The sequence below is a fragment of the Entelurus aequoreus genome, linkage group LG07 (assembly GCF_033978785.1).
Source record: "Entelurus aequoreus isolate RoL-2023_Sb linkage group LG07, RoL_Eaeq_v1.1, whole genome shotgun sequence".
NCBI lineage: Eukaryota > Metazoa > Chordata > Actinopteri > Syngnathiformes > Syngnathidae > Entelurus > Entelurus aequoreus.
The window spans coordinates 9,410,790-9,471,876 of NC_084737.1; the positions used below are offsets into that span (position 1 = coordinate 9,410,790).

Below are 61,087 nucleotides of genomic sequence, written 5' to 3' on the forward strand. Positions count from 1 at the left end.
AAGATAAGGTCCTTTTTTTTAATTAAAAATAATAAAATAAGATAAATAAATTAAAAACATTTTCTTGAATAAAAAAGAAAGTAAAACAATATAAAAACAGTTACATAGAAACTAGTAATGAATGAAAATGAGTAAAATTAACTGTTATAGGTTTTTTGGGTTGGTGCACTAATTGTAAGTGTATCTTGTGTTTTTTATGTTGATTTAATAAAAAAAAGTTAAAAAATAAAAACGATACAGATAATTTAAAAAAAAAATATACCGATCATTTCCGATATTACATTTTAAAGCATTTATTAACATAATATGAATTTTAAAAAAGGAAAAAATATTTTGTGACAATAAAAAAAAATCAATTCAATGATAATAGTATCGACTATTGTACTTGGTATCATTACAGTGGATGTCAGGTGTAGATCCACCCATGGCATTTGTTTACATTGTGACGGCGGTGAGCTATTGTATCCTCCTACGGTGTGTAGTGAAGCATGTTTAGCTATTCCTCCTCCTCCAGTGATAATGCTACTTGTAAGAAACATACTTTATTTGTCGCCATGGAGGCCAGGATTAGGGATTTAGAAGTAGCTAAAACACTGTGGATGGATGTTAGCTGCTAGCTAGCTAGCCTTGTCTTAAAGCAGCTCTTCCTGAGGGTGTTTCAGTGTTATAACTTCACCTTTATCTTTACTTTTTACACCAAAATGCGTCCATTCTACCTTTTCTGTCTACACACTGTGTCTGCTTGTAAGTACTCTGTGTGCGCGCGCTGCCCAACATGCTCCTCTGCTGGTACAACCAGCAATGTCACGAAATTAATCAATAATAATAAATCGGGAACCGGTACTTTTCAAACAGAGTATAGTACCGTTTTTGATTCATTAGAACTGCGATACTATACTAGTACCGGTATACCGTACAACCTTAGTATATACTTAAAAAGTCTTAAAAATAAACATACACGAAAATGGTGTTTATTTGACGATATTAGACTGAGCTAACGTGTGTTTGTGTCCTGCAGGAGACCAGCAGCCCCCCCACATTAAGGAAGAAGCGAAGGACCTGTGGACCAACCAGCAGGGAGAGGGTCTTCTAGAGGCGGAGGAGGAGGATCTCGGCAAGTTGCCACTGACTGTTGTCTCTGTGAAGGCGGAGGACGACGAAGACGAGCCACAAGCAGACGACCTCTTCTCTCCACTGGCAGACAGCGACGAGACGTCGCACTCTCACGGGGAGGACGACGGGGACGACGTCCGGGAACCTTTGAGTAGCGATACAGACTGTGAAGGTGATTTGAGGACCCACACTGGCATGGAACTCTCTGATTGCCCCGAAAAGGAATCCGGTATGGAATGTTTTGCCTGCTCTTTTTGTGCTAAAAGCTTCTCCGATAAGACCGCTGTGACTCGACATATGAGAACGCACACAGGAGAAAGACCCTTCAGTTGTTCCGTTTGCGCCAAGACCTTCTCTCGGAAGTTCCACATGCTCTCGCACATGAGAACGCACACGGGAGAAAAACCCTACAGGTGCTCAATTTGCGGTAAAGGATTCAACCACAAAGGGAATATGGAGTCTCACATGAGACTGCACACGGGGGAGAAACCTTTTCCTTGCCCGATATGCGACGAAACCTTCATTAGAAAGGTTTCCTTGATTGTCCACCAAAGGACGCACACCGGGGAAAAACCCTTTGGTTGCTCTGTCTGCGGCAAACAGTTCTCTCATAAGTCGTACATGGTCAAACACATGAGGACGCACACTGGAGAAAAACCTTTCATTTGCACAGTTTGTGGCAAAGGTTTAGCTGTGAAGGCATCTTTGATCCGACACCAGAGAACACACGTTGGAGAAAAAAGTTAATTGTTCAGTTTGGGATGTAAGATTCTCCCCAGAGTCCGTTATGAGGAGAAAACACATATTGCTTTCCACTCTGGGCTGAAACATGAACAAATTGATATTTGGTTTATTTATTTTCTTTGTAAGACTCCGTCTTTCCTCTCCTAAGTCTTCATGATATCTTCTTTTCATGAAAAAATAACAGATGAATGTATCACCGCATTTTCCGGACTATAGAGCGCACCGCTATATAAGCCACACCCACTACATTTTTAAAAGGAAAAGGTATTGTTCCATATATAAGCCACACCGGACTATAAGCCGCAGATATATACGTTGTGAAATGAGTTATTTACACAGAAATGTTTTGTAAATGTTTATAAACATACCTTAATTGTTTCCAAAAGGTGCCTGTAGCACGGCAGTAAAACGGCTGATCCAACAAAACAGAAGTCATCGCCATGGACCCACCAGCTGCGTACGGTAGCTTCCCAATTAGATAAACAGACTCAATAACTCCACGGTCACGTTTGGGGAATCCAGGAAGCAGGAACAATGCAAACCTTTGTGTGTTAATAATGCTAATGCCAATGCTAACAACGCTAGCTTGATTACATTACGATAGCACATGCTTGAAAACACTCCTATAGACCAGTGTTTTTCAACCTTTTTTGAGGCGAGGCACATTTTTTTCATTGAAAAAATCCAAAGGCTCACCACCAGCAGAAATCATTAAAATATGGAACTCGATATTGACAATAAAAAGTCGTGGGATATGAATTTAAACCATAACTAAGCATGCAACACTATAGCTCTTGTCTCAAAGTAGGTGTACTGTCACATCACACCCTGACTTATTTGGACTTTTTTGCTGTTTTCCTGTGTGTAGTGTTTTACTTCTTGTCTTGCGCTCCTATTTTGGTGGCTTTTCCTGTTTTGTTGGTATTTTCCTGTAGCAGTTTCATGTCTTCCTTTAAAGCGCTATTCCTCGCATCTACTTTGTTTTAGCAAACAAGACTATTTCAGTTGTTTATATCCTTCTTTGTGGGGACATTGTTGATCGTCATGTCATGTACGGATGTACTTTGTGGACGCCATCTGCTCCACACGCTGTAAGTTTTTGCTGTTGTCCAGCATTCTGTTTTTCTTCACTTTGTCGCCGGTTCAGTTGTAGTTTCGTTCTGCATAGCCTTCCCTAAGCTTCAATGCCTTTTTTTAGGGGAACTCACCTTTTGTTTATTTTTCAGTTTAAGCATTAGACACCTTTTTTACCTGCACACTGCCTCCCGCTGTCGTCTGCATATTGTGATAACGACAAAGCAATTGGCTACCTGCTGCCACCTACTGATATGGAAGAGTATTACGTGGTTACTCAGACACTCAACAACAACACATCATTTGCAGACTATAATTACTGGTTTGCAAAAAATATTTTTTACCCCAAATAGGTGAAATTAGATAATCTCCCACGAGACACCAGACCGTATCTCACGGCACACTAGTGTGCCGCGGCACAGTAGTTGAAAAACACTGCTATAGACATCACACATGTGACGGTTTCCCAAGTATGAGTTGTTTTTGTCATATTGTCAAACTTGCAAACAATGTTTGGAGTGATGAGTGAAGAATCCATACAAGTAGAAACGCTATGGATGATTAGAAGACAGAACGGCACTTGTACTTCCGGTCGAAAGCACTAAACAGAAGGAAGTGCTGTAGATGTTCACCCTGCAGTGAGCAAACTCGTCCGAAATACCGCGCCACAGCACCAGCAATAACGCACCCGTTCAGTTTCTGTTGAAAACTAATTCGAGCAAATAAAAATGCATAAAGTAGCCTCACTGTTTTGTAAGCCGCACAATCCAATGCTTAAGAAAAAAGTAGCCGATTAAGGTCCGTAATTTACGATAATTGGTGTTACATGAGAAAAATGTACCTCTTTGTTCTTGCATGATGTACTTCCTAATAAAGTTGTTTATTTCTGCCTGCCACTGATGAGTGTCTTAGTTGTTGTATCAGGTCCGATGCAGCCAACACACCACGAAACATTCAGCCGACTTTGATGGCACACGTGCGGACGCGCAAGGAAGAAAAACCTTATAAGTGTTCGCGGTAAAAGAAGGTAAAAGGCGTCAATCATGCAAACGCACCTTCAGTTGCTTAGTTTGCGGTGACCAATCCTCGATGAAATAATAATAATCAAAAACAATAATAATAATCAAAAACAATACAAAACAGCGCCAGGGGGTTGTAAACTCAATAAAGTAACTCAAATAGAATGCAATATATATACATATATATATATGTATATATATATATATATATATATATATATATATATATATATATATATATATATATATATATATATATATATATATATATATATATATACAACCATTTTCTACCGCTTATCCCAACTGGAGCCTATCTCAGCTACAATCGGTCGGAAAGTATATATTTGATTGGTTGATTGAAACTTTTATTAGTAGATTGCACAGTTCAGTACATAATCCGTACAATTGACCACTAATTGGTAACACCCCAATACATTTTCAATTTGTTTAAGTCGGGGTCCACGTAAAACAATTCATGGTATATATATATATATACATATATATATATATATATATATATATATATATATATATATATATATATATATATATATATATATATATATTTTTTTTTGTAATTTTTTTATTTTTATTATTTATTTATTTAAATATATATATATATATATATATATATATTTTATAAACCTTTATTTATAAATTGCAACATTTACAAACAATTGAGAAATAATAATAATCAAAAACAGTACAAAACAGCGCCAGGTGGTTGTAAACTCAATAAAGTAACTAAAATAGAATGCAATATATATATATATATATATATATATATGTATATATATATATATATGTATATATATAGCATTCTATTTTAGTTTTTATATATATACATATATATATATGTACATATATAGCATTATATTTTAGTTTATATACATATATATTGCATTCTATTTTAGTTTTTATATTACATATATATATATATATATTATGTATATATATACATATGTATATATATAGCATTCTATTTTAGTTTTTATATATATACATATATATATACATATATAGCATTCTATTTTAGTTTATATACATATACATATATATTGCATTCTATTTTAGTTTTATATTACATATATATATATATATATATATATATATATATATATATATATATATATATATATATTATATATATATATATAGCATTATATTTTAGTTTATATATATATATATATATATATATATATATATATATATATATATATATATATATATATATATATAGCATTATATTTTAGTTTATATATATATATATATATATATATAAAACAAAGTGCAAAGCCATTGGCTCACGCAAGTTCAGTAAATAATTTAAAATTTGGAACACAGCATCATCGTTTTCACAGCTTTTTGGTTGTTAGAGGTAGAGAGTGTTTTAACGTGGAGTTCTAATTCTTTTTTAAAGGCACAAAAAAACAGGTCGGGTATTGAGAAACTTACATTTATGAATATAAAACTCAGCCAATAGTATCATGAGGTTATATTCAATACCGCCGCAAGATGGCCGCCGCGTGACGTCACGGTTGTTTCCGCTGCCGTAAAGCCTCCGCTCAAGACGTAAAAGGCGAAAGTAGGCCTCGCTGCGAAAAGATGAGCAGCACGCGGGAGACTGTCGCCATTTAACAAAAGTAAACAACCTTGTTGAAAAAATGTTACAAGATTTGATAAAGGAGCGACTGGCGGCGGCGGCTGAAGAAATATTCGCGCTGTTTGAGCGAACGATAGCGTCGTACGAGGAGGAACTTTCTCGAACAAGAGAGAGCGCGAGACTTCGACAGCAGCGGGAAGATGTGCACACGACTCACCATGTTTTACAAGGTAATTGTCACCATGTTTTACAAGGTAATTGTCACAATGTATCACAAGGTAAACCTTTTTTTAATATCTTCAACCAAAATGCTGCTGTCAACACACGCAACTACATCTCACAACCAATTATTTACAGTACATCAACAATAGCATCCAACATGGCGGCCAGTTATGATGTGACACAAGTGGGGCGGAAGCGTATTTTCTTTTTTTTAAGTAAAAATATATATATATATATATTTTTTTTTTAAATCAAACTTGAATGTTGTTGTACTTTGACGAATTTGTTCAATGTGTTTTTTCGTGCAAAATAAATACACAGTAGACAATAAACACTGAGGTACTTTTTACATGTGAATAATATAAATACAGTCTATTATACAGCCTTATTCACATGTGAATAATATAAATACAGTCTATTATACAGTATTATTCACATGTGAATAACATACATACAGGCTATTATACAGCATTATTCACATGTGAATAACATAAATACAGTATTATACAGCATTATTCACATGTGAATAATATAAATACAGTCTATTATACAGCATTATTCACATGTGAATAATATAAATACAGTCTATTATACAGCATTATTCACATGTGAATAATATAAATACAATCTATTATACAGCATTATTCACATGTGAATAACATAAATACAGTCTATTAAACAGCATTATTCACATGTGAATAACATACATACAGTTTATTATACAGCATTATTCACATGTGAATAATATAAATACAGTCTATTATACAGCATTATTCACATGTGAATAATATAAATACAGTCTATTATACAGCATTATTCACATGTGAATAATGTAAATACAGTCTATTATACAGCATTATTCAAATGTGAATAATATAAATACAGTCTATTATACAGCATTATTCACATGTGAATAATTTAAATACAGTCTATTTTACAGCATTATTCACATGTGAATAATGTAAATACAGTCTATTATACAGCTATCGTACAAAACTAGTTTGAAGTAAACAGAATGCAGCATAACACTAGAATAGAATAGAAAGTACTTTATTGATCGCTGGGGGAAATTCAGCACCACAGTTCGCTCACAATAAACACTTGGGTATTTTTACATGTGAATAATATAAATACAGTCTATTATACAGCATTATTCACATGTGAATAATATAAATACAGTCTATTATACAGCATTATTCACATGTGAATAATATAAATACAGTCTATTATACAGCATTATTCACATGTGAATAATATAAATACAGTCTATTATACAGCATTATTCACATGTGAATAATGTAAATACAGTCTATTATACAGCTATCGTACAAAACTAGTTTGAAGTAAACAGAATGCAGCATAACACTAGAATAGAATAGAAAGTACTTTATTGATCGCTGGGGGAAATTCAGCACCACAGTTCGCTCACAATAAACACTTGGGTATTTTTACATGTGAATAATATAAATACAGTCTATTATACAGCATTATTCACATGTGAATAATATAAATACAGTCTATTATACAGCATTATTCACATGTGAATAATATAAATACAGTCTATTATACAGCATTATTCACATGTGAATAATGTAAATACAGTCTATTATACAGCATTATTCACATGTGAATAACATAAATACAGTCTATTATACAGCATTATTCACATGTGAATAATATAAATACAATCTATTATACAGCATTATTCACATGTGAATAACATAAATACAGTCTATTAAACAGCATTATTCACATGTGAATAACATACATACAGTTTATTATACAGCATTATTCACATGTGAATAATATAAATACAGTCTATTATACAGCATTATTCACATGTGAATAATATAAATACAGTCTATTATACAGCATTATTCACATGTGAATAATGTAAATACAGTCTATTATACAGCATTATTCAAATGTGAATAATATAAATACAGTCTATTATACAGCATTATTCACATGTGAATAATTTAAATACAGTCTATTTTACAGCATTATTCACATGTGAATAATGTAAATACAGTCTATTATACAGCTATCGTACAAAACTAGTTTGAAGTAAACAGAATGCAGCATAACACTAGAATAGAATAGAAAGTACTTTATTGATCGCTGGGGGAAATTCAGCACCACAGTTCGCTCACAATAAACAATAAACACTTAGGTATTTTTACATGTGAATAATATAAATACCGTGTATTATACAGCATTATTCACATGTGATTAATATAAATACAGTCTATTATACAGCATTATTCACATGTGAATAATATAAATACAGTCTATTATACAGCATTATTCACATGTGAATAATATAAATACAGTCTATTATACAGCATTATTCACATGTGAATAATGTAAATACAGTCTATTATACAGCATTATTCACATGTGAATAATATAAATACAGTCTATTATACAGCATTATTCACATGTGAATAATATAAATACAGTCTATTATACTGCATTATTTACTTATTTAGTTACTATGGAAATATAATGAGTTACTATGGAAATATAATGAGTTACTATGGAAATATAATGAGTTACTATGGTAATGTAAGTCACAGCAGCTCAGACGAGGCACCAAGCAGTGTGGGTGGGGAGTGTTTCCACATAGTTTTTCCACAGAGCCTGAAATGTGGGTGTCAGGGACAGACGTGGAAGGACATTTTTACAACAAAGTTCTAAAGTTTAGTGATATATCACATATATCAGATTATAGGTGCGTTTTTTTTTTACCCTTCGCGTTCATATTTCAGAATCAGAATAGTTTTTATTGCCATTGTTTGAGAACGGGTTCACAAACTAGGAATTTTTCTTGGTGCAATGGTGCAACATAAAACATATGTTCCTTTTGACTGTACATGTACTGTAAATGTGTAATGTATTTATATTATTCACATGTGAATAATGCTGTATAATAGACTGTATTTATATTATTCACATGTGAATAATGCTGTATAATAGACTGTATTTATATTATTCACATGTGAATAATGCTGTATAATAGACTGTATTTATATTATTCACATTTAAAAAATACCTAAGTGTTTATTAAGTCGTAAAAAAGGTTACAAATGATACATTACATGACCTTCGCAGTACAAACAAGTCCAATAATGTAACCATTGTAATGCAATGAACCAAAACAACAAAATGTAACATGTTTGCTTTCACTGAGGTAGTCAGACAAGTTGTATTAGACTGTGTTTATATTATTCACACGTGAATAATGCTGTATAATAGACTGTATTTATATTATTCACATGTGAATAATGCTGTATAATAGACTGTATTTATATTATTCACATGTGAATAATGCTGTATAACAGACTGTATTTATATTATTCACATGTGAATAATGCTGTATAACAGACTGTGTTTATATTATTCACATGTGAATAATTCTGTATAATAGACTGTATTTATATTATTCACATGTGAATAATTCTGTATAACAGACTGTATTTATATTATTCACATGTGAATAATGCTGTATAACAGACTGTATTTATGTTATTCACATGTGAATAATGCTGTATAATAGACTGTATTTATATTATTCACATGTGAATAATGCTGTATAATAGACTTTATTTATATTATTCACATGTGAATAATGCTGTATAATAGACTGTATCTATATTATTCACATGTGAATAATGCTGTATACTAGACTGTATATATATTATTCACATGTGAATAATGCTGTATAATAGACTGTATTTATATTATTCACATGTGAATAATGCTGTATAATAGACTGTATTTATATTATTCACATGTGAATAATGCTGTATAATAGACTGTATTTATATTATTCACATGTGAATAATGCTGTATAATAGACTGTATTTATATTATTCACATGTGAATAATGCTGTATAATAGACTGTATTTATATTATTCACATTTAAAAAATACCTAAGTGTTTATTAAGTCGTAAAAAAGGTTACAAATGATACATTACATGACCTTCGCAGTACAAACAAGTCCAATAATGTAACCATTGTAATGCAATGAACCAAAACAACAAAATGTAACATGTTTGCTTTCACTGAGGTAGTCAGACAAGTTGTATTAGACTGTGTTTATATTATTCACACGTGAATAATGCTGTATAATAGACTGTATTTATATTATTCACATGTGAATAATGCTGTATAATAGACTGTATTTATATTATTCACATGTGAATAATGCTGTATAACAGACTGTATTTATATTATTCACATGTGAATAATGCTGTATAACAGACTGTGTTTATATTATTCACATGTGAATAATTCTGTATAATAGACTGTATTTATATTATTCACATGTGAATAATTCTGTATAACAGACTGTATTTATATTATTCACATGTGAATAATGCTGTATAACAGACTGTATTTATGTTATTCACATGTGAATAATGCTGTATAATAGACTGTATTTATATTATTCACATGTGAATAATGCTGTATAATAGACTTTATTTATATTATTCACATGTGAATAATGCTGTATAATAGACTGTATCTATATTATTCACATGTGAATAATGCTGTATAATAGACTGTATATATATTATTCACATGTGAATAATGCTGTATAATAGACTGTATTTATATTATTCACATGTGAATAATGCTGTATAATAGACTGTATTTATATTATTCACATGTGAATAATGCTGTATAATAGACTGTATTTATGTTATTCACATGTGAATAATGCTGTATAATAGACTGTATTTATGTTATTCACATGTGAATAATGCTGTATAATAGACTGTATTTATGTTATTCACATGTGAATAATGCTGTATAATAGACTGTATTTATGTTATTCACATGTGAATAATGCTGTGTAATAGACTGTGTTTATATTATTCACATGTGAATAATGCTGTATAATAGACTGTATTTATATTATTCACATGTGAATAATGCTGTATAATAGACTGTATTTATGTTATTCACATGTGAATAATGCTGTATAATAGACTGTATTTATATTATTCACATGTGAATAATGCTGTATAATAGACTGTATTTATGTTATTCACATGTGAATAATGCTGTATAATAGACTGTGTTTATGTTATTCACATGTGAATAATGCTGTATAATAGACTGTGTTTATATTATTCACATGTGAATAATGCTGTATAATAGACTGTATTTATATTATTCACATGTGAATAATGCTGTATAATAGACTGTATTTATGTTATTCACATGTGAATAATTCTGTATAATAGACTGTATTTATATTATTCACATGTGAATAATGCTGTATAATAGACTGTATTTATATTATTCACATGTGAATAATGCTGTATAATAGACTGTATTTATGTTATTCACATGTGAATAATGCTGTATAATAGACTGTATTTATATTATTCACATGTGAAAAATACCTAAGTGTTTATTGTCTATTGTGAGCGAACTGTGGTGCTGATTTTCCCCCAGAGATCAATAAAGTACTTTCTATTGTATTCTATTCTATTCTATTCTAAAACTCATATAACACCGAATAGGTAATAAAAATGAACTGTAACTGAGCTATCAGATCTTGTTATTGTTCATGTGCTTTACCGGCCCCCAGACACATTATTTTCTCTAAATTTGGCACCCCCAAGGCAAAATAATTGCCCGGGCCTGCCCTAGGGTAAATTGGGTAACACATGGCACACTGACAAAGCTTAAAAACCTCTAAAGGCTTAGTGGCCACATGCGTGGACAGCACCTTTTAGCTCTTTTTTCCAAAATTGTGTCTGCTACTGAATTGGGGTCTTACGGCCGCTTATGTGGACACTTATACTGCCATCTGGTGGTGTCAGAAGAGTATAGCATACAATGGAATTTGGATTAAAAAAAGTGTAAAAATAAGAATTAGTACATCACTAAACATGAAGTACACGTTTGTGTACTTATGGACTAAGTACATCATATCAAAAGATGATTCTTAGTTTTTAATTCTAATTAGGGTCCAATAAGCCCAAATAGCAAAGAGAATAAAAAAAGCATGTAAACAAACAGCTTGGTCTTAAAGAGGTTACTTAACCTATTGTTACTATAACAATCTACAAGGTTAATAAAGCTGGCTTCTCTTCCTTCCCCTCCATTTTTCTGCTTTCTTTTGTATCTCTAGTTATCAGTACATATATGTATTGCTGCATTTGAACAACTGTATTGTTGATAATAGAGGTAATTACTGGTATTGTTCATTATCAATGGTGATATTTCTATTGGTATTTGTATTGATCCATTTGTAGTGTAATAATGCTCATTGTTATTTCTGTGTTATTATTTACTTCACTGACTGCTTCTTAGCTAGCACTTTTACCATCATATTTGTACATATCCTATTTGTTGATGTTGTTCTATTGTTGTTGTTATTGTTGTGTTTGCTGTTGTTGTTTTTGTCTCTCTGTCTAATCCCCCTCTTGTCCCCACAATTTCCCCCTCTGTCTTCCTTTTTTTTTTCTCTTTCTATCCCGTCCTGCTCCAGCCCGGCTGCACCAAATGATAATATAAATACATTTAATAAAGTCAAATACAAATAAGGCAGCAAGAGAAGTATCCTGCACTTCTCTTTTGTAAAGTAAATTTGTGTCAGGTTCAAACACTGATGACATCTATTAAACAAGACAAGAGGCAAAAAATCAAACAGAGGCAGAATTAAATTTGGACTCAATATTGAGGAGAAAACGTGTCGACCTGTAACCTCTTACAGTGTCACCCACGCTCTGCCAAAAGATTGCACTCCTCCTTCTTTATTTGACTTTCTCCCCCCTACTTGACCACAGCTGCTTCCAGAGGGAAGTGGGTCGTAAACAGCGCTGCCTTTGGTTACTGAACAGTTCAAAAGAAGAGGTCGTAAAATAGTTCAAAAAGAGTTCCATAAAGTAGTTCAAAAAGAGTTCGTAAAATACTTCAAAAAGAGTTCGTCTGGAAATTGGGCAGATCCTGCCATCTGTCCGCTTTGAAGTCCTAGTGGAGTTTTACAAGCCTTCCTCCTGGTAGGCCCCAAAGACAGCTCCCGTCCCCCTGCCAGGAACTCAATGTAGTACAAAGCTTTTGTGATCATTTAGAAACAATTATTCTAACATTTGTACAGCCGATATGGGCATCTACATCAACTATAGGATTTGCCTGAGAAGCTGGACAGGACAAAAAAAAAAAAAAAATTAAAAATCCGCATCCGGACTTCCGGAAACGCGTGTCCTTTCTGATTTCAATGTGTAAAAAGACACAAAAAGTGCGTCAAGTGTTTTTTCTTGCAGATGTCCAGCTGCTGATTGGACATCAGGAAGTACGCCCCCCTCCGCCGCAGTGGGGCAGCGCCGCTTTGGAGCCCTATGTTAAAGAGGAAGAGGAAGAGGAGGACGTCTGGACCACTCAGGGGGGACAAGGTCTCCTCGGTCTCACCGAGGTGCCACTCACTGGTGTCTCTTTGAAGAGCGGCGAAGAGAAATCCCCCGAGTCCTCGCCGTTTCATCACCGTCCATGTGGGGAGGACCGAGGGGCGGAGTCTCCAAGACGCCAGGCAACAGAAGGCGACGTAGACCAGCGTGGAGGACCACCGGCGGACAAGATCTTAGCTCCCCTGTCAGAAAGTGACGACGCGGAAACGGCGCAGACTCTCGGCAACAGGAAGACGTCACACGCGGCTAAAAATGGCTTCATCTGCTCCGTGTGCGGCGAAGGCTTTTCTTGCCAGAGCCGTTTGGAGGAACACGCGCGCACACACGCGGGCGCGGCGACTTGGACTTGTTCGCTCTGCGCGGAGACATTCTCTCTCCAGACTCAAATGCGAGCGCACATGAGGACACACGAGAAACCCTTCGCTTGCTCCGTTTGCGGCCACGAGTTCGCTCGCAAGTCCATCTTGAAGCGGCACATGCTGACCCACACGGGGGAGAAACCCTTCCCCTGCCCGCTCTGCGGCCGAGGGTTCTCCCAGAAGTCGTGCATGGTGTCGCACGTGAGGACGCACACCGGCGAGAAGCCCTTCGCTTGTTCGGTCTGTGGCAAACGCTTCGCCCTGAAGTCGTGCATGGCGGTGCACGTGAGGACGCACACGGGGGAAAAACCCTTCGGTTGCTCAGTGTGCGGGGAACATTTTTCCTGTAAGAGTAATATGAACGTGCACATGAGAAGGCACACGGGAGAAAAACCCTTTCGCTGTCCGGTTTGTGGTAAATGTTTCTCTTCGAAGGCATTTCTGCGGACACACGTTCAGCGGCACCAGGGGGAGTGACCCCTTACCTTTCCAGCATTTGTCAATGTCCTCAATTTACCCCAATGTGGGACTATTATGTACTCAGTGGCATAATGTGGGACTATTATGTACTCAGTGGCATAATGTGGGACTATTATGTACTCAGTGGCATAATGTGGGACTATTATGTACTCAGTGGCATAATGTGGGACTATTATGTACTCAGTGGCATATTGTGGGACTATTATGTACTCAGTGGCATATTGTGGGACTATTATGTACTCAGTGGCATATTGTGGGACTATTATGTACTCAGTGGCATAATGTGGGACTATTATGTACTCAGTGGCATAATGTGGGACTATTATGTACTCAGTGGCATATTGTGGGACTATTATGTACTCAGTGGCATATTGTGGGACTATTATGTACTCAGTGGCATAATGTGGGACTATTATGTACTCAGTGGCATAATGTGGGACTATTATGTACTCAGTGGCATAATGTGGGACTATTATGTACTCAGTGGCATAATGTGGGACTATTATGTACTCAGTGGCATAATGTGGGACTATTATGTACTCAGTGGCATAATGTGGGACTATTATGTACTCAGTGGCATAATGTGGGACTATTATGTACTCAGTGGCATAATGTCGGACTATTATGTACTCAGTGGCAAATTGTGGGACTATTATGTACTCAGTGGCATAATGTGGGACTATTATGTACTCAGTGGCATAATGTGGGACTATTATGTACTCAGTGGCATATTGTGGGACTATTATGTACTCAGTGGCATAATGTGGGACTATTATGTACTCAGTGGCATAATGTGGGACTATTATGTACTCAGTGGCATATTGTGGGACTATTATGTACTCAGTGGCATAATGTGGGACTATTATGTACTCAGTGGCATAATGTGGGACTATTATGTACTCAGTGGCATATTGTGGGACTATTATGTACTCAGTGGCATAATGTGGGACTATTATGTACTCAGTGGCATATTGTGGGACTATTATGTACTCAGTGGCATAATGTGGGACTATTATGTACTCAGTGGCATATTGTGGGACTATTATGTACTCAGTGGCATAATGTGGGACTATTATGTACTCAGTGGCATAATGTGGGACTATTATGTACTCAGTGGCATAATGTGGGACTATTATGTACTCAGTGGCATATTGTGGGACTATTATGTACTCAGTGGCATAATGTGGGACTATTATGTACTCAGTGGCATAATGTCGGACTTATGTACTCAGTGGCATAATGTGGGACTAGTATGTACTCAGTGGCATAATGTGGGACTATTATGTACTCAGTGGCATATTGTGGGACTATTATGTACTCAGCGGCATATTGTGGGACTATTATGTACTCAGTGGCATATTGTGGGACTATTATGTACTCAGTGGCATATTGTGGGACTATTATGTACTCAGTGGCATATTGTGGGACTATTATGTACTCGGTGGCATAATGTGGGACTATTATGTACTCAGTGGCATATTGTGGGACTATTATGTACTCAGTGGCATATTGTGGGACTATTATGTACTCAGTGGCATAATGTGGGACTATTATGTACTCCGTGGCCTAGTGGTGAGCAGTGAGCAGCAGCGGTGGCCGCGCCCGGGAATCATATTTGGTGATTTAACCCCCAATTCCAAGCCTTGATGCTGAGTGCCAAGCAGGGAGGTAATGGCTCCCATTTTTATAGTCTTTGGTATGAACTCACAACCTACCCATCTCAGGGCGGACACTCTAACCACAAGATCATTGGTACTTTAACTTCACTTAACTTAAGGCAGTGCTACCTTGGTTTTGGACAGTTTCCTATCAGAAATAAGGCAAATTCAATAATCTGCCACCAGAAACCAAAAATATGAACACATTTTAGAACAATTGTTGTATTATATGCATACATGTTCATTTGTTTTGATTTATCTCCGTCCTTGATGTGCATTTTTGATCAATAGACAATTAAACTTTAGCAACAAAACACATATTTACACACCCATGCTTTTTGAGAAGGAACAGGATGAAGAAAATGTTATATTTCCTGCCCCCTTCAACATAATAAGTAGTTAATGGACAGCCCAGGGGCCGTACTTATCAAGCTTCTTAGAATTACTCCTAAGAAGTCTGCTAAGAGTTGACTTAAGAGTAAATAAATTCTTTGCTGAAAGCTGCACTTAAAAGTTAGTTATCAAGCGTCTTACTCACACTTTCAGCGAAGTGTAGGACTGAATCTTAAGTGTCACACTCAGAGCTGAATTACGACATTACTATGTGCCGTAAACAGAATTTTAGGTGACGTCATTTCTGTGTCCATAGAAATGACCAATCACGGAAGGGAATCCGTTGTCTAAGAATAAAGAAATATCTTGGAAATATTTAAGTGGACAATGGGAGTGTATATTTTGACAATAAACTACAAAATAATACAAAACAAACTAGTCCCCGCCGGCACTCACGCTACCGCTCCCTCTCTTCTCTCGCCCACACACTCACTGACGTCACTCACCTCACGGCCACACACATACGCTACTCTCATAACATTTTCTTTCCAATTCATTAATTAGGCAACTAATTTGAAACTGGTGTGGGTGGCTCTATATATACTAGCCCACTGCAGACACATGCAGAAATCAACAAGGAATCGAAAAGTATTAAATCTGTGACAAAAATAATATCCACTCTGTCTAAACGATACCGTTTGATCGGCTGCTCGTCATCAAAAAAAACCAAAACATTGTTCCGTTCCCTGAACGTTCGCGCACGTCTCTCTCGCCTCAGTGCCATCCCCTGCTGGCAACTCCTAACCACTTAAGACACCTCTGAAGGTCTCTTAAATATCGTGGAGAGTAGGAGTGATTCTTAGACTTAAGAACGTTGATAAAAAGCTTTTATTCTTAAGTTTGAGAGTAGGACTAAATTTCGCAAATTCTCAGGACTTAAGTGTAAAATGGCACTCTAAGAAGCTTGATAAGTACGGCCCCAGATTCACAAGCATACAAACCAAACAAATACATCCAAATATAATGAAAACACACAAAAAAAACAACAAGTGCAAAAACTTCATGAAGTACAAACCGAACAATAAAATATATATACACCTCACGGGAGGATAAACAACAAATACAAAACCCGACAAAAAATAAGTAAGATAATAAATATAACGCAAAATGTAAACACTTACGGCTGTCCATATGATGTTATTGTTCTGTCTTTATATATTTTTGTCAATCGAAATATATTTCTACAATCTTTTATCTCATTGTAAAGATAATTCCATAGTTTAACCTGATATACACATTTGTTTTAAAGTTGTCCTTGAATACTGATGTTTGAAATGACCTTTTCTTCTATGCTCCTCATTCTCCGAAGTGATGACAAACATTTTTTTGTAAATTTGCTGGTAATGTTTTACTTTTAGCCATGTAGTTCAAATAAAGACAATAATGACATTGTTTGTGGTCCCCTTTTATTTAGAAAAGTATCGAAATACATGTTGGTACCGGTACTGGTACCAAAATATTGGTATCGGGACAACATTATACTGTGTTGATCAACTTGAGTTGCAAGAAATAATTACTTTATTAACATTCTTTAGTCTGTAACAGAAAATATTAGAAGGGCGTCAATTTGCTTAAAATTCTAGAAAAATTCAACCACTTAGGCTCCGGCGCAACCCCACCCTCGACCCCGAAAGGGACAAGCGGTAGAGAATGCATGTTTTGCAATAATCCTTTCAGATTTGAACTTTTATTTGTTTAGTTTCAAATACATATGCATTAATATGTATGTTAATTATAACCAAATCATAACGCCATCGATTTAAAACTACAATTTAAGAAAAAAAGAAATATAAAGAAAATATCTTTAACTTACTTAAATCGCCCCCTGTGGGTCGGGGAGACTCACTACATTGGCAACCTAATAACATCAGGAATGTATGTTTTAATTATGTTGCACTAAAACACATTATTGAACTATTTATTTCCCATGAAATGAAATTATATTAGTCACAAACTTGTATCAAATTGAATTTAAGTTTGAGTCCAATAGTATAAAATTCGTTTCACACAAATACAAATATGTGAAAAAAATAAAATGTGATAATAACAAAAACATCTGCATTGAGCCAATAAAAATATGGGAGGGCTGTGTCACGCTAAATTTCTTCCCCCCTACAAAAACCTTCCCACCCCCTATTTACTTCCGGGGCTGCGTCCAATAAAGTCAAAGTTGCCGGGGGTCCTTAACCGGCACGCGATTGTCCTGTTTCGCGCCTGTACAAAAAAAAACAATAATGGATTTGTTCAGATTCCAGCAGCTGTCAAAGACGAAGTATCCTTCCAGCCGAAGTGCTATCGATCGCTGTCAATGACGTAAGAGAGGAAACATGACCCCGGAAGAAATGGGAGGGGGAAGGTTTTTGTAGGGGGGGGGAGAAATTTGGCGTGACAGCTGCAACAAAACACATATTTCGGTAGCAATAGGAATCGTTTTTATGTGTTGTGTTCCTACCCGGACGGTTTAGAGAGACGCACCACAGGAAGCGTCTGCAGTATGTGTTGAATGTTAACTGTTTAATAAAGGTTCCCTGTCAATGTTCAACCGTCCAGTTTGTAGTCATTGAAAGACAGAACAAGCGGAAACAATTTCATCGATATTAAAAGAGGAACTAAAAAAAAAAAGAAAAGAAAGAAAGTCCATTGCTCATTTTGTTAATTTTTTTTTAGTTTTTATTCTCCATTGTTTTCATTTTGTTATCATGGCTGTTAAGGCTATAGCACTGTATTGGATCAGGCTTGCTCTTGTTTTTTTTGCATACCGTATTTCCTTGAATAGCCGCCGGGGCGCTAATTAATTTAAAACTTCTTCTCACTCCTGCGTTTACCAAAAGCATGCGGGATTGGCAAGCATGCGCTAATTATTTTAAAACCTCTTCTCACTCCGGCGCTTACCTTATGAAAATCACATTGAATAAAAAAAAACGTTATTATGGTCTTACCTTTGGGTATAAATGAGTCCATGCACAGCTCCTATAGAAGTCTTCCTTATCTTTCTTCAGTTTTAAAAGTCTCTCTGTCTCGATGGAAATCTTCCTTTAAGTATTACCTCCTGCTTCGATTGAAAGTCCAGTTTAGAAAACGGTTTTATTTTAGATATGTAATCCTCCATGGTAAAAGTGCAAGCAAACAATGGCTGCTCACTCTTGCTGCGTGTTGTCTTCTTCTGCAGCACCGGATCTTCTGCAGTACCAGCAGTCGCAAGAAGGATCACTAGCGCCCTCTACCACCAGGAGGCGGAAGTCATTTAATGACTCATATTTGACCCGGCGGAAGTGCCAAGCATGCGCTAATTATTTTGCGAAACGAGTTTGACCCGGCTGTAATTCTAGGCAGGCGAATACTATATTCCCGGCGGCAATTCAAGGAAATACGGTATTTGAAATAAAAATATATCAAATCAAATCAAACTAAGGAGAAAAAAGGGCTTGAGGTTATTTTTGTTTATTTATTTTTTAACAGACTAAACAATTTACAGTTTTGCAAATTAAAAAAAAAAAGACCAAATAACATTCCGTTACACAAACCAGGTTTAAAAAAAACAAAAAAAAACATTTACAATCACACAAAGCAAGTTAAATATAGACTAAACAATGTACAATTTCTGAAAAAAATATTAACAAAAAGTGGGACAATTTACAGTTACAGAAACCAAATGAACAAAATACAAAAAAATAAAGCAAAACAACTTACAATTTCAGGAACAAAAGACAAAACAATTAAAACATTTAGACAACACATTAAAAAAAAGCGAAACAATTTCAGAAAACATATTAACAAAAAGCGAAACAATCTAAAACACAGAAACCAAATGAAGTGTTACGGAAGTGTTTTATTTAATTTTTTATTTTATAAACCTTTATATATAAATTGCAACATTTACAAACAATTGAGAAATAATAATCAAAATAAGTACAAAAACAGTACAAAACAGCGAAAAGGGGCTAGAGGTTTTTTTTTAATTCTTTTTTATTTTTTAACAGACTAAACAATTTACAGTTTCGCAATTTTAAAAAAAAGACAAAACATTCCGTTACAGAAACCAGTTTAAAAAAAATAACAATAATTTAAAATCACACAAAGCAAGTTAAGTATAGACTAAACAATGTACAATTTCAGAAAAAAATATTAACAAAAAGCGGAACAATTTACAGCTACAGAAACCAAATGAACAAAATACAAAAAAATAAAGCAAAACAACTTACAATTTCAGGAACAAAAGACAAAACAATTAAAACATTTAAGACAACACATTTTAAAAAAAAAGCGAAACAATTTCAGAAAATATTTTAACAAAAAGCGAAACAATCTAAAACACAGAAACCAAATGAAGTGTTACGGAAGTGTTTTATTTAATTTTTTATTTTATAAACCTTTATGTATAAATTGCAACATTTACAAACAATTGAGAAATAATAATCAAAATAAGTACAAAAACAGTACAAAACAGCGAAAAGGGGCTAGAGGTTTTTTTTAAATTATTTTTAATTTTTTAACAGACTAAACTATTTACAGTTTCGCAATTTAAAAAAAAGACAAAACAACATTCCGTTACAGAAACCAGTTTAAAAAAAACAAAAAACATTTTACAATCACACAAAGCAAGTTAAGTATAGACTAAACAATGTACAATTTCAGAAAAAAATATTAACAAAAAGCAGAACAATTTACAATTACAGAAACCAAATGAACAAAATACAAAAAAATATCAGAAAACACATCAACTAAAGCAAAACAACTTACAATTTCAGGAACAAAAGACAAAACAATTAAAACATTTAGACAACACATTAAAAAAAAAGCGAAACAATTTCAGAAAACATATTAACAAAAAGCGAAACAATCTAAAACACAGAAACCAAATGAAGTGTTACGGAAGTGTTTTATTTAATTTTTTATTTTATAAACCTTTATGTATAAATTGCAACATTTACAAACAATTGAGAAATAATAATCAAAATAAGTACAAAAACACCGAAAGGGGGCTAGAGGGTTTTTTTTAATTATTTTTTATTTTTTAACAGACTAAACAATTTACAGTTTCGCAATTTAAAAAAGACAAAACAACATTCCGTTACAGAAACCAGTTTAAAAAAAAAAAAAAAACATTATACAATCACACAAAGCAAGTTAAGTATAGACTAAACAATGTACAATTTCAGAAAAAAATATTAACAAAAAGCAGAACAATTTACAATTACAGAAACCAAATGAACAAAATACAAAAAAATATCAGAAAACACATCAACTAAAGCAAAACAACTTACAATTTCAGGAACAAAAGACAAAACTATTAAAACATTTAGACAGCACATATTACAACAACAAATTTAACATTTCAGAAAACATGTTAACAAAAAGTGGAACAATCTAAAACAAATGAAGTGTTTTTATTTTATAAACCTGTATTTATAAATTGCAACATTTACAAACAATTGAGAAATAATAATCACAATAAGTACAACAACAGTACAAAACAGCTAAAAGGGATCGAGGTTTTTTTATTTATATATATTTGTTTTAGTATTTTTATTTGTATTTATTTATTTATTTATTTATGTTCAGTTTCTAATACATTTGAATTGTAATCAATAAGTTCTTGTTTTAACAATACACACCTTTCAATAAACACTTCAACCTTCAGCTAGTGGCATCAAACTTATTGATTAGCACGTAAATAATCAATTTGTATTTCTCTAACAGATAGGGTCGAGGTTTTGTTTTGGGTTTTTTCCCTCAGCGGTAGCATGACGTCATGCGTGTCGGTTGTTCTGCCGTAAAGACTCGGCGGAAGACGCAAAAAGCGGAAGTCCGCCCCGCGTCGAGACGGTCACGAGACAAAGGCGCGAAGGCGACGACGACGACGAAAGGTGACCGAGTTGCACAAAAACGTCCAAAATGTTGAAATATTTGGTCCAGCAGCGACTAATGGCGGCGGCCGACGACATATTCGCGCTCTTCGAAAGAACCATGGCGTCGTACGAGGAGGAACTTTGTCGAACGAGGGAGGAGAAGGAGCGACATCGACAACAACTGGAAGATGTTTACCTGAGGAGGCTCCACGTCGCAGGTCAGATGACGTCATCCAGTTAGCTAGCGCACTACTTTTAACGCACACTTCTCACGCACCTGGTGACAATGCTACAAAATAAAAGCTTATTATTGTGACGACGCTAAACTTCATTTTGAGCAATCCTGCTACAAACTCTGGTCTGGACTCTTCAAACTTGCTCAAAGTTTCATTTACTAATCAAATAATAGAACTAAGGCGCACTTAAAATCCTTAAAATTGTCTCAAAAAGTCGACAGTGCGCCTTATAACCCGGTGCACCTAATGTACGGAATAACCCCGGTCGTGCTTACCGACCTCGAAGCTATTTTATTTTGGTACGTAGTGTAGTGATAAGTGTGACCAGTAGATGGCAGTCACACATACGAGATATGTGTAGACTGCAATATGATGGCAGTCACACAAGAGATACATGTGGTCTGCAATATGATGGCAGTCACACATAAGAGATACGTGTGGACTGCAATATGATGGCAGTCACACATAAGAGATACGTGTGGACTGCAATATGATGGCAGTCACACATAAAATATACGTGTGGACTGCAATATGACGGCAGTCACACATAAGAGATACGTGTGGACTGCAATATGATGGCAGTCACACATAAGAGATACGTGTGGACTGCAATAAGATGGCAGTCACACATAAGAGATACGTGTAGACTGCCATATGATGGCAGTCACACACAAGAGATACGTGTAGACTGCAATATGATGGCAGTCACACATAAGATATACGTGTAGACTGCAATATGATGGCAGTCACACATAAGAGATACGTGTGGACTGCAATATGATGGCAGTCACACATAAGAGATATGTGTAGACTGCAATATGATGGCAGTCACACAAGAGATACGTGTGAACTGCCATATGATGGCAGTCACACATAAGAGATACGTGTAGACTGCAATATGATGGCAGTCACACATAGGAGATACGTGTAGACTGCAACAGGATGGCAGTCACACATAAGAGATACATGTAGACTGCAATATGATGGCAGTCACACATAAGAGATACGTGTGGACTGCAATATGATGGCAGTCACACATAAGAGATACGTGTAGACTGCAATATGATGGCAGTCACACATAAGAGATACGTGTAGACTGCAATATGATGGCAGTCACACATAAGAGATACGTGTGGACTTCAATATGATGGCAGTCACACATAAGAGATATGTGTAGACTGCAATATGATGGCAGTCACACATAAGAGATACGTGTGGACTGCAATATGATGGCAGTCACACATAAGAGATACGTGTAGACTGCAATATGATGGCAGTCACACATAAGAGATATGTGTAGACTGCAATATGATGGCAGTCACACATAAGAGATACGTGTGGACTGCAATATGATGGCAGTCACACATAAGAGATACGTGTAGACTGCAATATGATGGCAGTCACACATAAGAGATACGTGTAGACTGCAATATGATGGCAGTCACACATAAGAGATACGTGTGGACTTCAATATGATGGCAGTCACACATAAGAGATATGTGTAGACTGCAATATGATGGCAGTCACACATAAGAGATACGTGTGGACTGCAATATGATGGCAGTCACACATAAGAGATACGTGTAGACTGCAATATGATGGCAGTCACACATAAGAGATATGTGTAGACTGCAATATGATGGCAGTCACACATAAGAGATACGTGTGGACTGCAATATGATGGCAGTCATACAAGAGATACGTGTAGACTGCAATATGATGGCAGTCACACATAAGAGATACGTGTAGACTGCAATATGATGGCAGTCACACATAAGAGATACGTGTAGACTGCAATGTGATGGCAGTCACACATAAGAGATACGTGTGGACTGCAATATGATGGCAGTCACACATAAGAGATACGTGTGGACTGCCATATGATGGCAGTCACACATAAGAGATACGTGTAGACTGCAATATGATGGCAGTCACACATAAGAGATACGTGTAGACTGCAATGTGATGGCAGTCACACATAAGAGATACGTGTGGACTGCAATATGATGGCAGTCACACATAAGAGATACGTGTGGACTGCAATATGATGGCAGTCATACAAGAGATACGTGTAGACTGCAATATGATGGCAGTCACACATAAGAGATACGTGTAGACTGCAATATGATGGCAGTCACACATAAGAGATACGTGTAGACTGCAATGTGATGGCAGTCACACATAAGAGATACGTGTGGACTGCAATATGATGGCAGTCACACATAAGAGATACGTGTGGACTGCAATATGACGGCAGTCACACATAAGAGATACGTGTAGACTGCAATATGATGGCAGTCACGCATAAGAGATACGTGTGGACTGCCATATGATGGCAGTCACACATAAGAGATACGTGTGGACTGGAATATGATGGCAGTCACGCATAAGAGATACGTGTGGACTGCAATATGATGGCAGTCACACATAAGAGATACGTGTGGACTGCAATATGATGGCAGTCACACATAAGAGATATGTGTAGACTGCAATATGATGGTAGTCACACATAAGAGATACGTGTGGACTGCAATATGATGGCAGTCACACATAAGAGATACGTGTGGACTGCAATATGATGGCAGTCACACATAAGAGATACGTGTGAGCTACCATATGATGGCAGTCACACATAAGAGATACGTGTAGTCTGCAATATGATGGCAGTCACACATAAGAGATACGTGTAGACTGCAATATGATGGCAGTCACACATAAGAGATACGTGTAGACTGCAATATGATGGCAGTCACACATAAGAGATACGTGTAGACTGCAATATGATGGCAGTCACGCATAAGAGATACGTGTGGACTGCAATATGATGGCAGTCACGCATAAGAGATACGTGTGGACTGCAATATGATGGCAGTCACACATAAGAGATATGTGTAGACTGCAATATGATGGCAGTCACACATAAGAGATACGTGTGGACTGCAATATGATGGCAGTCACACATAAGAGATACGTGTGAGCTACCATATGATGGCAGTCACACATAAGAGATACGTGTAGACTGCAATATGATGGCAGTCACACATAAGAGATACGTGTAGACTGCAATATGATGGCAGTCACACATAAGAGATACGTGTAGACTGCAATATGATGGCAGTCACACATAAGAGATATGTGTAGACTGCAATATGATGGCAGTCACACATAAGAGATGCGTGTGGACTGCAATATGATGGCAGTCACACATAAGAGATACGTGTGAGCTACCATATGATGGCAGTCACACATAAGAGATACGTGTAGACTGCAATATGATGGCAGTCACACATAAGAGATACGTGTAGACTGCAATATGATGGCAGTCACACATAAGATAAATTTGCGTGCGTCCACCTTTGTAGTCTGTTGCCATTTCTAATATAAAGTAGTGTAAAGTTCTTACTTATATCTGTCAGTAAACTCGCCATGAAAGCACTAAAACATACCGGTATAGTGAGTTTACATTATTCACCCAAGGAACTTTAGTTATCAGAGAGTTCCGGTGGGACGGTTTTTCACGGGACACATTTCGGGCGTTGTTGTTGTTGCACTAGTGAGCCACGGATGAGGAGATGCTGCTCCGTTATTGACTGAAGTAAAGTCTGAATGTCATTAAAACAGTTAGCGCCATCTTTTGACACTTCTTCCACTCCCATCCTTGCACGCTACACCGCTACAACAAAGATGACGGGCGAGAAGACGCTGTCCAAGTGGAGGCACGTAAATAAGACCCGCCCACAAAACGGTGCATCCTGATGCGACTGTCAGAAAGCGACAGTCCACAGTTTCCAAAAACAATTTGAAATGTGGACTCGTCAGACCACAGAACACTTTTCCACTTTGCATCAGTCCATCTTAGATGAGCTCGGGCCCAGCCAAGCGTTTCTGGGTGTTGTTGATAAATGGCTTTTTTGCTTTGCATAGTAAAGTTTTAACTTGCACTCACAGATGTAGCGACCAACATCATCTATGCCACATTTTGAGCAAAGAACCACCATCACATGTTATGTAGACCACAAGGAAGTCTTTTACATTTAGAAAAAAAATCATAATAAGACTCCTTAAATGCGCCCTATAATCTGGTGCGCCTTATATATGAAAATAGACCTGACTAGACCTGCTCATCGGCAGTGCGCCTTATAATCCAGTGCGCCCTATGGTCCGGAAAATACGGTACTAATTATATTGATTAAAGATTTGTCTGAGAATCAACAATTTGCTGTATTGTTGTTACGATTCGATTATATCTCAAGTTAAGCTGACCAAATCGCTATCATTGGCTAACAAAACATGAAGCTAATGTGTTAAGCCAGTTCTCCTCAAATATGGGGTTGGCCCCCTGGGGGGCCAGAGAAGATGCTTTATCCGTATCATGCTTCAAAAAGCTGTGCATTACAAAACATGCTCATTGTAGCCATTGTGTAAATGGTAAATAAAAAGAGAATACAACAAATCCTTTTCAACTTATATTCAATTGAATAGACTGCAAAGACAAGATATTTCATGTTCACACTGAGAAACTTTTGCAAATAATCATGAACTTACAATTTAATGGCAGCAACACATTGCAAAAAAGGCATTTTTACCAGTGTGTTACATGGCCTTTCCTTTTAACAACACTCAGTAAAGGTTTGGGAACTGAGGAGACACATTTTTGAAGTGGAATTCTTTCCCATTCTTGCTTGATGTACAGCTTAAGTTGTTCAACAGTCTCCCTTCTCATATTTTAGCCTTCACACATTGTCATGTCTGGACTACAGGCAGGCCAGTCTAGTACCCGCACTCTTTTACTATGAAGCCACGCTGTTGTAACACGTGGCTTGGCATTGTCTTGCTAAAATAAGCAGGGGCGTCCATGATAACAACATATGTTGCTCCAAAAGCTGTATGTACCTTTCAGCATTAATGGTGCCTTCACAGATGTGTAAGTTACCCATGCCTTGGCCACTAATACACCCCCATACCATCACACATGCTGCCTTTTACACTTTCACCCTAGAACAATCCGGATGGTTCTTTTCCTCTTTGGTCCGGAGGACACCACGTCCACAGTTTCCAAAAACAATTTGAAATGTGGACTCGTCAGGCCACAGAACACTTTTCCACTTTGCATCAGTCCATCTTAGATGAGCTCGGGCCCAGCGAAGCGTTTCTGGGTGTTGTTGATAAATGGCTTTGGCTTTGCGTAGTAGAGTTTTAACTTGCACTTACAGATGTAGCGACCAACTGTAGTTACTGACAGTGGTTTTCTGAAGTGTTCCCGAGCCCATGTGGGGATATCCTTTACACACTGATGTGGCTTTTTGATGCAGTACCGCCTGAGGGATCCAAGGTGTGTAATATCATGGCTTACGTGCAGTGATTTCTCCAGATTCTCTGAACCTTTTGATGATATTACGGAGCGTAGATGGTGAAATCCCTAAATTCCTTGGTTGAGAAATGTTGTTCTTAAACAATTTGCTCAGGCATTTGTTGACAAAGTGGTGACCCTCGCCCCCGTCCTTGTTTGGGAACGACTGAGCATTTCATGGAAGCTGCTTTTATACCCAATCATGGCACCCACCTGTTCCCAATTAGCCCGTTCACCTGTGGGATGTTCCAAATAAGTCTGTGATGAGCATTCCTTTAACTTTGTCACTCTTTTTTGCCACTTGTGCCAGCTTTTTTGAAACGTGTCGCATGCATCAAATTCCAAATGAGCTAATATTTGCCCAAAATAACAAAGTTTGAACGTTAAATATCTTGTCTTTGCAGTCTATTCAATTGAATATAAGTCGAAAAGGATTTGTTGTATTCTCTTTTTATTTACCATTTACACAACCTGACAACTTCACTGCTTTCGAGGTTTTGTATGTCAGCTGGTAAAAAATTCCACAGCATATTCATAATATTTGACATGTGTGAGCTCAAGTTTGTTTCTGTTGTTTGTGTCCGGCAGAACTCGAAGAACGTCCCCCTCAGCTGCAGGGGGGCCACTCCACTTTGCAGCGGGAGGAGGATCCACAGCCCCCCCACATCAAAGAGGAGGAGCAGGAACACCGTATCAATTTGGCAGGAGAGCGTCTTCTGGGGCCGGAGGAGGCGGATCTGACTGTTGTGTCCGTGAAGACCGAAGACGAGCCACAAGACGACAACTTCCCAGTTTCACTCTCGGACAGCGAGGCGGAAGACAAGGACGGCGCCCGAGAACCTTTGAGCAAGGACACGGGCGGCGAAGGCGATACGGGAACTCAAACCGGCGACAAACACTCGGAATGCTCGGAGCAGGAGGCGGGAAAGGAGCGTTTCACATGCCCGGTTTGTGCCAGAAGCTACTCTTTTAGGAGCGCTTTCACGCAACACATGCGCACGCACACCGGCGAAAAACCTTTTATCTGTTCAGTCTGCGGCGACACGTTTGCGCAGAAGTGCAATTTGACGAGGCACGCCAGAACGCACACGGGGGAAAAACCCTTCAGTTGTTCGGTATGCGGCAAGGAGTACGCAGACAGGCCGATTTTGGCGTCGCACATGAGAACGCACACAGGCGAGAAACCCTTTATTTGCTCAGTCTGTGGCGATACGTTTGCTCAGAGGTGCAACTTGACCCGGCACATGAGGACGCACACCGGAGACAAGCCCTTCCGCTGTTCAGTTTGTGGCGCCACATTCGCACAAAAGGTCTCGTTAAACGTCCACACGCTGACGCACACGGGAGAAAAAGACTTCGGCTGCTCCGTCTGCGGTAAAAGATTCTCCCGGAAAGACTACGTGATCCTGCACATGAGAACGCACACGGGCGAGAAACCCTTCGGCTGCCCAATGTGCGGGAAGAGGTTCTCCCGCAAGATGTTCATGGTGTCGCACATGAAAACGCACACCGGGGAGAAACCTTTCAGTTGCTCGGTTTGCGACAAGAGATTCGCTCGGAAGGTGTTCATGGTGGAGCACATGAAAACGCACACGGGGGAAAAACCTTTTTGTTGCCCAGTCTGCGGGAAGAGCTGTTCTCAAAAGGGTAACCTGGCCCGACACATGAGGACACACACAGGAGAAAACTCCTAGAGTTGTTAATGTGTGTGGTAAGAGCTATTACCAATACCACAATTAATGCGGGTATTTAGTTCACCCTCGATAATTGCAAGACAAAAAAAATAATAAAAATCATAATTAGTGCTGGTGAAAAGACTGATTGATGGCAGTAGCTGCATGAAAGGTTTCATGTGTCGTGGGTTTTATCCAGCATGTTTCAGTTCAACTTTACAGTTGGTTGAAGTTAATGTCGATACATCACATACATCATTTCTCTTTACAATGTGTCCAAAAAGGAGTAGGAAGAAGCAGAGCTTATCTAATCCTTCCCTTTTCCCCACTTCCAAGCAATTACTAACATATGTCCACTTCCTGTTCACAATGCACATCAATGCATTCAATTTGTTGTGATTCACATCATGAGATGAATGATATCTTATTTGTTATAAGTTCATGACTTTTATCATAATTCTTCTTCCTTTTGTGCGCAGTAAAAACTAGTTTGAGCAGTACAACAACAGCAAAAGGAAAGGAAAAAAGGAACAAGGGTTCCTCCAGTCTGTCCTTGAATGTCGCACACCTGCAGACGCACCAAGGAGACGGATCCAGTTGGATGTGAGCATACTTTTAGCACACCGTGCTAAAGTGTACCCAAAGTAGCACAAATGTCCGTGTCCTCCATTTGACCCCTGAAATTCAGAAGGAAAGTTTTGTGCTATTCAAAATGTCTTTGTAAAATCGGTGTGCCTTAACTTTTGTGTCGTATTTACTCTTTAATCATGTATGAATAAAGGCACAATGTCAACATTTAAACTTTTACAAAACAACTGTAAATGTATTTGCAAATATAAGTCCAATACTTGGAAACATGTCTGTTTGTTCGTGTACTGTATTAATATATTGTCCGTGTCAATATTAAAGACCGTCTTTATCCAGGTTGTGTTTATACTGCTTTATTTGAGGAAGAATTAAAAACAGAATATTATTTATGTTTTTGTTCAATTGTTTTTTCCAGGATGTTGGAAGTTTTACTGGCTTTTTTTATTTTTTTTTAATTTGGTGTAAGTGTGTATATTTTCTATTCTGCATTTGTAAATATGCATTTTCCTTGTAGATATAAATTCTCTAACAATGAAAATGAACATGATTTTATATCAATATTCGTATTCACGCAAGCCTTAGTCCCTCTTTCACTCAACGCTCACTGCAGCCACCTTCTTCCTGTTACACGCTGCTGTCCAATAGGAGGAGAGAACAATATCACGTGGTTTATTGTGGCGCATTTTGATTCGCTCAGAGTTTTACTGCGTCAAGTGAAGCCAACTGAGAGGAAAATGTATCATTTTTATAACCTTTGCAACCTCATGATACTATTGGCTAAGTTTTATATTCATAAATGTAAGTTTGTCAATACCCGACCTGTTTTTTTTGTGCCTTTAAAAAATAATTAGAACTCTATGTTAAAACACTCTCTACCTCTAACAAGGAAAAAGCTGTGAAAACAATGATGCTGTGTTCCAAATTTTAATTATTTACTGAAATTGTGTGAGCCAATGGCTATGCACTTTGTTATATATATATATATATATATATATATATATATATATATATATATATATATATATATATATATATATATATATATATATATAATACTCAGTCGGCGGAATTTAACGGTTAATTTGTTAATTTTATTGTAAATTTTGCACTTTGTTTGTTTTATATATATATATATATATATATATCCCTATGTCTAGCATTAAAAGATTACAGTTGGTACAAAATGCGGCTGCTAGACTTTTGACAAAAACAAGAAAGTTTGATCATATTACGCCTATACTGGCTCACTTGCACTGGCTTCCTGTGCACCTAAGATGCGACTTTAAGGTTTTACTACTTACGTATAAAATACTACACGGTCAAGCTCCTGCCTATCTTGACGATTGTATTGTACCATATGTCCCGGCAAGAAATCTGCGTTCAAAGAACTCCGGCTTATTAGTGATTCCCAGAGCCCAAAAAAAGTCTGCGGGCTATAGAGCGTTTTCTATTCGGGCTCCAATACTATGGAATGCCCTCCCGGTAAAAGTTAGAGATGCTACCTCAGTAGAAGCATTTAAGTCTCATCTTAAAACTCATTTGTATACTCTAGCCTTTAAATAGACTCCCTTTTTAGACCAGTTGATCTGCCGTTTCTTTTCTTTTCTTTTCTACTCTGCTCCGGGGTGGACCGCTAGCCTGTCCATCAGATGGGGACATCTCTACGCTGCTGACCCGTCTCCACTCGGGATGGTTCCCGCTGGCCCCACCATGGACTGGACTTTCGCTGATGTGTTGGACTTTCACAATATTATGTCAGACCCACTCGACACCGAGGATGTCGTTGTGGCTTGTACAGCCCTTTGAGACACTTGTGATTTAGGGCTATATAAATAAACATTGATTGATTGATTGATTGATATATATATATATATATATATATATATATATATATATATATATATATGTATATATATATAAAACAAACATATATATATATATATATATATATATATATATATATATATATATATATATATATATAAAACAAACATATATATATATATATATATATATATATATATATATATATATATATATATATATATATATATATATATATATATATATATATATATATATATATATAAAACAAACAAAGTGCAAAATTTACAATAAAATTAACAAATTAACCGTTAAATTCCGCCGACTGAGTATTTTACCATAAAATCAACTTTGGTACTGTTCTTTTTCCAAATACAGTAAGACACTAAAACATTTAAAAAACTAACCTATTGTTTCTCAATTCCATTCCATTTATTCAATTTTTTTATATGCTGTAAAAAACATATATATATATATATATATATATATATATATATATATATATATATATATATATATATATATATATATATATATATATATATATATATATATATATATATATATATATATATATATATGCTGTAAAAAACATATATATATGTATATATATATATATATATATATATATATATATATATATATATATATATATATATATATATATATATATATATATATATATATATATATATATATGTTTTTTACAGCATATAAAAAAATTGAATAAATGGAATGGAATTGAGAAACAATAGGTTAGTTTTTTAAATGTTTTAGTGTCTTACTGTATTTTGGAAAAAAAACAGTACCAAAGTTGATTTTACGGTAAAATACTCAGTCGGCGGAATTTAACGGTTAATTTGTTAATTTTATTGTAAATTTTGCACTTTGTTTGTTTTATATATATATATATATATATATATATATATATATATATATATATATATATATATATATATATATATATATATATATATATATATATATATATATGTTTGACATATTAGTCAAATGTGTTGACTTGGGAGATGAAAAACAAACTACTGATTCTACTGCACTGCAGCACCACCTGGTGGCCATGTCATGTAAACTCTGAAGCGGATGTGGGAATGTCAAAAATGTGTAATAGTTTTGAAAAAAGCAGCACAAAAAGATGTTTTATCAATCAATCAATCAATGTTTATTTATATAGCCCTAAGTTACAAGTGTCTCAAAGGGCTGCACAAGCCACAACCACATCCTCGGTACAGAGCCCACATAAGGGCAAGGAAAAACTCACCCCAGTGGGACGTCGATGTGAATGACTATGAGAAACCTTGGAGAGGACCGCATACTTGGGTAACCCTCCCTCCGCCCACACCCTCTAGGGGAGACCGAAAGCAATGGTCTCTTTAAATGTTTTTTTAGGTAAGGCTTAGCATGAGTTTGGAATTCACTCTCTAAATATGGTTTATGTAAGACGAAATGTGAAATAAGTAGTCAAATGTGTTGACTTGGGAGATGAAAAACAAACACTACTGATTCTACAGCACGCTTTCCCTGACCACCTGAGGGTACCACAGACTGTGGATGCTTTTAAAAAAGGCTTAAAAACCCTTATTTTTAAAAAAGCCTTTTTTTTTTTTTTTTAGATATATGTGTGCTAGTTCTAGCTATTAGGCTGTTGTAGTTGTTGTTGTTTTTTTTACTATTTATTTTACTTGTTGGGGGCAGCTATTTGTGGTTCTAGCATTGTTGTTTTTGTTTTTTGTTTTTTAAATGCACTGTAGCACTTTGAGTTTGTCTGCTCAATGTAAAGTGCTTTCACAAATAAAATATATTATTATTATTATTATTATCATCATTATTAAGTACAGAATGTCAAATATGTGTAATAATTTTGAAAAAAGCAGCACAAAAAGATGTTTTAAATGTTTTTTTTTAGGTAAGGCTTAGCATGAGTTTGAAATTCACTCTGTAAATATGGTTTATTTAAGACTAAATGTGAAATAATTTGTCAAATGTGTTGACTTGGGAGATGAAAAACAAACACTACTGATTCTACAGCACGCTTTCCCTGACCACCTGAGGGTACCACAGACTGTGGATGCTTTTAAAAAAGGCTTAAAAACCCTTTTTTTTTTTTTTTTTAAACTTCTTTTTTTTTTAGATATATGTGTGCTAGTTCTAGCTATTAGGCTGTTGTAGTTGTTGTTGTTTTTTTTACTATTTATTTTACTTGTTGGGGGCAGCTATTTGTGGTTCTAGCATTGTTGTTTTTGTTTTTTGTTTTTTAAATGCACTGTAGCACTTTGAGTTTGTCTGCTCAATGTAAAGTGCTTTCACAAATAAAATATATTATTATTATTATTATTATTATCATCATTATTAAGTAAAGAATGTCAAACATGTGTAATAATTTTGAAAAAAGCAACACAAAAAGATGTTTTAAATATTTTTTTTAGGTAAGGCTTAGCGTGAGTTTGGAATTCACTCTCCAAATATGGTTTATTTAAGACTAAATGTGAAATAATTAGTCAAATGTGTTGACTTGGGAGATGAAAAACAAACACTGCTGATTCTACTGCACGCTCTCCCTGACCACCTGAGGGCGCCACGGACTGTGGATGCTTTTAAAAAAGGCTTAAAAACCCTTTTTTTTTTTAAGTCTTTTTTTATATAGATATGTGTGCTAGTTGTAGCTATTAGGCTGTTCTATTTTTTTTTTTCTATTTTTTTTTTTTAACTATTTATTTTACTTGTTGGGGGCAGCTATTTGTGGTTCTAGCGTTGTTGTTTTGTTTTTATTTTTTTGTTTTTTTAAATGCACTGTAGCACTTTGAGGTTGTTTGCTCAATGTAAAGTGCTTTTACAAATAAAATCTATTACTATTATTATTAAGTACAAAATGTCAAAAATGTGTAATAATTTTTTTTTTAAAAGCAGCACAAAAAGATGTTTTAAATGTTTTTTTAGGTAAGGCTTAGCGTGAGTTTGGAATTCACTCTCCAAATATGGTTTATGTAAGACGAAGTGTGAAATAATTAGTCAATTGTGTTGACTTGGGAGATGAAAAACAAACACTACTGATTCTACTGCACTGCAGCACCACCTGGTGGCCATGTAATGTAAACGCTGAAGCGGATGTGGGTGAAATCACGTGACGTCAGTGTGAGCGTTGGTTGGTCAATTTTGGAGAGTCTTCTTTTTCAACAATAAATAACTACAAAAAAACTGTTCTTGGTCATTTATCACCCTCAGGGATACTTACGTGACCATTTAGCAAAAATAATATTGATATAGTACTTTTGAAAAAATACGTGTCATTCTCAAACGTTGTGCGGGAACCCGCGAGGCGCGTTCACGTCTCAGGCGAGAGGAGCGTATTTCGGAAGACTTTCAGGATTCGGGATCAGGTCAGGACGTCCAGGCTCGGAAACAAGTTCGGTACCGGAAGGTCCAAAAACGTGAAAATAGCGAGCAAATATGGAGAAGAAGTGGCGGGCGAATTGAACCTCCACCCCGGGGTGAGTAACTCTTATAGCCCGGGGAAGCCGACACTAAAGCTAAGTGTCAACAAACTTGTTAGCTTGTGTTGCTAACTGTTGCTAACGCAGCCTTGGCGCGGCTGAGCTCCAAAGTTCAGCGTGAGAGAGTGACACATGTTATGTTGGGGTGACAACGAAGCAGTTTGTTCACTTTACATGTCCGAATATTTCACATTATGTCGTCAAATGTTGCTGTCACGGAGCTAGTTAGCATGACGTTGTGATGCCTTCACGGACGCACGGAAAACGCAAGTTTCCCCTCATTTTGCCGGAAGTTCAATCCAAACAGTGTCACAATATGACGTCATGACACATGTATTAAATGGGAGGTCTTGTTTTTATTTATTTTATTCTGTTTAAGTCGTGACTCACAAATCATAATGAGCACGAGAATCGTGAAAGCGTGATACGATCGATATTTTTTATTTTTATTTTCACATATCTTGGGAGGTCTTTGTAGGCCGACAGACTGGAATGTGTATTGTTATATTATATTTTAACAAACAACTGTGTCCAATAAAAGGGAATACCGTATTTTTCGGACTATAAGTCACAGTTTTTTTTCATAGTTTGGCCGGGGGTGCGACTTATACTCAGGAGCGACTTATGTGTGAAATGATTAACACATTAGCGTAAAATATCAAATAATATTATTTATCTCATTCACGTAAGAGACTAGACGTATAAGATTTCATGGGATTTAGCGATTGTTTGGTAAACGTAGGGATGATACTCGAAACCGGTTTTCCCGGTTGTTCGATAAGAAAATAACCGAGTCCTCGGACTCGAATCCCTTTTTGAGAACCGGTACCCGTTATCGAGACCACTATAGTAAATGATAAGAGTTGATTCTTTATTCGAATCCCGTCCCGACCAGAAATGCTCCGTGTGACATCACAATAAATCAGTCACGTAGCTCAGTCATTAGGCGCAGATAGCGAAAGCAGGAAAACAATGGACGGGAAAAAGCGCTCCAAGGTGTAATAAAGTTCAAAACAAAAGGTATAATCCATCGAATAACTTTACTGAGAGATTTGAGCAGGGTACAAACTCATGAAGAACACTTTTACGACCCACCGGAAACATAGCAACCAGGCTAGCAACCGCAGCACATACATATATATACAACACATCTCCCTTTTTGAACTTTTGTTTTTCATACTGTATATGTGTTGTCTGTCTAATTATAAATAATGCAGACGAGGCGTGTTGGCTGAGTTCTTGACGTTTACTTTCACGGGGGACGACATGCAACAACACTTTTCGGGGCTACCGCACATGCTCGTCACTCCCGTTGCATGCTGGGTAGTGTAGTTGTTGTATTCCCTAGCTCATAACATCTTTCCCCCTATAAAGAAATAATGTTAACTCAATAAAGTGTATTTCTTTTTTTAGCTTTAACTTTTCATTTTTTTAGCATTGTAACCACATTTGCAAACAACTTTTCTCTTCATAGAATTTTCTTTCTTTCTTTAAAGTGCAAAAATGTCAAAGCATCATAACAAACAGTTATGTCAAATAGCAGCAGAATTGCACTTTTTGGAGAGCTGTATTATTTCCAGTTTTGTGCCCAAGGGACTGATTTTATTTGTTCATTATTTGTACTATACTCTGTTTGAGAAGTACCGGTTCCCCCTTGTTTTTTTTAACAGGCATGACCGCACGTCGTCACGTGGTGACATTGCTGGTTTTACGAGCAGAGGAGCATGTTCGGCAGCGCACGCACACAGAGTACTTACAAGCAGACACAGTGTGTAGACAGAAAAGGGAGAATGGACGCATTTTGGTGTAAAAAGTAAAGATAAAGGTGAAGTTATAACACTGGAACACCCTCAGGAAGAGCTGCTTTAACACATGGCTAGCTAGTTAGCAGCTAACATCCATCCACAGTGTTTTAGCCACTTCTAAATCACTAATCCTGGCCTCTATGGCGACAAATAAAGTAATTTTCTTACAAGTATCATTATCAGTGGAGGAGGAGGAATAGCTAAACATGCTTCACTACACACCGTAGGAGGATACAATAGCTCACCGCCGTCACAATGTAAACAAATGCCATGGGTGGATCTACACCTGACATCCACTGTAATGATACCAAGTACAAGAGCGTATCTAGTTGATACTACTATGATTACATCAATATTTCTTATCGTCACAAAATATTTTTTCTTTTTTATGTTAAATTCATATTATGTTTATAAAGTCAGTAAATACGTCCCTGGACACATGAGGACTTTGAATATGACCATTGTATGATCCTGTAACTACTTGGTATCGGATCCATACCTAAATGTGTGGTATCATCCAAAACTAATGTCAAGTATCAAAGAAGAGAAGAATAAGTGATTATTACATTTGAACAGAAGTGTAGATAGAACATGTTAAAACAGAAAGTAAGCAGATATGAACAGTACATGAACAAGTAGATTAATAATCAATTTTTACAGTTTGTCCCTCATAATGTGTACAAAATAATAGGTGTATAAATGACACAATATGTTACTGCATAGACTAATTAGGAGTCTTTGTTTGTTTACTTACTACTAAAAGACAAGTTGTCTATTTTATTTAAGGACTAAATTAATGACAATAATAAACATATGTTTCATGTACACTAAAATAAAGACAATCTTGGCACTCAGCATCAAGGGTTGGAATTGGGGGTTAAATCACCAAAAATGATTCCCGGGCGTGGCCACCGCTGCTGCCCACTGCTCCCCTCACCTCCCAGGAGGTGATCAAGGGTGATGGGTCAAATGTAGAGAATAATTTCGCCACACCTAGTGTGTGTGTGTGTGTGTGTGACAATCATTGCTACTTATTATTATAATGACATTTGTTGTGGTCCCCTTTATTTAGAAAATAAAGCAAAGTCTGTGTAGTTAGTCCGCCATGATTATCAAGCCAAACACCGCTAGTGCGCACGCGCCTGACTTGGTGTTGCCTAAAACGCATTAATAAGTGACGTTTTTTTTCTGTAATTAAAAAGAAAATAGCGAGTGAGTGAGTGAGTGAGTGAGTGAGTGAGTGAGTGAGTGAGTGAGTGAGTGTGTATTCACAAACCTCCTCATGGAAGATGGCTAACTTTTCCCCTCTGCATGCCCTCAGGCCTGGCGGTGCCATGGCGTCCCGGTTGCTGGACCGCTTGAAGCGCTCGCTCTTTAAAGGCGATCAGGGGGCGGGGCCTGAGCAGGAAGCTGCGGGCGCAGCGGCAGAGCGGGGGTGGAGCGAGGACCGCTGGGAGGCGGAGCTCGAAGAGGAGGACGAGTGCGTGACGGAGCGACTCGGCGGCACGCTGTCCTTCGGCAGCCGTGGCGAGGCGGAGGATGAGGCGGAGGGGGAGGGGTCGGGGCTGGACAGCGACTCGGACTTCCTGGGCGAATCCATAGAGGAGGGGCTTAGCAGTACAGGTGAGAGGGCGCCACCTGTAACGGCGTACGTATTTATTGATTGAGCTCATCGTTATTTTAGACGCCAGTCCTGTCGGCCCCTCCCCCTCCGGCCCGCTGACTCGGCAGCTGCAGGACGGCTGGCGGAGCCTGCGTGGGCTGGGCGGAGGAAGCCCCGCCCACAAGATGCATCGCCAGGCGGACAGTTTGTCGTTTGAGGTGACGGACGCCAGCGTGGTGCAGGACGGCGCCTCCAAGTACGTGGTGAGTTGGGAGGCGGGAGGAAGGTCGTTGGGCTTTTTCACTGCTGCGCTCTCCCGCCAGCTCTACACCGTCCACGTGGTCCAGTCCGGCGGCAGCGACAAGACCCCGGCCGTCATCACTCGCCGCTATTCCGACTTCCGCCGGCTGCACGCCACCCTGCGCCGTCGCCACGGGGACCAGATGGAGCGCGTGGTCTTCCCGCGTAAGCCAGCGTCTTCTGTCACGCGGGCAATGCCGTGGTCACTTCCTGTTTGCCCCCGCAGGTAAGAAGATGCGCAAGAACTTCACGGCCGAGACCATCGCCAAGCGCAGCCGCGCCTTCGAACAGTACCTGTCTCACCTGTGCGCCCTCTCTGGCCTTGGGGGGGCGCTGTGCGTGCGGCAGTTCTTCTACCTGGCCGACCTGCAGACTGGACAGCTGCTCATCAGGTGACAAAGTTAGTTTGATGACGTAATATGATGTCCACTTGAAGGCCGATCTGGAAAGTAGGAATCTCGAGCGCTACGGTTAAGATGTCAGGTTCAAACACCAAACTATCTATTACACAAGACAAGAAGCAAGGAATCAGGCAGAGACAGAGTTAAATTTTGCTCATGAGGCGAAACGTATTGAGCTGCACACTCGGTTACAGTTCCAACCTACGCTCTAAGGTACAGCCCCCGCGCTCCTCTATTTATTTGGGAGTTCCCTAGTTAAGGAGGGGTAATGCAAGCAGCCCCAGTAGACACAATACGTGATTATTCAGAATGGAAATGTGCTGACACTCGGGATTTCGCCCTGTCTCTGCTTTGTCTGCGTTGAGGTACTCGATGTCTGTCCTTGGCCGTCAGCAGGCAGGGTCTGGACACAAACTGCCGCTGCGAGGCAACTTGCAGTGGAAGATAAAAAGTTGTGGTGCCTTTGCACAGATAGAACAGTACAACTTCAGCACAATTGATAATAACTATAGCAACGGCCTTTCAGCATGAGAGTTGTGTGATAACTTATACATAATTATTCTAACAGACACCTTCTTCTACAAGCAGGAAGTTAGTTTGATGACGTAGAGAAAGTAATTATATGATGTCCACTTGAAGGCAGATCTGGAAAGTAGGAATCTAGAGCGCTAGGGTTGAACCCACTTAAATGGCTCCCGTTTTTTTTGACAACCAACTCTTATTATTCCTAAAAAGTGCCCACTTAAAAATTGACATTGACATAAAATATTAGCTTTTATTAATTTATCAATAATAATAATATATATATTTTTTTTTTAATATGAAACATTTTTTTTAAATTATTGTTAACTTTATTATGATCACTAATCAGCGTGAAACAACAAAACTAATGTCCAGTTACGCAACATTAAAAAGTGCACACAGTGACTTCCTTTCAAGTACGTTTTAAAAGCAGCATCAATGTGCGATGGCGTAAAGAAGGCACAATAATGGCGTAAAGAAGGCACAATAATGGCGTAAAGAAGGCACAATAATGGCGTAAAGAAGGCACAATAATGGTGTAAAGAAGGCACAATAATGGCGTAAAGAAGACAATAATTGCGTAAAGAAGGCACAATAATTGCATAAAGAAGGCACAATAATGGCGTAAAGAAGGCACAATAATGGCGTAAAGAAGGCACAATAATGGCGTAAAGAAGGCACAATAATGGCGTAAAGAAGGCACAATAATGGCGTAAAGAAGGCACAATAATTGCATAAAGAAGGCACAATAATGGCGTAAAGAAGGCACAATAATGGCATAAAGAAGGCACAATAATGGCGTAAAGAAGGCACAATAATGGCGTAAAGAAGGCACAATAATGGCGTAAAGAAGGCACAATAATGGCGTAAAGAAGACACAATAATTGCGTAAAGAAGGCACAATAATGCCGTAAAGAAGGCACAATAATGGCGTAAGAAGGCACAATAATGGCGTAAAGAAGGCACAATAATGGCATAAAGAAGGCACAATAATGGCGTAAAGAAGGCTCAATAATGGCGTAAAGAAGGCTCAATAATGGCGTAAAGAAGGCACAATAATTGCATAAAGAAGGCACAATAATGGCGTAAAGAAGGCACAATAATGGCATAAAGAAGGCACAATAATGGCGTAAAGAAGGCACAATAATGGCGTAAAGAAGGCACAATAATGGCGTAAAGAAGGCACAATAATGGCGTAAAGAAGGCACAATAATGGCGTAAAGAAGACACAATAATTGCGTAAAGAAGGCACAATAATGGCGTAAAGAAGACACAATAATTGCGTAAAGAAGGCACAATAATGCCATAAAGAAGGCACAATAATGGCGTAAAGAAGGCACAATAATGGCGTAAAGAAGGCACAATAATGGTGTAAAGAAGGCACAATAATGGTGTAAAGAAGACACAATAATTGCGTAAAGAAGGCACAATAATGGCGTAAAGAAGACACAATAATTGCGTAAAGAAGGCACAATAATGGCGTAAAGAAGGCACAATAATGGCGTAAAGAAGGCACAATAATGGCGTAAAGAAGGCACAATAATGGCGTAAAGAAGGCACAATAATGGCGTAAAGAAGGCACAATAATGGCGTAAAGAAGGCACAATAATGGCGTAAAGAAGGCACAATAATGGCATAAAGAAGGCACAATAATGGCGTAAAGAAGGCACAATAATGGTGTAAAGGCACAATAATGGCGTAAAGAAGGCACAATAATGGCGTAAGAAGGCACAATAATGGTGTAAAGAAGGCACAATAACAAACGCAGAATGAATCAAAGGTGTCATTCTACACATAGAGTGTACTAGAGTGATAAAAGAGTTCATCAATAATCAATATATCATTGTGCAGCTTTTTAAACATCACAACATGCTTTCTTTTTGAGGAATTTAAATTTTGTGTATTATTTGTTTTCATTGCTGCTATTTTAACTGTTTTTTTTTTAAATACATAAACAATTTGGTTTTTTTTTAGCAATTTGCCTTTTTAAATGGACAACATTTTAATAATCATTTAAATGTTTGTAACAATTGAATGAGCAGCACAGTTACAGTATTAGTGTTGTTCCTATACCAATAGTTTGGTACCGGTACCAAAATGTATTTCCATACTTTTCTAAATAAAGGGGACCACAAAACATGTCATTAGTGTCTTTATTGTAACATCAAATCTTAGGGGACATGAAACATATGTTTATTATTGTCATTTAGTCCGAATCCATGGGTGGATCTACACCTGACATCCACTGTAATGATACCAAGTACAAGATCGTATCTTGTCGATACTACTATGATTACATCGATATTTTTTATCGTCACAAAATCTTTTTAAAAAATCATATTACGTTTATAAAGTCAGTAAATACGTCCCTGGACACATGAGGACTTTGAATATGACCAATGTATGATCCTGTAACTACTTGGTATCAGATCGATACCTAAATGTGTGGTATCATCCAAAACTAATGTCAAGTATCAAAGAAGAGAAGAATAAGTGATTATTACATTTGAACAGAAGTGTAGATAGAACATGTTAAAACAGAAAATAAGCAGATATTAACAGTAAATGAACAAGTGGATTAATAATCAATTTTTACAGTTTGTCCCTCATAATGTGTACAAAATAATAGGTGTATAAGTGACACAATATGTTACTGCATAGACTAATTAGGAGTCTTTGTTTGTTTACTTACTACTAAAAGACAAGTTGTTTAGTATGTTCACTATTTTATTGAAGGACTAAATGACAATAATAAACATATGTTTCATGTACACTAACATTTTTTGTCCAAATAAAGACAATAATGACATTTTGTTGTTGTTTATTTTGAAAAGTATCAAAATACAGAGTTACAATATCATTCACAGACAGTCCCATTATAAAGTGTTTTCAGGGCAATGTATTAGTACAGATATAATGTATCTGTGGCGGGCCACCTAAGTTCATATACGGCGAGCGCTGCTTCTAGGGGCGTGGCCATAAAGGGGTTCCAGCTTAGTATGGTTTCTGGTGGAAACAGGAAGTAAGATGACGTCACGCGCTGGGGAGTCAGTGATGATGCAATAACTCCTAGCAGATGTTCTAGAACACTCGGAATGTTTCTGATTGGACATGTCTCGTGTCCAGGGTGGGGCGGTACCAGGACGCCCTGGGTCCGCTGCTCAACGCCAAGAGGCTTCAGGACAAACTGGGCGGGGCCATCCCCTGCGATCCCGATTGTCCGGCCCCCGCCTCCCCCGGGCTCCTCCCACTGGCTGTTCACACTGGTGGGACTCGCCTGTTGCTTCCAGGAAGTGGACCAGCAGGAGGAGGCCCGGGACCACGTGGACCGCGCCCTGCGGCTCCTGGCCCCCGCCGGCGAGACGCCGGGTCCGGACAGGCCACACCCACTCCTGCTGCCGCTCCTACGGGCCGCCGTGCGCCTGTCCTGGCAGACGGGGAGGGACAAGCGGCGGTGGGAGGAGCTTCTGCGGGCGCTGGAGGAGCAGTGGGCGGGGCTTGGCGATCAGCCAAGCATCAAGGAGTTTCTGGTCAAATGTGACCTGCAGGAAGACCAGGAGGAGGTCTAGTCGCGCACGTGCACGCCCGTGCACGCACGTGCATGCACGTGCACGCCCGTCACGCACGTGCACGCCCGTTAACAACAAACAGTAGGGCATTCCTTTTATTACAGGTTTTATTATGATTGCTAGATGTCATATTTCCTTTATTTTGAAGAAAAACGGGATATTTTCTATTGGATATTAAACGGATTGTAAATAAATATTAGTATCATAGTTCTTAGAAAATATGCGGGGAGGAAAATGTTATGTCTTTTCATAGAAGATATGCTTTTTATTGAGTCAAATACGTGTGTGTGTGTGTGTGTGTGTGTGTGTGTGTGTGTGTGTGTGTGTGTGTGTGTGTGTGTGCTGCTGCTGGTTGAAACTTGCTTGTAAGGTGGCAAGAGTGGATGTGGTTGCCATGGAGACCAGTGTGCGGGATGGAAATAGACTCTTGATTTAAGGGAACATGCGACCGTGATGATGTCATCGCGTCGCTTTTATAAAATCTGACTTTAGTTGAACGCCAGTCTACTTTGTTGCATTTTAAAGGGGAGCAGAAGTGGAAAGTGTTTATTTGGGCAGTTCTCTCTGGCGCCACACTGTGGTCACTTGGGTGTTGCCAGCTGCCATGTCCTGCTAGAGCAGGGGTCGGCAACCCAAAATGTTGAAAGAGCCATATTGGACCAAAAATACAAAAAAAAATCTGTCTGGAGCCGCAAAAAATTAAAAGCCATATTACATGTGTCATGAGATATAAATTTAATTAAGAGGACTTAAAGGAAACTAAATGAGCTCAAATATAGCTACAAATGAGGCATAATGATGCAATATGTACATATAGCTAGCCTAAATAGCATGTTAGCATCGATTAGCTTGCAGTCATGCAGTGACTAAATATGTCTGATTAGCACTCCACACAAGTCAATAACATCAACAAAACTCACCTTTGTGCACTCACGCACGACGTTAAAAGTGTGGTGGACAAAATGAGACAGAAAAAGTGGCATAAAACACGTCCTAGAAAGTCGGAGAAATGTATACATGTAAACAAACTATACGGTGAGTTCAAGGACCGCCAAAATAAGTAGGACAAAACGGCGCTCGCCAAATACTCGAATGAGTGAAGCATATTTAATATAAACAGTGTGATTTATAACAATTAGGGGGTTTGTGTCATGTTTGTCCTCCTACAGAAACCATACTAAAACAAAAAATACATTTTTTCCCCTCATCTTTTTCCATTCTTCATACATTTTTGAAAAATCTCCAGAGAGCCACTAGGGCGGCGCTAAAGAGCCGCATGCGGCTCTAGAGCCGCGGGTTGCCGACCCCCGTGCTAGAGCACAGGTGTCAAACTCAAGGTCCGGGGGGGTAGGGGGGTGCCAGTTCGTGGCCCGGAAGTAACGTGCACCAATAAAGCACTTCTAAAACTTTTGTTACTAAACGTAGTCGCTCTTTTTCAATGTTGACAGAAAAGTTGCATGAATTGTCTTTCCAAGGTGAGAACAATCGGAACATGCTAGCAGATGTTGTATAAACACGGGGGTGTCCAAAGGTGTATTGTTGTCAAATTGTAAACAAAACAAAAAAATAGCAAAAATGTGTAATGTAATGGGAAAAACTGTAAACATTGACAAACATCTTCGGAGGGTCGCGTACTGAAAAGTCAAAAGTATGCTAGGGCCAATTTCATTTTTGATTTAGTAAAAAAAAAAAAACACGCACACAAAAAGGACATTAATTATACTTTATTTATGAAGTGTATTTCTGGTCTTGTCACCCTCGTCCGGACAGTTGGCACCAGGTATCAAAATCTTTTTTTATTTTAGGTTTAAATGTCGGTAATATTTAAAAAAGAAAATCTAGCATTAACCGTTAGCATACTTACAAGATGCACCAAGTAAGGAAATCTATGATTCATAGGTTATAATTAGCTCAAATGTTACCTTTTTAATGTTGGCATACTTGCAAGTTGACACCAGGCATCAAAATATTTTTTTTATTTTAGGTTTAAACGTCGGTAATATTTAAAAAATAAAAATAAATCTGGCATTAATGGTTAGCATACTTACAATATGCACCAAGTAAGTACACTACCGTTCAAAAGTTTGGGGTCACATTGAAATGTCCTTATTTTTCAATGAAGATAACTTTAAACTAGTCTTAACTTGAAAGAAATACACTCTATACATTGCTAATGTGGTAAATGACTATTCTAGCTGCAAATGTCTGCTTTTTGGTGCAATATCTACATAGGTGTATCGAGGCCCATTTCCAGCAACTATCACTCCAGTGTTCTAATGGTACAATGTGTTTGCTCTCTGGCTCAGAAGGCTAATTGATGATTAGAAAACCCTTGTGCAATCATGTTCACACATCTGAAAACACTTTAGCTCGTTACATAAGCTAAAAAACTGACCTTCCTTTGAGCAGATTGAGTTTCTGGAGCATCACATTTGTGGGCTCAATTAAACGCTCAAAATGGCCAGAAAAAGAGAACTTTCATCTGAAACGCGACAGTCTATTCTTGTTCTTAGAAATGAAGGCTATTCCACTAAATTGTTTGGGTGACCCCAAACTTTTGAACGGTAGTGTAAATCTACGATTAAGAGGTCAAAATGAGCTAAAATGCTAGCAAAAATGTTACCATTTTAATGTTGGCATACTTGCAAGTTGGCACCAGGTATCAAAATATTTTGTATTTTAGGTTTAAACGTCAGAAATATATATATATATATATATATATATATATATATATATATATATATATATATATATATATATATATATATATATATATATATATATATATATATATATATATATATATATATATATATATATATATATAAAATAAAATCTGGCATATACCATAAGTTGACAAAAGGTCAAAATGAGCTAAAATGCTAGCAAAAATGTTACCATTTTAATGTTGGCATACTTGCAAGTTGGATCCAGGTATCAAAATATTTTGTATTTGAGGTTTAAACGTCAAAAAAAAAAAATATATATATATATATATATATATATATATATACATATATATATAAAATAAAATCTGGCATATACCATAAGTTGACACCAGGTATCAAAATCTTTTTTATTTTAGGTTTAAATGTCGGTAATATTTAAAAAAGAAAATCTGGCATAAACCGTTAACATACTTACAAGATGCACCAAGTAAGTAAATCTACGATTAAGAGGTCAAAATGAGCTAAAATGCTAGCAAAAATGTTACCATTTTAATGTTGGCATACTTGCAAGTTGGCACCAGGTATCAAAATATTTTGTATTTTAGGTTTAAACGTCAAAAAAAAAAAAAAAAAATATATATATATATATATATATATATATATATATATATATATATATATATATATATATATATATATATATATATATATATATAATAAAATACAATCTGGCATATACCATAAGTTGGCACCAGGTATCAAAATTTTTTTTATTTTAGGTTTAAATGTCGGTAATATTTAAAAAAGAAAATCTGGCATAAACCGTTAACATACTTACAAGATGCACCAAGTAAGGAAATCTACGGTTTAGAGGTCAAAATGAGCTAAAATGCTAGCAAAAATGTTACCATTTTAATGTTGGCATACTTGCAAGTTGGCACCAGGTATCAAAATAATTTTTATTTTAGGGTTAAACGTCAGAAATATATATATATATATATATATATATATATATATATATATATATATATATATATATATATATATATATATATATATATATATATATATATATATATATATATATATATATATATATATATAAAATAAAATCTGGCATATACCATAAGTTGACAACAGGTATCAAAATATTTTTTATTTTAGGTTTAAATGTCGGTAATATTTAAAAAAGAAAATCTAGCATTAACCGTTAGCATACTTACAAGATGCACCAAGTAAGGAAATCTATGATTCATAGGTTAAAATTAGCTCAAAAGTTACCTTTTTAATGTTGGCATACTTGCAAGTTGGCACCAGGTATCAAAATATTTTTTTTATTTTAGGTTTAAACGTCGGTAATATTTAAAAAAATAAATAAATCTGGTATTAATGGTTAGCATACTTACAATATGCACCAAGTAAGTAAATCTATGATTAAGAGGTCAAAATGAGCTAAAATGCTAGCAAAAATGTTACCATTTTAATGTTGGCATACTTGCAAGTTGGCACCAGGTATCAAAATATTTTGTATTTTAGGTTTAAACGTCAGAAATAAATGTGTATATATGTATATATATATATATATATATATATATATATATATATATATATATATATATATAATAAAATGTGGCATATACCGTAAATTGGCACCAGGTATCAAAATATTTTTTATTTTAGGTTTAAATGTTGGTAATATTTTTAAAAAAAAATCTGGCATAAACCGTTAGCATACTTACAAGATGCACCAAGAAAGGAAATCTACGATTAAGAGGTCAACATTAGCAAAAATGTTACCATTTTAATGTTGGCATACTTGCAAGTTGGCACCAGGTATCAAAATCTTTTTTATTTTAGGTTTAAACGTCAGAAATATATATATATATATGTATGTATGTATATATATATATATATATATATATATATATATATATATATATATATATATATATATATATATATATATATATATATATATATATATAAAATAAAATATAATAAAATAAAATAAAATAAAAAATCTGGCCTAAACCGTTAGCATACTTACAAGATGGCACCAAGTAAAGAAATCTACGATTCATAGGTTAAAATTAGCTAAAATGCTTGCAAAAATGTTACCATTTTAATGTTGGCGTACTTGCAAGTTGGCACCAGGTATCAAAAACATTTTTATTTTAGGTTTAAACGTCAGAAATATGAAAAACAAATCTGGCTTAAACCGTTAGCATACTTAAAAGATGCACCAAGTAAGGAAATCTACGATTCATAAATTAAAATTGACAAAATAATCAAAATGCTAGCATAAATGTTACCATTTTAATGTTGGCACACTTGCAAGTTGGCACCAGGTATCAAAATGTTTTTTAATTTTAGGTTTAAACATTGGTAATCTTAAAAAAAAAAAAAATCTGGCATTAATCGTTAGCATACTTACAAGATGCACCAAGTAAGGAAATCTACGGTTTAGAGGTCAAAATTAGCTAAAATGCTAGCAAAATTGTTACCATTTTAATGTTGGCATACTTGCAAGTTGGCACCAGGTATCAAAATATTTTTTATTATTTTCGGTTTAAACGTCAGAAAAAAGAAAAAAAAAGAAGAAAAAAAAAAATATATATATATATATATATATATGTATATATATATATATATATATATATATATATATATATATATATATATATATATATATATATATATATATATATATATATATATATATATATATAAAATAAAATAAAATCTGGCATAAACCGTAAATTGGCACCAGGTATCAAAATCTTTTTTATTTTAGGTTTAAATGTCGGTAATATTTAAAAAAAGAAAATCTGGCATAAACCGTTAGCATACTTACAAGATGCACCAAGAAAGTAAATCTACGATTAAGAGGTCAAAATGAGCTAAAATGCTAGCAAAAATGTTACCATTTTAATGTTGGCATACCTACAAGTTGGCACCAGGTATCAAAATATTATTTTATTTTAGGTTTAAACGTCAGAAATATATATATATATATATATATATATATATATATATATATATATATATATATATATATATATATATATATATATATATATATAAAATTTTTAAAAATCTGGCATAAACCGTTAGCATACTTACAAGATGGCACCAAGTAAGGAAATCTACGATTCAGAAGTTAAAATTGACAAAATAATCAAAATGCTAGCATAAAGGTTACCATTTTAATGTTGGCACACTTGCAAGTTGGCACCAGGTATCAAAATGTTTTTGAATTTTAGGTTTAAACATCGGTAATCTTAAAAAAAAAAAAAAATCTGGCATTAATCGTTAGCATACTTACAATATGCACCAAGTAAGGAAATCTACGGTTTAGAGGTCAAAATTAGCTAAAATGCTAGCAAAATTGTTACCATTTTAATGTTGGCATACTTGCAAGTTGGCACCAGGTATCAAAATATTTTTTATTATTTTCGTTTTAAACGTCAGAAAGAAGAAAAAAAAAAGAAGAAAAAAAAAAAAAATATATATATATATATATATATATATATATATATATATATATATATATATATATATATATATATATATATATATATATATATATATATATATATATATATATAAAATAAAATAAAATCTGGCATAAACCGCAAATTGGCACCAGGTATCAAAATCTTTTTTTATTTTAGGTTTAAATGTCGGTAATATTTAAAAAAGAAAATCTGGCATAAACCGTTAGCATACTTACAAGATGCACCAAGAAAGGAAATCTACGATTAAGAGGTCAAAATGAGCTAAAATGTTAGCAAAAATGTTACCATTTTAATGTTGGCATACTTGCAAGTTGGCACCAGGTATCAAAATATTTTTTATATATACATATATATATATATACATATATAAAATAAAATAAAATCTGGCATATACCATAAGTTGGCACCAGGTATCAAAATCTTTTTTTATTTTAGGTTTAAATGTCGGTAATATTTAAAAAAAAAAAATCTGGCATAAACCGTTAGCATACTTACAAGATGCACCAAGAAAGGAAATCTACGATTTAGAGGTCAAAATTAGCTAAAATGCTAGCAAAAATGTTACCATTTTAATGTTGGCATACTTGCAAGTTGGCACCAGGTATCAAAATATTTTTTATTTTAGGTTTAAACGTCAAATAAATATATATATATATATATATATATATATATATATATATGAAATTTAAAAAAATCTGGCATAAACCGTTAGCATACTTACAAGATGGCACCAAGTAAGGAAATCTACGATTTAGAAGTCAAAATGAGCTAAAATGCTAGCAAAAATGTTACCATTTTAATGTTGGCATACTTGCAAGTTGGCACCAGGTATCAAAATATTATTTTATTTTAGGTTTAAACGTCAGAAATATATATATATATATATATATATATATATATATATATATATATATATATATATATATATATATATATATATATATATATATATATATATATATATATATAAAAATCTGGCCTAAACCGTTAGCATACTTACAAGATGGCACCAAGTAAGGAAATCTAGGAATCATAAGTTAAAATGAGCAAAAATGTTACTATTTTAATGTTGGCGTAGTTGCAGTTGGCACCATGTATCAAAATATTTTTTGTTTTAGGTTTGAACGTCTGAAATATGAAAAGAAAATCTGGCCTAAACCGTTAGCATACTTACAAGATGCACCAAGTAAGGAAATCTACGATTCATAAGTTAAAATGAGCTAAAATGCTAGCAAAAATTTTACTATTTTAATGTTAGCATACCTGCAAGTTGGCACCAGGTGTCAAAATCTTTTTTTGGGGTTGAAACATACCAAATAACCAAAAGTGTAGCATAAACTGTTAGCGTACTTACAAGATGGCACCAAGTAAGGAAGTCTGTTGTTTATAGATTCAAACCCACAAAATGAGCTAAAATGCTAGCAAAAATGTGAAGATGTTATGTTAGCATATTTGCAAAATGTCGCCAGGTATCCCATTCTATTGTTTTTTACATTTAAAGCTAAATTCTAGCCTAAAGCGTTAGCATGAGCTACAGGGTGCGTACAAATCCATTGTACCTAATCCATTGTCCCGCTTTCTTTATGTTTCTAGACATGTTTTCTTCAGGTGACGTGCTGCTCGTCAGGTCACGTGGTCACCATCAGGTGAGGTGCTGCTCGTCAGGTCACATGGTCACCATCAGGTGAGGTGCTGCTCGTCAGGTCACATGGTCACCATCAGGTGAGGTGCTGCTCGTCAGGTCACATGGTCACCATCAGGTGAGGTGCTGCTCGTCGGGTCACATGGTCACCATCAGGGGCGCGGGCGTGACGCGTGCGCTGTGGCGGTAAATATGTCCTTGACAGGCACGTCGCCATGGCGACAGCGGAGAGAGCCCAGTTTCCCTAGAAACAGCAGTTGCCGGGGCAACAGAGGGGGAGCTGTGAAGCGAAGGCGATGGTTTCACTCGCACTTTGGACAGAACTGACCTTTGACCTCCCATCTGACTTCCACACGTTGACAGAATGACAGATGGCGAGGGATGTATTATGGGATGTATTATTTATAAAAGTGAGGCCCTTCACTGTTGCCATGGTGAATATATATATATATATATATATATATATATATATATATATATATATATATATATATATATATATATATATATATATATATATATATATATATATATATATATATATGGGACAAGTGGTAGAAAATGGACTGATATATATACAGTAATAATATATATAGTAAATATACATAATATATATTTATGTATTATATATATATATATATATATATATATATATTCGTATTACATAAATATTTATATATACACATATATGTTTATATATATATATTTGTGTGTATATATATATATATATATATATATATATACATACAGTATATGTATACATGTATACATATATGTATATATATATACACACACAAATATATATACATATGTATATATAAACATATATGTGTATATATAAATATTTATGAAATACAAATATATATATTATATGTATATTATAAATAACACATAAATCTATATTATGTATATTTACTATATATATATATATATATATATATATATATATATATATATATATATATATATATATATATATATATATATATATTATATCCATCCATCCATCCATTTTCTACCACTTGTCCCCTTTACCACTTTTTCTATTCTATATATATATATATATATATATATATATATATATATATATATATATATATATATATATATATATATATATATATATATATATAGAATAGAAAAATTAGAAATGTACCCTAAAATGACTAAGAATGATATATACAGTGTAGTATTTAAAGCAATAAAGTGTATTTAACTAAACAAAACAAAACTATATATATATATATATATATATATATATATATATATATATATATATATATATATATATATATATATATATATATATATTTATATATATGGGACAAGTGGTAGAAAATGGACGGATATATATACAGTATATAATATATATAGTAAATATACATAATATATATTTATGTATTATATATATATATATATATATATATATATATATATATATATATATATATATATATATATATATATATATATATATATATATATATATATATATATTCGTATTACATAAATATTTATATATACACATATATGTTTATATATACATATTTGTGTGTATGTATATATATATATATATATATATATATATATATATATATACATACAGTATATGTATACATGTATACATATATGTATATATATATACACACACAAATATATATACATATGTATATATAAACATATATGTGTATATATAAATATTTATGTAATACAAATATATATATTATATGTATATTATAAATAATACATAAATCTATTTTATGTATATTTACTATATATATACAGTATATATATATATATATATATATATATATATATATATATATATATATATATATATATATATATATATATATATATATATATATATATATATATTATATCCATCCATCCATCCATTTTCTACCACTTGTCCCCTTTACCACTTTTTCTATTTTATATATATATATATATATATATATATATATATATATATATATATATATATATATATATATATATATATATATATATATATATATATATATATAATAGAAAAATTAGAAATGTACCCTAAAATGACTAAGAATGATATATACAGTGTAGTATTTAAAGCAATAAAGTGTATTTAACTAAACAAAACAAAACTATATATATATATATATATATATATATATATATATATATATATATTTATATATATGGGACAAGTGGTAGAAAATGGACGGATATATATACAGTATATAATATATATAGTAAATATACATAATATATATTTATGTATTATATATATATATATATATATATATATATATATATATATATATATATATATATATATATATATATATATATATATATATATATATATATATATATATTCGTATTACATAAATATTTATATATACACATATATGTTTATATATACATATTTGTGTGTATGTATATATATATATATATATATATATATATATATATATATATATATATACATACAGTATATGTATACATGTATACATATATGTATATATATATACACACACAAATATATATACATATGTATATATAAACATATATGTGTATATATAAATATTTATGTAATACAAATATATATATTATATGTATATTATAAATAATACATAAATCTATTTTATGTATATTTACTATATATATACAGTATATATATATATATATATATATATATATATATATGTATATATATATATATATATATATATATATATATATATATATATATATATATATATATATATATATATATATATTATATCCATCCATCCATTTTCTACCACTTGTCCCCTTTACCACTTTTTCTATTTTATATATATATATATATATATATATATATATATATATATATATATATATATATATATATATATATATATATATATATATATATATATATATATATATATATATATATATATATATATATATATAGAATAGAAAAATTAGAAATGTACCCTAAAATGACTAAGAATAATGTATACAGTGTAGTATTTAAAGCAATAAAGTGTATTTAACTAAACAAAACAAAACCAAAAAAAGAAAAAGTAGATTTTATTTGACACTTGAATGGCACACAAGTTCACCTCCACTGGTCACATGACCCTCTCAGAAATATACTGACTTCACATTGTCCCGCTTTCTTTATGTTTCTAGACATGTTTTCTTCAGGTGAGGTGCTGCTCGTCAGGTCACGTGGTCACCATCAGGTGAGGTGCTGCTCGTCAGGTCACGTGGTCACCATCAGGTGAGGTGCTGCTCGTCAGGTCACGTGGTCACCATCAGGTGAGGTGCTGCTCGTCAGGTCACGTGGTCACCATCAGGTGAGGTGCTGCTCGTCAGGTCACATGGTCACCATCAGGTGAGGTGCTGCTCGTCAGGTCACATGACCCTCTCAGAAATATACTGACTTCACGTCCTGAGACCCACTCAATCATCCATCCACCCATTTTATACTGCTTGTCCCTTTCACGGTCTGGTCGCAGGGTCTGCTGGAGCCTAAATGATGTTTATTGGAAAATAATACTTGACAGAGGTAAAAAGGATGACAATTGTACTTAGTGGGTTTACTTGAAGTCATGTCCACTGCAGTGGACAACAGGCTGAAGTGATCATTCTTTCACTCGCTATCTTGTCTTCACCCATCATCTTGTCTTCACCCATTATCTTGTCTTCACCCATTAGCTTGTTTCACCCATCATCTTGTCTTCACCCATCATCTTGTCTTCACCCATTATCTTGTCTTCACCCATTAGCTTGTTTCACCCATCATCTTGTTTTCACCCATCATCTTGTCTTCACCCATCATCTTGTCTTCACCCATTATCTTGTCTTCACCCATTAGCTTGTTTCACCCATCATCTTGTCTTCACCCATCATCTTGTCTTCACCCATTATCTTGTCTTCACCCATTAGCTTGTTTCACCCATCATCTTGTCTTCACCCATCATCTTGTCTTCACCCATTATCTTGTCTTCACCCATTAGCTTGTTTCACCCATCATCTTGTCTTCACCCATCATCTTGTCTTCACCCATTATCTTGTCTTCACCCATTAGCTTGTTTCACCCATCATCTTGTCTTCACCCATCATCTTGTCTTCACCCATTAGCTTGTCTTCACCCATCATCTTGTCTTCACCCAACATCTTGTCTTCACCCATTATCTTGTCTTCACCCATCATCTTGTCTTCACCCAACATCTTGTCTTCACCCATTATCTTGTCTTCACCCATTATCTTGTCTTCACCCATCATCTTGTCTTCACCCATCATCTTGTCTTCACCCATTATCTTGTCTTCACCCATCATCTTGTCTTCACCCATCATCTTGTCTTCACCCATTATCTTGTCTTCACCCATCATCTTGTCTTCACCCATCATCTTGTCTTCACCCATCATCTTGTCTTCACCCATCATCTTGTCTTCACCCATTATCTTGTCTTCACCCATTAGCTTGTCTTCACCCATCATCTTGTCTTCACCCATCATCTTGTCTTCACCCATCATCTTGTCTTCACCCATCATCTTGTCTTCACCCATCATCTTGTCTTCACCCGTCATCTTGTCTTCACCCCACATCTTGTCTTCACCCGTCATCTTGTCTTCACCCATCATCTTGTCTTCACCCATCATCTTGTCTTCACCCATCATCTTGTCTTCACCCGTCATCTTGTCTTCACCCCACATCTTGTCTTCACCCATCATCTTGTCTTCACCCATTAGCTTGTCTTCACCCATCATCTTGTCTTCACCCATCATCTTGTCTTCACCCATCATCTTGTCTTCACCCATCATCTTGTCTTCACCCATCATCTTGTCTTCACCCATCATCTTGTCTTCACCCATCATCTTGTCTTCACCCATCATCTTGTCTTCACCCATTAGCTTGTCTTCACCCATCATCTTGTCTTCACCCGTCATCTTGTCTTCACCCGTCATCTTGTCTTCACCCATCATCTTGTCTTCACCCATCATCTTGTCTTCACCCATCATCTTGTCTTCACCCATTAGCTTGTCTTCACCCATCATCTTGTCTTCACCCGTCATCTTGTCTTCACCCGTCATCTTGTCTTCACCCGTCATCTTGTCTTCACCCGTCATCTTGTCTTCACCCATCATCTTGTCTTCACCCATTAGCTTGTCTTCACCCATCATCTTGTCTTCACCCATCATCTTGTCTTCACCCATCATCTTGTCTTCACCCATCATCTTGTCTTCACCCATCATCTTGTCTTCACCCATCATCTTGTCTTCACCCATCATCTTGTCTTCACCCATTAGCTTGTCTTCACCCATCATCTTGTCTTCACCCGTCATCTTGTCTTCACCCGTCATCTTGTCTTCACCCGTCATCTTGTCTTCACCCGTCATCTTGTCTTCACCCATCATCTTGTCTTCAATAGTATCGGCTAGATACGCTCCTGTACTTGGTATCATTACAGTGGATGTCAGGTGTAGATCCACCCATGGCATTTGTTTACATTGTGACGGCGGTGAGCTATTGTATCCTCCTACGGTGTGCAGTGAAGCATGTTTAGCTATTCCTCGTCCTCCACTGATAACGGTACTTGTAAGAAACTGACTTTATTCGTCGCCATGGAGGCCAGGATTAGTGATTTAGAAGTAGCTAAAACACTGTGGATGGACGTTAGCCACTAGCTCGCTAGCCATGTTTTGAAGCAGCTCTTCCTGAGGGTGTTTCAGTGTTATAACTTCACCTTTATCTTTACTTTTTACACCAAAATGCGTCCATTCTCCCTTTTCTGTCTACACACTGTGTCTGCTTGTAAGTACTCTGTGTGTGTGCGCTGCCCAACATGCTCCTCTGCTGGTAAAAGCAGCAATGTCACCACGTGGTGGACTGGTACTTTTTAGGAGGCGGTATAGTACCGAATATGACTGGTGGCGACTTGTCCAGGGTGTACCCCGCCTACCACCCGAATGCAGCTGAGATAGGCTCCAGCGACCCCGAAAGGGACAAGCAGTATAAAATGTATGGATGGATGATTCTTTAGTGTGATGGTACTATACTAGTATTGGTATACTGTACAAGCCTACTCGTGACCATTTGATGAAGATTTCAAGTTGGTGAATAAATGGCATATAAATAATAATAATAATAATAATAATAATAATAATAATAATAATAATAATAATAATAATAATAATAATAATAATAAATGGCATATAAATAATAATAATAATAAATGGCATATACATAATAATAATAATAATAATAATAAATGGCATATAAATAATAATAATAATAATAATAATAAATGGCATATAAATAATAATAATAATAATAAATGGTATATAAATAATAATAATAATAATAATAATAAATGGCATATAAATAATAATAATAATAATAAATGGCATATAAATAATAATAATAATAATAATAATAAATGGCATATAAATAATAATAATAATAAATGGCTTATAAATAATAACAATAATAATAATAATAAATGGCATATAAATAATAATAATAATAAATGGCATATAAATAATAATAATAATAATAAATGGCATATAAATAATAATAATAATAATGATAAATGGCATATAAATAATAATAATAATAAATGGTATATAAATAATAATAATAATAATAAATGGCATATAAATAATAATAATAAAAATAAATGGCATATAAATAATAATAATAATAATAATAAATGGCATATAAATAATAATAATAATAAATGGCTTATAAATAATAACAATAATAATGATAATAATAATAATAATAATAAATGGCATATAAATAATAATAATAATAAATGGCATATAAATAATAATAATAATAATAATAATAAATGGCATATAAATAATAGTAATAATAATAAATGGTATATAAATAAATAATAATAATAATGTTAAGCGCATTTCCATTTAAAAAAAAATCAGTGTGGCCAAAACAAATCATGTCCGGGTCTCAGGAGGTGAAAGGTTTCCTGAGTGCTGTTGAATAAAGGGAAAGTTGCTCCCGCCAATCAAACTAACGAGCCGCGTCCTGATTGGACGAGGAGCAGGCCTCCATCAACTTGACCAGCGACAGTCGGGAGGTCACATGCTCGCCGCAGCTTATTGCTCACTGTCAACACAAACGTCAACAAACATGTCACCTGTAGCGCGGGAAGGTGAGGAACATCCTACCGTACATATATACACATACATATATAAAAATAATTATCAAATATAAGAGATTGTCCACAAACCAAAGTAACACATCTTTGGCCACTAAATTCTACAAAGATCTGAGCTGAAAAGACGCCCATAAAAGGTCATCAACACTTCCTTGCAGAGAGTTCTCCTCATCCTCGCTTTTCAGTTCAAACATTGTACTAATTGTACTAATTGTACTAATTGTACTAATTCACCACATGACTTATTTACTCTCTTTACTCTTATGTACAGCTCAAGGCTGAAATATGCTCTCGCTATACGTAGCTTGACGCCCGCTGGCTCCTCCCCCCTTTTTCTTTGGGAGGCACACCTTTGACCACCTGTGTGAAGTTCATCACGGCCAACACTTTGTGCCGGAAACATTTGTTCTTTACGCTTTTTAACGTATTCTATTTTCGGACTGAACTAGAATAGTCAGAAAAAAAAATTTTTTTGCAGTTTCGGGGCGAGTTTGACTTTTTTGGTTGGCTGGAGATGAATAATAACACGTTAATAACATAACGACTATAAAACATTTACAGTTATAAACTATAGTTAGAAAAATTGAATTGCAGCAAAAAAAAAATCTGGAAAAGTTTGGGGAGATTTTGACACGGTTATGAATCATAACACATTAATAACATGTTAATAATATAACAATTATAAAACAATGATTTAAAAACTATAATAGACATAAAAGTCTTGCAGCACAAATGATTGTGACAAGTTTGGGCGGATTTAGACAAGCTTGGGGGCTGGTTATGAATAGTAACACATTAATAACATGTTAATAACATGTTAATAACATGTTAATAACATAACAATCATAAAACAATGATTTAAAAACTATGATAGACATAAAAGTCTTGCAGCACAAATGATTGTGACAAGTTTGGGCGGATTTAGACAAGGTGGGGGGCTGGTTATGAATAATAACACATTAATAACATGTTAATAACACGTTAATAACATGTTAATAACATAACAATTATACAACAATGATTTAAAAACTATAATATACATAAAAGTCTTGCAGCAAAAATGATTGTGACACGTTTTAGGCAGATTTAGACATGGTTGGAGAGGGGGGCTGGTTATGAATAATAACACGTTAATAACATGTTAATAACACGTTAATAACATGTTAATAACATAACAACTATAAAACAATGATTTAAAAACTAATAGACATAAAAGTCTTGCAGCACAAATGATTGTGACAAGTTTGGGGAGATTTCGACATGTGGGGGGTGGGGGCTGGTTATGAACAATAACACGTTAATAACATGTTGATAAAATAACAACGATAAAACAATGATTTAAAACCTATAATAGACATAAAAGTCTTGCAGCACAAATGATTGTGACAAGTTTGGGCGGATTTAGACAAGGTGGGGGGGCTGGTTATGAATAATAACATGTTAATAACATGTTAACATGTTAATAACACATTAATAACATGTTAATAACATAACAATTATAAAACAATGATTTAAAAACTATAATAGACATAAAAGTCTTGCAGCACAAATGATTGTGACAAGTTTGGGGAGATTTAGACATGGTTTGGGGGGGCTGGTTATGAATAATAACACGTTAATAACATGTTGATAAAATAACAACTATAAAACAATGATTTAAAACCTATAATAGACATAAAAGTCTTGCAGCACAAATGATTGTGACAAGTTTGGGCGGATTTAGACATGGTGGGGGGGGGGGGCTGGTTATGAATAATAACACGCTAATAACATGTTAATAAAATAACAACTATAAAACAATGATTTAAAAACTATAATAGACATAAAAGTCTCGCAGCACAAATGATTGTGACAAGTTTGGGTGGATTTAGACAAGGTGGGGGGCTGGTTATGTATAATAACATGTTAATAACATGTTAATTAAATAAAACTATAATAGTTAGACATGTGACAAGTTGGGGGAGATTTTGGTTAAGAATCATAAAATTGTAATAACATAAAAACTATGCTAGCATGCTAACATTCAAGTGCTAGCTTTTTGAGCTAATTTTGCAGCCGTTTACCCTGGAGTCATATAACTCGGTATGTGACACTTGTTAACTGTCCGCATGCTAACTTTAGCATGCTAGCACGCTAGCATTACAGTGCAAACTTTTTAGCTAACTTTACGTTTTTTGCTATATCTACACAGCCATGCACCTTCCAGCCATATAACTTGGTATATGACACATGCTAACCGTTAGCATGTTTATGTTTGTGTGCTAGCTTTTTGAGCTAATTTTGCAACTGTTAAAGGAATGTCAGCGTATTAGCAATGATAATCACACACGGGTTCTTTTACGTGCACCTCCCAAAGCATCGAGTACACGCCAAGACCGCAGAGCTGCGATTGGTCATTTTTTTTAGTACACATGCCTCTCCTTCCCGCCCGTCCTCTGCCTCGACTCGTTGAGATTAGTTTTAGCTCCGACAACAACGGTGATGTGGCTTCAGTCGCCATTGTTCACAACTCCTACCCACAGGAAGCTAACACGGTTTTACAAGAGGAAAACACTGCCCCCTAGCGATTACGTGATGCAAGAGCACATTTCAGCCTGAACGCTTGTCTTAGCCTGCTTGGGACTGGATTGTTGCTGAGAACTCTGTGTAAGAAAGGGGACCTGAAGGTGTTCTCAGGTGCTGCTGCAGGGTCAGTCTGGCTTGGTTTCGAAGTGTTCTAAGATGTTCAGCTTGCCCGGTCTGGTCCCCGTAGCCCGAACAACTTGGGAG

General features: G+C 35.3%; 4 protein-coding genes across 5 annotated transcripts in view; all 4 read left to right on the forward strand.

Annotated features, from left to right (window-relative positions):
- LOC133652941 (gastrula zinc finger protein XlCGF8.2DB-like) overlaps window positions 1–3,820 on the forward strand; it is a 4,831-nt gene extending 1,011 nt beyond the window's left edge. The window contains exons 2-3 of one of the 2 annotated variants that reach the window (XM_062051899.1): window positions 1,019–1,342; window positions 2,254–3,820. In XM_062051899.1, coding sequence (XP_061907883.1) covers window positions 1,019–1,342; window positions 2,254–2,264 — 335 coding nt within the window. In that variant the 3' untranslated portion in view covers window positions 2,265–3,820. Of the gene's footprint in view, window positions 1–1,018 lie in introns of both variants that reach the window. The other variant, XM_062051898.1, reaches the window with a different exon arrangement.
- A 1,717-nt stretch (window positions 3,821–5,537) lies between these two features.
- On the forward strand, window positions 5,538–14,338 carry LOC133652943 (oocyte zinc finger protein XlCOF6.1-like). Its single transcript, XM_062051901.1, has 2 exons — window positions 5,538–5,786; window positions 13,067–14,338. The coding sequence occupies exons 1-2, from the start codon at window positions 5,618–5,620 to the stop codon at window positions 14,041–14,043; spliced, it is 1,146 nt and encodes a 381-aa protein (XP_061907885.1). The 5' UTR covers window positions 5,538–5,617; the 3' UTR covers window positions 14,044–14,338.
- Window positions 14,339–21,649: 7,311 nt separating this feature from the next.
- LOC133652942 (oocyte zinc finger protein XlCOF6.1-like) lies at window positions 21,650–30,167 on the forward strand. The gene is made up of 2 exons (XM_062051900.1): window positions 21,650–22,164; window positions 28,121–30,167. Exons 1-2 carry the CDS (start codon window positions 21,993–21,995, stop codon window positions 29,224–29,226), a joined length of 1,278 nt encoding a protein of 425 aa, XP_061907884.1. The 5' UTR covers window positions 21,650–21,992; the 3' UTR covers window positions 29,227–30,167.
- Window positions 30,168–34,873: 4,706 nt separating this feature from the next.
- On the forward strand, window positions 34,874–44,707 carry LOC133652945 (sorting nexin-21-like). Its single transcript, XM_062051902.1, is given in 7 exon segments — window positions 34,874–35,123; window positions 38,253–38,554; window positions 38,616–38,797; window positions 38,858–38,999; window positions 39,061–39,226; window positions 42,884–43,003; window positions 43,005–44,707. Coding segments are annotated over 6 exon segments (1,221 nt in total). The 5' UTR covers window positions 34,874–35,123; window positions 38,253–38,265; the 3' UTR covers window positions 43,327–44,707.
- Window positions 44,708–61,087: the final 16,380 nt, after the last annotated feature.

What these genes read in the sequence shown, in the direction of transcription:
- LOC133652943 (XM_062051901.1), top strand. Translation starts at nt 5,618, where the DNA reads ATGTTACAAGATTTGATAAAGGAGCGACTGGCGGCGGCGGCTGAAGAA. An exon ending in GACTCACCATGTTTTACAAG is followed by an intron (nt 5,787 to 13,066) that starts GTAATTGTCACC and finishes TTTTTCTTGCAG; the next exon opens with ATGTCCAGCTGCTGATTGGA.
- LOC133652942 (XM_062051900.1), top strand. Translation starts at nt 21,993, where the DNA reads ATGTTGAAATATTTGGTCCAGCAGCGACTAATGGCGGCGGCCGACGAC. An exon ending in GAGGAGGCTCCACGTCGCAG is followed by an intron (nt 22,165 to 28,120) that starts GTCAGATGACGT and finishes TGTGTCCGGCAG; the next exon opens with AACTCGAAGAACGTCCCCCT.